The sequence below is a fragment of the Ambystoma mexicanum genome, chromosome 6p (genome assembly GCF_040938575.1).
Source record: "Ambystoma mexicanum isolate Mex_15411 chromosome 6p, UKY_AmexF1_1, whole genome shotgun sequence".
Classification (NCBI taxonomy): Eukaryota; Metazoa; Chordata; class Amphibia; order Caudata; family Ambystomatidae; genus Ambystoma; species Ambystoma mexicanum.
Genome location: NC_090935.1, coordinates 426816837 through 426888925, shown reverse-complemented (window position 1 = coordinate 426888925; position 72089 = coordinate 426816837).

The following is a 72089-nucleotide window of genomic DNA, read 5'->3' as shown; positions in this document are numbered from 1 at the left end:
GGGAGGAACATATGACAGAATTTGCAGTGGTGCAATACGTGGCCAGGATCCTGTCTGACCATTCCCCACTCACGGTAAAATGGTGGGTATTTGCCCCTAGATCGCCCATACATGGAGATTGAAAAGCAAATCATTTTGCAACCATCCATAAAGAAGAAATATTGCAGAGACCTAATTTGGATTCCCGCCAGGGAACAAAATAGTAACCCTTACCTGGTAGAAATGGGGATACAGATTTGAAAAAGGACATGCAAAGTCATGGGATTAGACAACCCAATATCCCCACAGACCCCCATAGCGGCAATAATGGAAGGTATACCAGGCAGTATGGCTATGGTTTCATCACAATGGGAAATATGTGGCATAGCCACAGTTGGAGATTTGACAAATGAAAAAGAGTTGATGCAGTTCGCTGAGCTGCAGTAGGTCACAGGTATACATGGTGGTCAGTTTTTGCTACACAATATGGTGACAAAGGTGTTGAAAGGCAGGTGGCCGAATAGCACTGAGGAGACCATAGGGAGCGAAGAAATTGAGGCATTGCTTACTGTAGCAGAAGGGGGTCATGCCATCTCCAGGATTTATGAGATATTGACTGAACATGGCTTGAGACCAGAATTGAAGTTTAGGGAGAGATGGGAGAGGGAATTGGGCAAACCATTCGAAGATGGGGCATAGAAGGACATAATATCATATCATAAAAGGGTCTAGAGGAATGCCATATTGCAAATAAAACAACTGTACCTTACACAAAGAGCATATCACATGCCGGCTGTTATTGCAAAATTGAAAGGAGCTATCAAACAGCAATGTCCTCGATGCAGACTGGAGGAGGCAGGTCTTATACACATGTTCTGGGGCTGCCCAATTGTACAGGTGTTCTGGAGGGAGGTAGCACATAAAGCGGCAAAATGAGGTATCGACCTAAATGTTCAAACCTCAGAGGCTTGAATATTGGGCAGATATAAAAGAAGTTTGAAGGATAAACCTCTTAACAAGGATCTGATATATATATATTGGCAAAATGTAGCATAGCTATGAAATGGAAGGACAGGCAGGGACCGAGTGTCACCAGATGGTGGGGAGATTTGGAAAAATGGGTAACAGCAGAAACTGGAGAATTTTAAAAAGCGCTGGGGGTACAAAAGTTAGAAATGGCAATGGATATCCAGTGGTGGATTGCACTAACTGTCACTCTGTTCACAAGGGAGGATGGGGAGACCACTACACAGGCTACATTGGATGGAGTAAACGCAGTATAACTTAAGTAGTACAGCTAAATGACACTATGTACAGGCCGAGTTGGGGGAAGGAGCTGGGGTTGAAAGCAAATATGGAAGCAAATACTCCAATATGATAATGTATGTTATGGGGGGGTTGTTATGGTTTGTTGTTGTTGTTTAAGAAAATGCAATAAAAATGTTCCAAAAAAAATCTATGCAGCGTCGCCATAGATTAACATAGGGTCAGAACATAGGATTACACAAAGCGAATTCCTGCTCGAAAGGATGCATGAATATATCTGCTAAAGTCGGAGCAAAATGTGCTCCCGTTGCTATCCCAACTAGTTGTTTATAGTACACATTGTCAAAAAGAAAGACATTATTCGCTAAGTTAAATAGAAATAGTTCCTTAAGTATTTCGATGTGAACATAATATGAGGCAGAAACATCCTGAAAGATGTAATTCATGTAATTCACGCTTTCAATAGCTCTGAAATGATCAATAGAAGTATACAACGCTTTCATATCTAATGTTACTGAAAAATGATGTGGTGCTACTGGTAAATTCCGAAACATCTACAGAATGTGCATAGTGTCTCAAACATATGTTTGTGACTGGACCACTGCTGGTACTAGTCTCTCTTTGATGTACACTGCCAAGGGTTCTAATATACCTCCTTTTCCACTAACTATTGGTCTGACATCAGATATTAGTTCAAATCTTTTGTGGATTTTTGGGTGGAAATAAACGGTGGGCACCGTTGGTCCATCCACCAGCAGAAATTGTCTTTCTACATCTGTAAGGGGCCCTTTCCTGTGCCATTTATGAATTAATGATGAAACTGCTGCTTCTACATTTTTAATAGGATTACTCAACAATGCTTGGTAACAACCTGGTATATTGAGATGATTTTAACCCTTCTCTTTGTTATCGAGTTTATCCATAACCACCACATTGCCCCCTTTATCTCCTTCTTTAATGAAACAATCTATTTTGGATGTGAGTTTTTTAATTGCTAATAATTCAGGTGGTTGAAGATTGGAACATTTCTTACTGTTCACATTGTCAGCCAACCTATCAATATCTTTAGTAACTGCCTTATAAAATGTGTCTATAACATTGTCACTACGAAACACTGGAGTGAAGCGTGATTTTTTTGTAAGTTCTCTAATGTTCAGATTTTGTGCTCAATGTTCAAATCCCGAATTATGTCACAGTATTTTCAGATTCATGTGCTCTGTTTTCCAATGACATCAGCACATGTGTAGTTAGCATTGTTTGTAATGACAATTCTTCCAGTGGCGGTACAGTAGGTGTTGCTGTACACTGCCGTACTTGAGTAGAAAAAACATTTTTGAGCTTAAGTTTTGGAAGAAATTTAAATAAATCTATTTGAATTTCTACAAAATTGTTATAGCCGAAGGGGCAAATGGCAAATCCTTGTTCAAAACTGACAGTTCATCTGGTGAGAGTCGATACATTGATAAATTGCATACTAAATGTGTCACATTTGTATGCTCTGTTGCTGTTATTGTGACGTCCTGGCCACTCTGTGTGTCAACAGTGGCGCGTTTCCACCTGTGGTGTTGACCGCCCCTGGTGCCCCTGGTTTGTGCCTGGTATTGACATATTTGAAGCGACGGGTACATGAAACCTGACTTGTTTCATAGGTGTACACCGATTCCCTTTCTTGAAGCATCTGATTTGCTCCAAAAAAGGTGCAGTTATCGGGGTATCGGAAGTATTGAATGCTGTTGATGCACTAGGCTCTGTATTATTTGCACCAACTGCTTCGGAGTCTGGGTCACCTTCTATGTCTGAGCTAGCCGGCGAAGAGGCTGCACTGCTGGCTCGTGATCTAGAAACATCGTCATATTTTGGTTGGTAAGTATACACTCTATTATCACAATAATCACGATCATCTCTAGAGAATTTACGGGATTTCCGCAGTTTGACCTCGTCTTGATGTTGGCGAAGTACCGAATACATTGCTTTAAAATTCTTTTCCTTGGTCGTTCTGGGTGCTTCAATGGTCTCAATTTCGTTCTTTAATTGATCAATGTGTGTTACTATACGTATATGCTCTCTTCCTGCATGTTCTATAAGCATCATAATCATATTATTTGAGCTTGTGGTTAAATTTGCCTCCCATTGTGTTGCTAAATCGGTGTCCAAGGGGTTTTCAAAATCCAGTAGGATTAGAATCCGTAGACCTCTAGGAATTTTATGCTGTTCTAAGTAATGTTTTCATGTGGAAAACAGAAAGGTGATGGCTGGAAGGTTTTTAATTGATCATAACCACGGGCCAAGCTCTGGGCAACCCTCCAGACCATCATTTTTCCAGCCTGCCAAGCCATTACAGAAGGGGAAAACCATATGCAAATCAGGCTTGGTCCTACCCCAAAAGGGGCAGTCCAGCCCGAACTGCTAGGTCACATCCCTTCTGCACGAGACCACAAGCATCCCCAGACATGTTTCACCCTTGTTGGTTGAAGAACGGTGGTCTGGAGGGTTGCCCAGAGCAATGCCAGTGGTTAAGATTCATTCTAAACCTTCCAGCCATCACCTCCTTGTTTTTGCTTTGTCACCCTCAGTGGGACGGGTATACACAGACGTGGGTCCCGTGCCTGCTGGGCCTAGAGACCCAAGTTACTCCTCACTGATGAGCCCCAACAAGGGCGAAACATGTTTGGGGATGCTTGTGGTCTCGTGCAGAAGGGATGTGGCCTAGCAGTTCGGGCTGGACTGCCCCTTTTTGGGGTGGGGCCAAGCTTGATTTGCATATGGTCTTTCCCCTTCTGTAATGGCTTGGTAGGCAAAGAACTGTGGTCTGGAGTGTTGCCCAGAGCAATGCCAGTGGTTAAGATTCATTCTAAACCTTCCAGCCATCACCTCTTTGTTTATGTTTTCATGTGGACATTTCCCAAAACTTGTTGATCTCTAGAACCTCATGGTGCAAATAAAGCTTTAATGTCATCATTTCGAGAGAGTAGATATTCTGTTCTTTGTGCGATTTAAAAAAAAAGGCTGGTGAAATTGCAAAATATGGTGCCATAGAGGTTTTTTATGAGACATATAAATGTACCTAGCATGCATCTTTAAACAAAGGGGAATTTGTTAATATTGGGGAACTTTTGCATGTATATGATATGATTTTTTATAATGTGCTTAATACCCAGAGGTTTCTAAGCGCGGACCCGGGTTCGAACCTGCGTTGCTCTGTGCCATCTTGCTTCCAAGGCGAGCACGCTGGCTCCGAGCTATCCTCCCAAGACTATGGGATATATGTAGTGTACTGTGTCACATCAATCAATCATACTACATTGGTTACCCACATTGCATATATATATTTTTTATCCAGGCAAGCACCAACTGAAATTTGGAAATTATTTACATTATTTACATATGTGGCAGGGCTATTGATTTTGGGCACAAGGTCTCACAGTTTTGATTATTTACAGCTAACGTGCTAGAGATTATGTGAATGGTATAAGACTCACCATTAGCTATTGGTATTACATAATATTCGAGGATCTATGTGTGGCTATATTAGCCACTCAAATGTAGGCCATCAAAGCACATTGGTATAAATATGCGCGTGTGATAAGGGCATACATTTTTTCCAAAGATATACAAATGATAAGCTAATATGCTGATCATCATTATTATTTGTCATTTATGTGCGTGATGCACGTGTACTTCAAACCCACAATGGTAAAACCTTGCAGGTTTCAAGTAGTTTAGATAATGCGGCAGATGCACAACCGAGCCCAACCAAGATGGCGGGCGAGCTAGGCCATGCATCTGCGACAGTATAAGCGGTCGAGAGGCCGTCATTTTAAATAGCTTCACAACACGGCAGAAGCCGTTTACGCGTTCAGAGTTAGTGGCCGTAAGGCGCTGTTCAGGTATGGTTTGTGTATCTTGATTCGAGCAACAGAACATGGGGATATCATTAATATGGGGACTGTGGATGTGATCATGGAGACATAGGCTAGTTACATACATCATTCACTCACGCTTTTTGTTTGCTTTCTGTTTCTATCCACACTCGAATTGGAACGCTGTCATTCTCTGGCTTCACATATCTTACATTTTGGACTTTGAAACAATGAATTCCTGTGCCGCAATAGCGAGGAGATATATGGTAACCATAAATATATTTTCTTATTACTCATTACTGGACAGTTAATTATGGCTATATGGAGGACCATTTGCTTTATGCTTATTTTTGTTTATTGTCAATGCATACTTTTGAAGATATGTGATGGGTGAATGAACCTGAATTGGAATTGAATTAGGTAACTGTTATCTGTGATGGATAATTACATAGCACCTGTCTCTTCCACAAATCTGACTAATATTGTATTTGTTGGTTGTAAACTTTGATGGGTATGAAGTAGTCAACATTAATTATGCAAAACATGTTCTGATTTCTAGTTTTGATCCAGTATTCAAGGGATCATAAGGTACATGGAGGGGCCTGGCACTCCAATGTATATGTGTTGTGTTGTGATTCACGTTTACTTACTTACATACATGTCTTTCTATTTTTGTGTTTTCTTTTCGAAATATGGAATGGATGTGGGAAATGTACCTAAACATCTGCACATACAAATGTAAGGCTTTGCTATAAGCAGACCAATATCCCATTCCCCTATCATCCGAATGAGTATGGCTTCACAGCTAGCATTAGTTTACCTCCTTCCTTATCCATAGCCTGCCATGTTCTGTGTGTAGTGAGCATGATACTCCTGTTTCACATGAACATATTTACATATACACACATACACCAAATGTATAAAACATAACATCTGTCCATGAGGTTTTCATGTTGTTGGTGTAGTCTAAGCATGTTTCTGAGCAACCTAGGGATAGGTGGGAATGTAAACCCAAACACAAACTGGTGGTAAGGCCAGGCCGTAATGTCAAGTTGGGCTAGATTAACTCACCACAACATTGAGGCAAGAGCAACAAAGTAATGTGGGAGTATTCCACAGATGAATCTGAGGAAGGTTATCTTTGGAAGAAGGGATGATTACCAATATATTAACCAAAGCATGTTAATCAGCATAGGTAATGATACATGTATCTCAGCCAGAGAGCATATCTGATTGATTGTTTGTATATGAATAAGATAGTGGTTATTCATTGAAGATGTGACCATGAAACCAAAGTTTGCATAGGACTGTGCTTAATGTTATAGAGTAGAGAATTATGCAAGCGGAACTAAGCCTGAGGGAACATTGTTACCATATACACTAGTGGGTTGTGCTTTCCATTTAAATGGATGTTCCTGAAGAAACACTGTTAAATCATAGTTTGATGCATAAATCACACATTCTTCTGTAGCACAGATATAAGCTTCTGCGGTACCCTGTACTTTAAAGACAATTTTTGAAGTAGCACATTGCACATCTCCATTTTACAAAATGTTGAACCAACAAACAATATAAAGGAAGGTACGGCTTAAAATTCAAAATAAGAAAGATCCAGCTGTTAGATACATATATATAATGTTCTCAGTGTGACAAAGAACAATTAGAAGCCCTAAACTCACAAGTTAAAGAACTTGTGGTTAGGAAAAAGGAAGAACTGAAACAGGAGCCTGGAACAAGTTGAAGGAGGATGTGATCTAGAGAGGTAGCAGAGCATTTTCAAGGAGATGAGTTTTCCATTGAATCGCAGGATTTTGGCATGTCTGCCTCACAGTGAAGTGACTAATTGAGAGGAAAATATTGCCCTAACCCATTTGAACCAAGGACACCATTCCCTTGGGGGGGTATAATGGTGTGGAGAGTGAGTGAGATCTGAATAGCTCTAGCTGAGGTAACAGAGGCACAAGGTTGTCAGAAAATTGATAAATCCCCAAGGCTTTGCATGGTGGAAGTTAACTTTTTAAAGCCTTACCCAGATATGTGGATCACTTACAGGGTCAGGTCTCAAATATAGTGGGTGGTTTTGAAATTCTACCACCGTCATTGAGAGAATACATAAATTGCACATACCCAAGGAGGGATACTTTGAGACCTGGGTTGTAACTGTCTTACCTTGTGCATTAATGCCTGCTGTAAGCTTCATAGGAAGGGGCCACTCAAGTATTGGAGTGGTGGGCAATATGGACAAGTGCTCCCTCCAGGTTATCATTAGGGAGAAATATGTTTAATTGACGATTTTGCTTTCATATGGAATTTATTGAGTTGATTACATTTACAAGGATTTGCTTTGTGAAACACTTGCTCTTCTAAACCATGCCTTCCAAACCGTTATCACCATGAGACTAATTCATATTACCATTGCTCTTTTTCCTTCTCTTTTCATCTCTAGCTATTTATTTCACTTCTACTGGCCTCTCAAGGTGATCTGTATCTATTGGTTCATCTACTATGTTTTCTGTAAATCACTCTGTTGCCTATTATAAATGATATAAAAATCAATTGTGGACCTGATTCAGCTCTTTCTCCCACACTGCTTAGCCTATGTTTGGCTAACAGAGTGAGGGTGAGGTAGTTTAATGCTGGTCAGCTAACATAGACATTCCCCATATTATGAGAGGGAGTCAAGTATGTCGTCTTGCTCAGGAGGTGTTTAATCCTCATATGAGTAAAGCCCAGCATGTCCTGCAAATTGAATATTTCACTCTTGCTGTTTGTAGATGGTGCTGTGTTGCTGGGCATAATGGCAGGTGCAATTAGGGGTTCTTGAAGTCCATTAAACTGTTCTGTCAAATGAAAAGCTTGGTTAATAAATAATTATACAACGAAGTAATCCAGAAATGAATGGGACTCAAGATAATTTCTGATGGTAACCATCCTGTTTGAAAATTAGACGCATTCTGTCAGCCAAGTTGTGGATTACTTTTATTGTGGATCATTTGGTTGAGTCAAACTTTCTCTAATTCCTTCTGGGTTCAGTCAAAGTGGTTTAAGGGGAGTATGGGACTAAAGGGCCGATTCATGGAACAAATGTGTGCCGAAAATCTTGGTACAAGGTGGCGCAAGCATGAAAAAGCTGGCGCACTCACACGTGTGCGATTCATGGAAGTGCCTGCGCGTATTTAATGCAGGATTTGTGCCAAATCCTTGAGTGGCACACACGGGCACACACTTCATTCCAACATCGATCATTCAAGAACTCAAGAATCGGCGTGTGCCCCTGAGAACTTGTCAAGCTACTTGGCATTTGTCCCTCAACACATCTTAGCTGTACTGTGCACTTCTACAACAAGCTCCCCATCAGTGGAGCTACTTAGCATGCATGTGCAAGTGGCCTGGTGGAAGGATGGCTGCGTTGTGGCCCCCTTGTGCTACTAACCTTGCTTGGAGCTCCTGGAAACACATCTGCTTCTGTTGGACGTCTGAGCAAAAGCCCTATGCTACTGCTTGCGCACACATTCGCATGTCGGCACCACCGAATGTAGCCAGGTTTCTGTAGTACTTCGCCCTGTGTCTGCTGGCAAAGGTGGTCTGGAGGCTCATTGTCCTGCAGAAAGTACATAGAACATATAAATAACACTTGAAATGTCCCTGTGTGTGTGTGTCTTCATGCTGGTTGTCACTGGGCCATGTTAGAGACCTACTTCAGAACTCCTCCCACCATCAGTGTGACTTTGACAGGCAAAGGGTGCAGGCTACTGTCTACAGCATGAAGTGCATCAAGCACATATACATGAAAGAAAATAACATACATCACAATCTAGATCAATTAATGCACACATTAATCATGAACCCACCCAAATTGATCAGACATGCCGTGGATGAAACCCCCACAATCCCCACTAGGGGTGTTAACACAAGTAGTCCAGCAGCAGACAGGCCACAGATATGACAGTCCAAAGCCCTTGTGTAAATGTTTGTTACACCGAACCATCCTTGCGAGCCCATTGATAAGGGAAGCAGGAGTGGCCTATGTGAGTCAGGACCCCAAGCTGCAAACACATACACGAGACAAGCTTGAAGGGCCCAGCTGGAACAAACAGACGATACTTTCAAAAGCCACAAAGCACCACACCGTCACATGAATGCACAATAGACAAGCAATTTTAAACTATATTAACTAATTATACTAACTATAAAAACCCTACATTACCTAATTAAGCTATCAAAAACCATATTAACTAACTAAACTAAGAAGAAAAATCAAAAATGGCCACATACCACCCGGGGGTAGGCGCCCAGGAGGGTGGAGGTACAGGGTGCACCTCAACACCCACATACAATGATGTTGAGACAAAAATAAAAACCTCCATGGCTCAACGCCTGCACAGCCCGACCTGTGTGGGAGATATCTCGTCCTCATCACCCTCTTCCTGAAAAGGTTGCCGTGGCACAGTACCCTGACCACGCCTAGGCGCAGCTTGCCCCTTGTTTGCAGCAAGTCTGCGGGATGGGTGACCCTGGTTCTGTGCGGTGATGACACGTAGGTCAGCATGTAGAACCTTGCGTGATACGCGTGCTTCCTCTTACAAGGTAGCACATGTAACACAGAGTTCTTCCTGCGTGGCCTGGCAGGACAACTGGTATAACTCCCGGCAAGCACGTAGCTCAGCCAAGATGGTACTCTCTAGCTGCTCCAACCTCTCCTCTGACTGCTTCCTCTGGGACAACAAGAGCACACCCAGAGTAGATCTGAGGGAATCATACACAACCCTCATGGCATCCGTGGGTGCTTGTGCGTGAGCAGCAATTGCTTGACGCAAAGACACCATTTCAGCCCGGCGTGCCCTGTCTGAGGCTGCCATGCCCAGCCTGAGTAAGTAGGCCGTGGACTGTGCCGCCCGCTGCTGGAGTTCCACTGCCTAGCAGGGGGTAGCACGGATTGGGCCACATGCTCCATGCTCTCAGCAATGTTATCAATTGCTGCCCCCTGGTGTTCTGAATTGGCAACCATGGCTTGCTCCCACTCAGTGTACCCCAGTGGCACGCAGCCACCGCGTTGCTGGGCTTGACACATGCGGGGTCCAAGGAGCCGACGTCCTTGTTGGGTTGGCACCGCCCGCGGCTGCAGAACTAAATTCCCCTGTCGATGTGATGCCCCAGGCACATCAGCAACTGGTGTGGAGGGTGACCCTGCGTCCCGATCCATCACAGGCGGAGGTCCCACCACTGTCTGGCCCCTCCGTGCAGGTGTCGCGGACAGAGGAACACCCACATCGGAATCACTCACACATGACGAATGGATCCGATGCACATCCAACTCGACATTGTCATCAGAGTGATCATCCGGGCTTGACTCATTGCCAGACACAGACAAGATGGTCTGTAACACATGTGGGTTCTTGTGGTCTACTACCCCACGACCCCCACTTGTGCCGGGTTGCTGGTGTGATAGCAAACCTGTGTCTGGCATGACAACACCATCCTCTTGCTCCATTGCGTCATCTGAAAAGTGGAGAAAAATAACATTAGTACACGTCAGAAGCACATAACACGCACACACATAGACATCACACAGACAGCCAACACATGAAGCAGACATGTCACACACAAATGAGAACCTGGCATGCATCCAGTGGACTTGATATGCAAACACATCCCAGAAGCAGAAATGGATGTGTGTAAATAGCAAATCCTACACTATTAAAAAATGTACTATATGAACTCCATCAGAAACCACCTCTGTCAGGCACATGTCACATGCAGAAAAGACAGATTGCAACTAAGAGATGCAACACACCATAAGCATGCCTGAACTGCAAATTGACCACTGCTGCAAGTGAATCCAAACACACAATGACACAGGTGACATGCATGTAGCCATGCATCATTGAAGCATCATCATCAATATAGCTACATCCATCTGCAGCTCGCCCCGTACGGGTGGCATGGCCCATGTAGAAATAGTGAATGTCACAAGCAAAGCAAGGCCCAGCAACCAGGCATGAGGGACCATAACGCCCTGTACCGTCCGAACTGCAGGACATGAGTCCTCCACAACACCCCTCAGGGCCTGATTGTCCACATTGGGCTATGAATGTGCCCTATTACATCATTCCCTGTGGAAAAGTACACACCCAGGACCCAACGTAGTAGGTAAGTGGGCCTGTGCATACACATACTGTACAACAGTGAACCTTTGGGATCATCCCACGTCCACATAATGTGTGCAATGCCGAAATCTCACCAGCATAAATGTCTATCAACTACATATTATCAGTCAACAATAAAGCTGCGGAAGACACATATGCAAATGGAGACTTTCACAAACACATAAGTGAGTATTCGCAATGTTGTACCACACAACTTTGAAGCTGCTTGCATATGTACATGTGGAAGTGTTCAAAAACACACATTTTCCCATACACCTGTATTGTGAACATGACCAGCATCCAATACACCAAAGCAAGCAGATATAACGCTGCTTGCTTGTATGTGGAACTGCACACATACACACGTGAAGGATGTTCCACAGTCATCACAACCCAATTGGCCAGCTACATCCAATCAGTGCCCTATGCCAGTTGGTATAGACCACACATTGAACAATAAACTAATCTAAACAACAACTGGGTAGTCCTAACACTGAGTACATGTGTCACAGGATGCACCTGTGCCCGTCGCATACATGACAGAGAAGGGATGAAAAACAGTCCATACATGCCAGGTGACTTTGACATAGCATCAGTGAGTAGTCATGTAGAAGGGTGTAACCCAGCTCAGGAGTGGGTTGATGCAGTGCAGAACATGTGTACGTGCCCCACTATCTACATGAACAAGTACATTATGAAGTCTACAAATACACGTGTGGGCAGTGCAAGGGCAAGTTCAGGCATCACGTGCAATGTGCATGCAATTGGTTGCATGGTTACAGGCAAACCCCCCAAACCCTAAGTGAAAATGCAGGGAGGCATTGCATGGCAGCGAAAGGGTGACCAGAGACCTATGTATTGCCAGACAGTGTTGACTAGCATCAATTGCATCATCAGAGTCAACTGACAATACAGCAGAGGATGATGGGACAGTAAGCAGGACAGATGATGAACCCTCAGTAGTACACCCATGTGTGCAGAAGCCACTACACCAGTTGAACAGAGTCAGTGGGACAGAAACAGGGTGAGGCCTGTGCCCCACACAGAATGTGACACCCTAAACCTGTGTGTGATGCTGGCCTGAGCCAGAGTGGGCATGGAATTGTTGATTAAATGCCTTGATATGTAGGTCAGCCTGGACACGTGCTACTATGATAATCCGGTCAAGGACACATAGGGGCATGCATGGAATGCACATGGAGCATGAATGGGCAATCATGTCCCTGCGGAGCATCTGCCATGTGCACAATTCAAGTGAGACACCATGCATCAAGGACCGAGGATGTACCTCACTGCATGTGTCGGGCAGGTAGGCTGGTGGAAGTTTGCATGTACACCGGAGCCTTGAACAGGTCATTGCAGCACACCAAAATGATGCACGCCAGTGCCATGGTGAAATGGTGGTGCGGGGGGCAAGGGAGCATGCCTACATGGAGTACCCGCATGCAGGCTGAAGACACATAGTCCCAATGACATAGTCCCAGTGCTGAGAGGAAAGACACCCCAGACTACATGCAGAAGGTCCAGTGTGCTGGAACAATGACCGGAGGTGCAGCCGGGTCACTAGCATGTGAGGAGGGTGCAAGTGTGGTGATGAGCACAGTCCCCGTCTGCTCTACATGTCCATTATCCTGCACAGCAGGCACGCATCGGTGAAGCATTGCATGACTTGCACATGAGAACCATGTACACATGACATGTAGTGGCAGTCAAGCACAACACATCACACAAGCAAAACACACATGGCCTCGACAAACACGCAACAACACTCACTGGACGGGGCATCAAAGTCCAGCATCTCTACCACTCCTTCGACCATTCTTGGTGGTATGAACTGACTCGTGCGAAGTGAGGTCTTCCTCCTCAGGTGGTGGCCCACTACCCGTCACCAGAGTCATGTTGTAATTAGAGGCACGCTTCGCCTTGGGATGACCTCAAACGCAGTACTAACGCTTTTTGCACTCTTGAGCTGTGCGCACCTCATGGCCGAATGTACTCACACGATCTGCAACTTGCTTCCAGTGGGACATACGATGGGCAGCCGTAGTTTGACAATTCGGCCCCACTAGCATGTCACGGTTGAGGTCCTGCACGTAGTCCACAAGGAAGTCCAGTTCCTGCTTGCAGAAAGGCTTCTTCCTCGACTTGCCGGAGGCCAGAGCTGTGTCTGGGGTCCCAGCCTCTACTGCAGGTGCAACCTTCCTCCTCTTGGACAGTGGTGCGGACCATGGCTGGCAAATACTGCCCTGATCAGTATGGGCAGTGGCGCTGGTGGATTGAACCGAGGGAGTGGCAGGTGGAACAAGGACGGAAGCCCTGACTTGCGTCAGTGGCTGCTGGGTGCCCTGGAATGGACCCTTCACAGCAACATCCGCTGGGCCAGGGTCATTGACCGGGACTGTCCTGGATGGTAGACTCACAACCGTGGTCGTGACGTCTGCATCTGCCCATGCACTTGCCAACACCCGGCTGGTCGGGGCAGCAGATGACATTACTGCCCCAGGGACACGTGCCTCGGTCAGGGCAGCCCTGCGTGCACCTACGGTGTGCCCCCTGACCTCCTGGAAATCTTCCATGGACTCTTCAGGTGCCAACGCAGCCTGCACTGGCAGACCCTGAGCCTGGGTGGTGGTGCACCTGCAGCTACCACAATCCTTGGGCCCGTGGCAGTCGATGAAACGGACTGCTGGGTCACATGGGCGCCAGTGCCAGATGCAAGAACTGCATCTCCCGGAGCCGCAGGGGGTGGTGGCATGACTGCACCAACACATGGCACAACATCATGCCGAGCTGGTGCACCCCTGCCTCTTCCCCCTCTGCAGCCACCCTGGACACCCTGGAGTCCCCCTACTCCTTGGTCACCCCGGCCCCGTCCCTCACCATGCCCGCCACGTGGAGTACGCCCAGCTGAGGCGCCCATCACCTTTCGTGGCCTCCCAGCCATGGCACAGTTGAAGTAGTGCCAGCACAGATGTAGTAGTGCCAATGGAAGGTGTACATGACAATTGTCCTAGGCAATTGGGGTGAAGGGGGTGGGATACAAGATGTTAACAGCACCCCTGCACCTGCAAGGCTGTATGTGACCCCGGTGATAAAGTGACGGGTCACGCAACACTCAGGCACCCCAAAACTGCAGTAAAAACGTTCACGCAACCCCCGGTAGCCCACGTGTAACCTCCCGCAGTATGCGGTGGCACCCAGGGACACGGAAAACACATACGTGTGGGACATGCAGGCTACTATGACCTCAAACGGGTACGTGATACACAGGGGCACCCGCAGTGGGAAAAATAGCATGCGCGACTCACCATCAGATAGCGTGATAATGAAAATCACGCGTAGCCAATACCCCTGCCAAAAGAAGAGATACGTCCTTGATCCGTTGTGATGGCGTGCGAAACACGAAGTAGCAACACACACGTCGGTCTCCACAAAAAGGCACGTACAGCCAACTGCTCCGTATCAAGCTGGCCATGCGACAACACACGGAAGACCACGCTCCTGCCCAGAAGGCTGAATTACTGCCCACCAGAACCCCGAGCAGCCTCCCACGAGCCATCTGCTGCTGCCTGCCTGCCTGCTGCCACCGTGCCCTACCCTTTGGTGCCTGCACATCTGCCATCTCCAGGGGTCCAGTTGCTGTGACCGCCCCTGCTGTGACCACCCCTGCTGGAACAGAGGACTCCTGACTGGTATTCCATCGCTCCACAGCTCAGCCCCAGGACCCAGTTGCCCACCCACACCTGCCTTTAGGGTTGCTATGTCTGACACAACACCATCTGGCACCAGTGACAACCCCCCAGCTGAGAGGCAGAGGGCTGCCAGCTTCACTTCCAATGAAGTTGGCATCCTGGTGGAGCAAGTCCTGGGGCATTATGATGCCCTCTTCACACCATCGCGCGCTGACAAGGAAGGAAGTATCAGGATCTGGACGGACATATTGGGTGCCATCAGCGTGGAAGGGGTGGCACCCCGCGACATCAAACACGTCCAGAAGCGCTGGGAGGACTACAAGTCCAGGACCCTCAAGAAGGCCCAGCGCCTCTTAGATGCAGCGGATGCAGTGGGGCGCCGGGGCCAGCTTACCAACCAGCAGATGAGGATCCTGGAGCGCATTCGCCCAGTGCTTCACCACCAGATCCTCAGGATGCAGGCACACACGATTTCGCCAGCGCGAGAGGGGTATGTGTCTTCTGAGGGGTACGCAGGGAGTTTTACACACGATTTCACTAGCGCGAGAGGGGTACGTGTCTTCTGAGTTCTGAGGGGTACGCAGGGAGTTTTACACACGATTTCACTAGCGCGAGAGGGGTACGTGTATTCTGAGGGGTGCGCGGGGAGTTTTACATGCGATTTTGCTAGTGCGAGAGGGGTACATTCATTCTGAGGGGTGCGTAGGGAGTTTTACATGCTTTTTCGTGGTTGAGGGGCTGTATGCTGGTCCACTGGCCTTTGCGCCATGTACTGGATTTGTGTGCTGTTCATGGCGCACGGAGCGGGGTTGGGGACGTAACCGGCGCTGCTGCAGAGTCACTGCGCCACTCTGTGCCACGGCTGGTTACAGATGTTAAAATCCATGAATACGCTCTGCGCTGAAATGGGTTTTGCGCACGCGGCTGGCGGAGACTGCCGCATGCACACACTGTGCGCCAGCCGCATACGCCACATGTGCGTCGAATTCTATGAATTAGGCCCTAAATCTTATAAATGGAACATGTCCCATTTGAATTAGAGATGGGTCTTGTAGGGGCAAAGGCAGGAGATTGCTACAGCAGTTGACGGAAAGGTAGAACATTGAAATTGGGTTTAGTTGATTGAGCAGTATTTAATATAGGGAAAGGAAAAACATTGCAATTAGATATGTAACCTGTATGTGGCTATCAAAGGAAAGAACACCAATGAGCAAACTGCATGATGTTCAAGCATGTGGCATTTCGTAGAGTGACTTGGGAGTGAAGCGAAAATACAATATTTCTTAGACATAGGGGGAGATCACATTCAATTGCATCTTTTAGTGCTGATGCAAAATACAAGCTTCAAAGAGAATTCTGGGCAGGAGATACATTCTGTGCATGATTCTGCAAGTTGAAAATGTTTCTAATACATGCCACAAAAATACTAGTTTCAAAAGGAAAATCATAGATTTCTTTGAGGCAGGACATTACGTTCAGTGGCCATATTTTGGGATGGATGAGGCAAAATGTTAGTTAAGAAGAAAACGTCACAGAATCGGTTGGAGGCAGGTGAAAACTGTCAATGGCTGTAATCGACTGTGCCAACCTTTTATAATGGATAAGACACGTATTAGTTATGAAGATTTGTGAGGAGTCAAAATATTAATTAATTGCAAACAAACATACGTATGATTGTTTGTAGGCAGTCAATTGCATTCTGTGGTTGTAACTGAGTGTGACAACATTGTGTGATGGAATAGGCAACATGCTATTTGTGAGGACAAACTCCTTAAAATTGTTTGGAGGCTGTAGGTCACATTTGTTGTTGCAGGGCATACAAAGTGTGACAGTCAAGACAAAATAATGTTTATGAAGAAAATGTCTTACAATTGCTCGGAGAAGGATTTTACTTTCAGTATTTGAAAATGAGAGTGCCAGATTTTTTTGTCGGATGATGCACTAATGTGAAGTAAGGTTCTGAAAATTGCTTGGAGGATATACATGAGTATGCTATCTTTTTAGACTGAGCTACAATTGTTTGGCCATTGATGATTACATTCATTATTTTCTGTATCAGTGTGTCAATGTTTTGGCATGGGGGAGGCAAAGTATTTTTTGTGTAAAAACCATAGAGTTGTTTGGAGGCAGAGATACTATCCAGTGGTTTAAACAGAGTATGCAACATACATTCCATTCACTATTAGAGAATCCCAGTGACCTACTTGTCATACACCAATGTAACACTTGTTGTTTGTGGCAAGAGAAATTGCCATCTGTAGTGCCAACATGTCTGGCATACTTTAAAGTGTCAGGGGTGGGGGATACATGACCAATAGATACCGGCACATGCTCAGGTATTACAGTTGGTGGAGACAGTCGTTCAGTCTGAGTGTGGGCAGAAAGATCAGAGGAGACATTTGCATCCACTGATGAGCTGATAGAAACAACACACAATATAGACTTGCAGTATATACACTTCCTCCCGCATCCACTCAATCTGGGAATAATGATGATGCTGATGGTGAACTCGATCAATAATAGGACTTATTTGAATCCAGGTTGCAACACAGGTTTATGTAAACCACTGATTCCGAGGAGGAGTGGAACAATGCTGCAGTTAAAGAGGCACACGTACCTGTACCTGTACACAATATCATTCAAGCACAAGCTGTAATACTGGAAAGTGTAAAACTTCAGCAAGACCACCAAATGGCCCACCGCCATTTTAGCTGCTGGATAAATGTAGCAGGACACATCTTAGCCCACCATGAAAATCCAAAATGTGATGTTCGCCTGGATAAAGATCAACAACTTCTTGCCACCGGCATTCTGTGCAAGAACACTATTATTTATTTTAAATTGTGTTTATCTGTGCAAGAACACTATGTGCTGGGAAAAGGCTTTGACCATCGTTGGTAACATATCATGCAAGTCCATATTACGCAGCATCACACACAGGAATGAACTGAAGGCAGCCCTCCAGCCTGCACTCAATCACAATAACACCCCAAGCCCATAAGTCAACCCCAGAAAGCATTGCTGCTCTATCAACTTAATTCCGATTGACAAGCACTGCCTCACGTCCCACAGCTAAACCCATATTTGCCAGGTCCTTGTTATTGACAATCAATCATGGACAGACGATCACATGGTGCCCTTATTCAATTGTAACAAGGTGGTAATGTGGTTTATGGACCATATTCTTTTGTCAATTTCTATTGGTATATAAAAGCAAGGCTGTACAACAGTTGTACAACAAGGTACTTTTCATAGTAGAGAAGCCACTAGATCAGCTCATGTGCCACAAAGTCCAGTTTAACTTGATCTTAAGAACCTGTCCTCAGAACATTGACTGCACGGTTGCGAGTGGAGAGGGCCCCAATCCGAAAGTAATCCATGGTGGCATCACGTGCATGTAGTCCAGCACCTTTTCATTCTGTGCATTCATGCATTTCATTACCAAGGGAACAGGGGAGTTGCCATCTGAAAGAATGTATAGAATGTATTAGCACAGTGACTAAGCCCATGACACCAACCATTGAACTGTGTTACTCCATTCAACGGGTCTAAAATACTTGCTGCCCTATCAACTGGCAAGACCATGTATGTTCCTTGTGTTGTGCATTGCCGTCACCTTGCAATGCTACATTTCATCAGTAATTGCTACCCTTTAAAGGTAAAGATTACCCCAGCTCAGAAGATCAGCTCACACTTTAGGCTGGGCCTACATTAAAAATAATTATCTGCAGCAACTGCAGAGGCGCCAGAAGATACCACAGCCCACGATGAAGATAGATACTGCCAACTTGCTGGAATTTTATGTTGTGCATGTGTGACCAGCTAAGGGAATATGCCATCATTGTTTGTTGCAACAGTCAAAGCAGGGAATTCAATGGTGCACTGTACATGCCAAATAGCGGTAGATGCTGTCTGATTTCTGTTGTGTACTACAAAATCTTCAGTATGCCACCAACTGTGTTAGTCATGACTTTGTATTACTAAGTGAGTTATTGCCATTAGTGCACGTTCAGTTTACAGCCATTTCCTAACGATTTATATTGTAGAAGATATATTAAAACATGAAGAATGTGCAAAGGGTGGTGTAGGGGCGAAGGGGAAACCCTGTGTTTGGAAGAAACTGATTGAAAACATATGCATTTTGAGAGAGTACACAGCGGAAAGCTAACCATTTGCTTGCGATAGCGTCACGTAGAATACATTGCATTTGCGTAGTAGTTATAACATGAGCTAATGCTGTATTGGAGAGTAGGCCTGAATCCTCGTAGGTCGTATTAGAGGCACAGAACAACAAGGCCTCATCTATTGCCTGATTAGTATATTCCAATTCCCAAGCGCGGCAAGGAACACATACGCACACCCAAATATAAATGTATCAAGTCAGATCTTTGAACAATTAGGTGGGAATGCAAGCTGAAAAATGGGAGAAGGTCTGTGGCCCAGTACACAGGCCACACTCATGGGAGCCGAGGCAGAGGTCTTAGGTTGCCAAAACATGAACTGAAATTTAGGACACTAGCTTCCCCCAGAATGATGGCTGTTCCATTTGCACTACCAGATGCACAGGAATATTACTCTTAAATCCTTCATGATAGATGATGATGGATAAGTGGATAATAGGCATACCTCTCCGGAGGTAACTGATAAAGGGGGAAGCCGGGAACAAGGTATGTGATTTTCACCAGGTAGAGCAAAGGGTGATGCCAGTACAGTGGGGATGCATGATGGGGGTGCCTGCGTGTTTTGGACAGGAAAAGAGTTCCTTTGTTTGCAAGGACCAGGCTGACCTCAAAGTTCTCTGCCGAGGTCATGTAGATGTCAGGTGCACTTCACATGGTTAGGAATAAAGATAGAGTGTTGCCATTTGAGTCAAACCAATTGCTTTGCAGCATTTCAAGATGGAAGAGGCTGTTACTCACATGTGGTGAAGACTGAGGAGAGGTCCCATGTAATAAAGTCACCTTAATCAATCCCCCTGCACTCCCTCCAAACATTCCCCATAACATAAATACTTACCATTACTCACCCCCTAAATATATATGTGAAATAAGTGCATTTAAAAAAAGAATTAGCATTTTTTAACGCATGATAATCTCTGTGATTTTATCACTGGATACCGGAGGTGAAGACAACGTGACTAATTGGAGGCTACATATAAATATTAGCATGTAAATAAGCGGCAGCCATTGAGGGTGGGGGATGAATACTGCATATTGTGTACCTCACAACTGACGAGTTGTACGTTTATAAGACAAAGGGCCTCATTATGACTCTGGCAGTAGCCAGACTTGTGAATTTTTCAGACGCCTGGCTCCAGGGAAACACTGGGGGATTACGACCCTGGAAGTCAGGTGCCGGAAAAATGTTGATCCCCATTCCCATTGAGTCCCATAGGACTCAATGGGAATGGTGATGACCGAAGCACTGACACTGTTAATAACGGTGCCAGTGCTTCCTGGAAAATGGGAGTTGAAATTTCGCTTCTATCTTAAAAATTGAGGGAGTTATAGAGGTTTTAGTGAGAGGTGTTTTTCGAAAATAAAGACAGGAATTTGAACAAGGACTTCAGTTTAGAATCAGAGAATATCGCTTATGCTTTTACTCAAGGCTAGAGCATTTGGGCTAGGCAACCAGGTCGGGACAAAGTAAGCTCTGAGACTGATTCATGACTTCAGTAACAGATCCCCATCACCTTCCCCGGCGGCACCAGTCCAAAGACTCAAAGTGGGATTTTTGGATCAGAGTTACAAGAAAAAAAGATGACTATGAAACTGGCACTTTAGCAACTAGACAGAAGAAGATAGCACTAAAGATTTTGATACTGTTACTTGGTATGAAAGTAGGGATACTTCAAAGATTAGAGTGGAACAAGATAAGCAAGGTATATAATAGTTCTCTAGCGTCCTATTAATACTCACAATCCACTGGGATTTAAGATTTTTGGACAGTCAAGTTTCTGGTCAATGGGTTGGGTCTATCAAGGAAGGACAGCACATCAGGTGCGGGACTGGATCAGCTAGGCCGGCCACCGGAGCCGCACAGAATCTGCCCTTCTTGTTTCTGGGTATTCAGATCAGCGGGATGGTGAGTTCATCAGGCCAGCCTTATGGTAGCAAGCCAGATAGTTTCAGGATGCTAGTTCAGGATGCTCTCCCACACCACAACGCTACACTGGGTTGTGAGAATAAGTTTGAGGATTGAGGCCTTGCTGAAAATGGTTCAGATACTGCTTTGCAAGATTCTAGGCATCTGGATCTGAAAGGATGTTAAAGGCTGGATGTTGAATGCTGGAACAAAGTGCTTTTTCTGGAATCAGAAGAGAGAGTGAGACCCTATGTGTTGTCAGCTGTCTCTATTTATCCTTTCAAATGACATCACAAAAATGGATGAATGGGCGGGCTTAACTAAGCTTGCCCCTGTGAACTGGGATTGGATCAGGGCCTCATCTCCGCCTTGCATCTGAGTGATTGGATCAAGGACGGATGATGTCACATTTATGGTCTGGCTTTTACAGTCCTTAGAAACCTCCCCTAGCCACTAGTATCAAAATCGAATGTTGTCCTAAATACATATTTATACATTGGTAACCTCTACAAAAATCACACAAAATGATTCCATATTGTATGTAGTATCTGCTCATCAAAATCCTGCAGCTGTGAGACCTTGTTTCACCTTTCTGCAGAATTGTGTCCATTTCGCCATGAACACAATTTCCAACCTTTCTGCAAATGTCCACAAATATGTATGTTTACCATAGGGATGTGTGTGTAAAGTTTAACAATTCTAGCATTAATACAGTTCACATAAAACCACATATATTGCCATTCCTGTCCAGAATATGTTTCACAGTTCCACTGCCTCTTGAAACGTAAAGACAAAAATTAGACTAACAAATCTGTCATTTTTATATTTTTCACCACTTTGGATAGCAAGTTAAGAGTCTCTAAAAATTGTTCATTATTTATTCTTAGCAAAAAATGGTCCGCCTTATGTCTCTCCCTGGAGCTCAAGGAGTAGCCCCCTCCTTTGGGGAATTCCTTCAAGGAGCAGTTTACGACCTTTTCACATGTCCATTTCCTGGCCTGGAGGTTCTGCCATTGTTCATTCCTTGGTTGTAGACGAAAGTCTGGCCTAACCCACAATTATCATATGCAAGTGAGTTTCTTCTGAGAGGATTTCCCTCCCCTTGGGGGAAACCTGTTTTTCCACTTCTTGCAGGCCCAGCCAGGCTAATTTATTCTTAATTTCTTGATTTAAAATCCAGCCGAAACCAAACTTGTTGCATCAAATGACATAGATAATTTACTTTCTTAGCTGTAAACCTGTGGAATCAAAAACAACTGAGATCTGTATTCCTTCTAGCACCAATCCTTTTATGTTTACTACTCCGGCAGACTTTTAGTTTCATCAGGAGAGCCCATCTGACAGGGCTGCCATTCACAGGTAGCCCAGTGTGCTGCACACAGATTTTGACAGTGGCTGTCATTCACAGGCAATCCAGTTTTTCTGAGGAAATGTTTTGCTCCTCACATTTTAGGACTTTGTACATTCACGGTGCTTCATTAGATTAAATGAATTTTAGTGCCAAGCCAGATTGTGAGTGTTGAAACAGTATTATGTACAGGCCTTTTGGAGTTGTAGCAGCAAAATGAATGTAATATACGGGCAATTTTTTGGGTTACATTTTGCAAAGCGCTGCGTCTCCCTCTGTACTCCATGTTTGCTTGTCATGGAGCCCACTGGCACTTATTCTGCAGTGTGTGCTCTATTCCACCACACATGCACCATGGGTGGCAGGTTGTGCATCCATCTTGTTGTGTGTTGAAAAACGCTGTTTTGGAGGTTTTGGCACGCACAAGAGTTTTGGCGCCAGTGTTGCTGTTTGTTGCACCATAAATAGCAGAGTGATGCCGCATAGAAGCAGCAGAGTGGGCCAATACATCCCACAAATCCCCCCATCCTCACTTTGTTTTGACCTCCATTCGAGGAGGAGTCGGGAGATTGGGATGTTCTTTTCTGTCCATGTGGAGAAATTCAGTTGCTTCTCCTGTCAGTTATTGAAGCGACACGCTCTCCTCGCCGGTTCAGGTTAGGATCGGACGATACTCCAGCCTCCTTGGGTTTTTCCTCCCGGTCCCGAGTGGTCCTCCTTGGTGATTCTTGGGATGATTCTTAGTTCAAATGCTAGAAAATAGAACATAGCATGGTTATGGAAATGTTCCCAATACTGTGTCCACACATCTTCGGGGGAAGTCAGCAGTGGGAAAGACACTTGCATTCTTTAACAATTGGCAATATTCCCCATCTATTTTTCAGTGATCCTTTACTCATTTGCGTAGATGTAATCAATGAAGATTTAATAATTTTTCTAACTGTCCGGAATTTCCCACTCTGTGTTTCCGGTAAGCCCTTCTATCTGCTGCAAAGTATGCTTGGGGTGGCAACTCTTTAGCTGGTTTATGTGGACCCACTTGTCTTCCCCTTCTGTCAAACTGCCCTGGGGATGCAGATTCTGTAGGCAACTGGTGAGATTCTGTCCACAATTTCAAAAGGACTCCGCCAAGTAGAAAGGAATTTGCGCTATTTGGCTTGGTTCCTTTCAAAATTGTACAAGTAGATCCAGTCTTCTACTTGATATTCCTTTTTAGTCGTCTTAAGGTCACAGTGGGTCTTCATACTGTCTGCAGATCTTTGTAGATTCCGCTGAGCATAGGCAAAAGCATGTTGAAGGTGTTTTCTCAGATTCTCAAAATACTCATGAGTTGTGTAGGCATTTATCAAGGTCTGCTCTTGGGGTCTGTAGAGCAGATGCTGGGGTAGCACCATCCTTCGTCCAGTCATCAGTTCAAATGGAGACATTTATGTTGCAGAAGAAGGGGTAGATCTGATGGACATCAGGACAAGGGGTAATCGAATGTCCCAACTTGGCCCAGAATCTGCTACAAATTTTTTTAATATGCTCACAATAGTTTTATTGTACCTCTCAACTCCACCACTAGAGGACCGCCGGTAGGCAATGTGTAGTTTCCTTTTTATCCCAAGTTTCTCCCACATCTTTGTCATCACTTTGCTAGTGAAGTGGATACCTCGGTCTGACTCGATCTTTGGGGTAGTCCAAAACACGAGAAGATGTGATTTATCAATAGGGCAGCTGCTTTTTGGAGTCAATTTGCAATTTGGAGCCAGGAGATATTCCAGTAAAAAAGCATGTTACGGTCAACATTTACTTGTTCCCCCTAGAGGAGCGAATCACAGGCCTGATAAAATCAACTTGCAAATCTGACTAAGGCAGTGTCATCCCCCTCTTTTGGAGGGGAGCACGGTGTGTGAGTGATGTTGGCTGAAATTGTGCACACACAAGACACTCCTTCAAGTATTGGTCGAGGTCCTGCCCCATGTGTGGCCAGTATGCAACCTCTTGCAAGATTTCTAATGTCGTCTGAAACCCCCGATGACCAGCTGTGGTGAATTAGCATCAGGCTTCGGATTGAGGTATGGACCACCCACTGGTCATGGCCAGATATGGATCTCCTCACCAATAAACCATCTTGGATTCAGAAACATTTTGGACATTTCATCAACACTCTGAGTTCCTCTTTCCCAATGGAATCGGTAACCGTCAGGGGAAAGTTCTCAGGGTCCTCAATGTGTTGATAAAACTTACATTTTATTGGATCCCCTTTTTAAGCCATAATCAAATCAGCATCTGGGGTCTCCTTTCTCCATTGGGCAGTTGAGAGTTCATTGTGAGCCTTTGTGCCTTTGTCTGGGACCTAGTGATAGCAGTGACCTGGATTTCCGGCAACAGGGACTCGATCTCAAGGAGATCCCCTTGGATGGCTCTGGTTTTGGCCAGCTGATCAGCTAAATCATTTCCAGTTTTGTCTGGTCCTTCTACTTTAGAATGACTCTTAATCTTTTTCCAGTAGATGGTCATCCCATCGAGGTGACCAGATCATCAATATTCTGTAATAATTTTCCATGTTTTAGTAGTTTATTGTTAGCACATAGCATGCCTCTGGTTTTCCAATTAACCAGGTGCTCCACGAACCCGTTCCGTACATAATCTGAATCAGTGATTATGAGCAGTTCGTGGAGTTGGTGTTGGACAGCAGTGAGGATGGCTTGATGCACAGCCATCAGCTCTGCCACTTGAATACTGTGGGGACCGATTTTGTACCCAGCGGAGGTCTCTGGGGCATCATTCACCCATTCATTCCCCACACCAGCCACAAGTTCCCTTTCCCCATTGTTGTCAACATGGTAGGAGCACCCATCCACATAGACAGTGGGCATTCCCTCACACTTGTCTTCTTCATAGACTTTATGTGGGGAATTAAGGTATGTTGTCCTTCATTTTAAGACTTTCGTCCTCGAGACAGTTTTCTATGGCACAATCATGCAAGTCAGCCAGACCTTGCGCGATGGGACTCTTCTTGTTTCAGCCATATCTGACCTCCACAGGAAAGCCTTGCATTGACAGAATCCAGCAAGTAATTTAGGAATTACTCACATTTCCGGCCCGGATTCTGTCACTTTGAAGATATTGCAGAGGCTGGTGTGGAGTCTCCACTATGATGTGTTCCCCCTGTATAAATGGGCAGTAATTCTTCAATGCCCACACCGTTGCCAGGAGTGCCTTCTCACAATCATTGAATTTTTCCTCAGCAGAGGATAAAGTCTTACTCGCATAAGAGATTACTTTATTGACCTTGTCATGCTTTTGATATAATACTGTAGTCAAACATGTATTTGAGAACCCTGTATCCAAGAAGAACTCCTTGTTTTTGACAGGGTAAGCTAGGCAAGGCGCTTGTGAGAGGCTTCTTTTGAGTTGTCTTACTTCCTCGACTTGTTCTGGACCCCACTCCCACTTGACCCCCCTTCAACAAATGGATCAGGGGTTTTGTGATCTCTGCATAATCCTCAATGACGTTTCTGCTATAATTAGTCAGTCCAAGGAGGCTCCTTAGCTCCCGCATAGTTGTGGGGTCTTTTAGTTTCTGGAGTGCTTCTACTTTCTTTTCCTGGGGACAGAGACACTCAGGAATTATCTCATGCCCCAAGAAATTGACATTGGTCCTGCACCACTGTGCCTTTTGGAAAGAGTGTTTTGCTCCGGCAGCCCTCAACTGTGTCAGAACATAACGGATCTCCGCTATGTGTTCCTCCACAGTTGAGCTTTTGATTAGAACATCATCTACATAGGCCAGGTTACCCCTTTCACCCAAGTCGGGCATAGCCTTATGAAGAAAGACATTAAATTAATTGCTGGAGTTGATGTATCCGAAGGGAGTCCGGGTCCAAGTGTACGGTTCCCCCCCAAAGGTAAAGGCCAGCTTGAATTGATCCTCCCTACTGACAGGTACAGCCCAGTACCCATTGGTCAGGTCAATGGGAGTGTATACCTTTGACCCCTGGATCTGGGCCAGTCCTTGGTCAATGTAGGGAAGAGGCCATCGGGAAATATGGACCAGTTAGGTGAGGTCCCTTAGGTCAGCCCAGAGTCTCTACTGGCCATTTGGTTTCAAAATCCCCAGCACCGGATTATTGAAGTTGCTATGGACTGGAAGAATTATCCCGCGGGACTCAAGGTTCTTAATTATTTCAGTAAGGGACTCCATTGATGCAAGAGGCAAGCAATATTGCTTCACAAACACTGGAGTCATGCCAGGGTCAGTGGGAATTGTTGTTGTGTGGATTTCATTGTGACCACAGTCATATGAGTCCACCGCAAAGAGATCTTGAAAAACTAAGAAAACTTGTTTCAATTTTTGCTTCTGCTCCAGAGTCTCAAAGGCATCAGCTAGGTTGACTCTCTCTTCAACCATCTGCCTGAAGCCCGGAAAGACTTCTGGTTTTGCTATTGCAGCGGCCTCCTCAATTTGGGTGGAGAAGTCCCTGGTCAAAGTACTGACTTGGACTGATGGCTTCAGGTAGGGAAGGCAGTCCTGGTGAACTTGAAAGATCACCTCATCCCTTCTGAAGTCACAGTTTACCTCTTCCTTACTATAAGGGCAGGAAGAGTACACCAGGAAATTCCCATTATGCGGGGTGAAGATCCTGTCTGGTGTTGTGTCATTGTCGCTATCACTGTCAAAACAGTCATTGGGGATTGGGCCTACCAGTTCACTACCTAGACCTATGGAAAAATGTCGGTCATCAACCGCCATTCCAACAATAATGCATGCAGCCAGAGTGATACTCCTAAGGTCGCTGTTATCCACCTCTATTGGAATGGTGTTGTGTTCTGTATTGACTAGTGGTGTTGGGTTTAACCCCAACCCTTGCAGTTGGAAATGGGCATTGAGGTGAACATATGCGTCAGGATTTTTCAGTTTCTGTCCGCTTTTAATTTTTACTTTGAACGAGAATTGTTGGCTCCATTCTGGAATGGTGACTTCCTCTCCAATCTGAATTTCAACTGCATATGGCAGCAGTTGAGCTCACCAAAATGCTTTCTCTGGATAATCAAAGTCCATGGGATTACCCACTAATCGGGACCAGGCTTTGAAGTTTATTAGGTCCAAACTAATGGCAAAGGGATTGAGAATGACACTGCCTAAATAAAATGCAGCAGGGACATCTCGCACGACCCAACAATTATGGACTATGCTCTTGTTGCCTATGGACATTTTTAGCATACACTTGCTGGGCAGGAGATGTTTAGAATTGGGTGTTTCCAGGTCCATTTCCCATGTGTCTATCAATTTAAATGTGGGAATGGCTGGATCTTTTGGGAGTTTTCGGAAAATGGCTTTGCTGATGAAGCTCTTAGCATTGTTCACACACACTCGGGTGAGAACAGAGTCCTTCCCCCCATTTAACTGAATAGGGATGAACAACTGTTCTCCAATTTTCAGAATGTCAGCCAAGCTTTGAGCTGGTTTCTCATCATTTTGGACTATAGAAGTGGGATTTTCTGATTGTGAATTTGTATAGAATTTTAGAGTGTTTCCTTCCAGTGTGGAATGTCACTTGAGACTGGTAGGAAAGTTGATTTTCAGAAATAGAGAGGACTTCCCATCACCATTTTGCTGTCCTACTGCAATTACTGTCAAGTCAGGGATTTGGTGATTTTGAAAATGGAATTCAATTTGGTCAGGTTTTTGTTCAACCATGTGGCATGGGCCATTTAAACTAACATGGTTGACACTATGTTTAATTTCATTGGTCGGTTAGCCTGGGTCCAGAGGACCTTGTTTACACAATGTATGAGGGGAGACAATCTACGCAGGATGTCATTCCCTAGTAAACATGGTGTGCCCTCTGGAGTCACAACTATGACCGGGTACTGCACCTTGTGTCACCCAATTTTAATGTCTAAATCTGCAGTCCCCTCGACAGGAATTTCCTTCCCATCGAAGTTCTGAAGTTCTCTAGGAAGAGCGATGGGGGGGATTTGGTATTTCTGCCCCCTTCCTGAATTCAGCTGATCAAAGGCCCTTTTTGACAGGAGGGTGGCTTGAGATCCAGTGTCCACCAGTGCCAAAAATGTACATTGCCCCTGTATTTGGACCGGGGCTTAAAATCTTCCCTCCTTTTCCTCAAGGGGGCAAAGATAATGCGCATTTTGGGCCAATTGGTGGGTTAATTTATTTGCTTTTGATTCTGACAGAGGGGTGATTTGGGCAGGATTTTGTTTGGGATCTTGGGAACCTGTAAGAAAAAGGTGACAGTTGGATATGGTGGGAGTTTTGGGCTCCCCTGGTTCTGGTTCTGGGCTGCCCCCTTTTTTTGAAGCAGTCACCAGAATTGGTTTGGGCCAGGTGATTTTCTTGCTGGTCATTCTGGCGTTCAATGATGGGCAGTTTTAACTCGATCCCCACATCTGCCCAGTCTTGATCAGGATCTCTCGTGACCCGTTTTTCTTTGGGAGGAGTTCCCCCATCCCTGAAGGAGAAAAATCGTTTTCCCAGAATCCTCTGAGGACCCCCTCTCCTCCAAATTGGAAGATTCTAACCTCCTCCACAAACTGGGTCTTTTAAGGCCCTTTATTTCTCCTACCCGCCCTCTGTTCAATAGGTTGCAGCTTTCGCGGGCAGGAAATTTTGGTTCTGGTTCCTGGGTTTCCAGGGGATTTTCACAAGTGGGGAAGGAAGCTTCCTCTAAGGCTTGACACCCACCTTCCCCCTGTGCCTCCTCCCTGGGAACCGGTGGGTTGTTGGGGTTCTCTCCCCGTCATTATTCTGGAGTACTAGACCCTTGATTTGAGGTTTTCTGGGATACCATGTTCATCTGAGGGTTCTGCTGAGCCCTCAACATGCGACAAAGATCCTGTGCAAAGTTCTGGACCTGGCGCTCCAGTTGAGACACCCGCTCGGGTTGGTACGGGGTTCTTTGGTCCATCCTTGGTTGATCACGGGAAGGGTAACTGTCCCTTCTCCCATAATACCCTTGGTTTGGATAGCTTTGGTACCCTGCCACCCTTGGCCTCCCATCTCCCGGATTGGGCTGTCTGGGCTCAGGAAAGTGGGGAAAGAAAGAAGGGTTGTTTTGGGGGTTAATGTTTGGCGGGTCCCGGGGAAAAGAACTCAACCCGGCATTTGGGGGATTACTGCCCTCCTAGGGGAAGTTTCCTGGGTTGGTAGCTACCTGGTTGGATCACCCCCCCTTAGGCTGGGGGAGTCTACACATAGCCCAGGATGGGTCTGCTGCCCTTGTACCATGGGCTGATGTAGTCAGGAGAGTTAGGTGTCCCATTTGTGGGGTTACCTCCCTGATACCTGTTTGGAATTGGCCAGAGGGCCTTCTGGGTCTTTGGTTAGGAGGATTTTGCACAGGAATGCTTTTAGGCTCCCCATCTCCAGATCTAAAACGGGGGTAACCTTCACCTCCGCCACCTTGGCGGCAGCAGGGGTGTTGGTTGGGGTGGGGTTTTTATTGGTACTTTTATTTTCTACCGGTTTCTGTACTTCATAAATGCGAGTTGTCTGTTCAATGACCCAGTCTAGTGATCTCTTCTCATGGAAGTCCCTCACCAGCTGGGTCATTATGTATTTAGGGAGTGCATGAAAGAAGGTATTAATGAACTCCCTACTGTCTGTGTGCATCTACCTGGTGGTCTGTGCAAAGGCACATTTCAACTCTTGTATACATTCTTGAAGGGCCAGGTCTTCCCCACATTGCAGATTGTAGGCCGCCTTGCGGGCCTCCTGAGGTTTTCTATGTATAGAGAAATGCTTTAAGATGGCCGCCCTATTGGTGGACCGTCTTGAGTGGTCTGATCCTCCAGCCCCACAAAGAAGCTGGAGTATTCAGGGGAAAATGTCCACTTGACATATTGAATGCAACTTTGGCTATCCTTCAGGTGGAAAGTATCCATCATTTGCTCCTACAACTCGAGGTGCTCCCACACTAAATATTCGGCATTTTTATGATAGGGAGTTATGATGTTCCTAATGGCCTTGATTTGCTTCAGGGGTTCTTTCAGTAGGGCCCTCTTAATTTTGTTGGCCTTTTTGGTTTTGGTCACCCTTGTCCACTAATCCTCTGACTCAGAGGCACTGCTACCGGAGGTGGCTGTCTGATCCTGTAGGCTCTCCCTGATTCTGTGAGCTTGGGAATGGCTTGCAGAATGTGGAGGCCTAGTCTCTTGAGACCTGTGGCGTTCAGAAGAGTCTTCTGACTTTCTCTTGCTCCCAGGATTGACTGAGCACCCCCAGCCCCACTGCCCTAGCTGGGAAGAGGTTTTTAAAATGCTCTTTGTGGGCCTAGTTTCATGGAATTCCCAACCAAATTTGACTGACTGATCCCTTGGTAAGTGCTATTTTGAAGGATCCAATTCTCTGATTTTCGCCTCACTGGAGCCTTCCTGATCAGAGAGGCTAGCCCTAATATTTGGGAATCTGCACATAGATGCCCGCCCATCCATTTCTGGGAGGCGCTGATCTGTCAGTCCCATATTTCCCATTGTGCTGAAGTCTACCATCCCCGTGGCCCTTGGCTCATATGAGCCAGTGGACATGGGGGTATCCGATTCCATGGAACTGAAGGGATTAAAGTCCCTGATGATAGGGTTCCTGAGGTTATGCTCAGGGGTTTCTCTTTCCCATCTTACCTCATCTCTTTCAGCCCCTATTCCCTGATGACATGCCAAAATCTGACCCTTTTGCTCCTCTATTAAGGCCTTGCTGGTCTCTATGATTTGTTCCTGCACAGCTATCTGCTTGTGAAGCCTGTCATTCTTTTCACAGAGATACTCATTTTCTCTCTGTGCTTCCTGTCTAGATAGGGAATACCGGGCCAATTTCTGTTGCAGGAGACTCACCTCTTGAGTTTGGTCCTTATTGGCCTGATTGTTCTTTGCCAGAGCATCCTCCACCCAACTGGTGTGCTCTAGTAGCTTTTCATAATCAGTTTTGAGTTCACTAAACTCCTAAAGGGCCAGATGTCTTTCCTCTAACTTTGTTTTTAATTGGCTGACTTCCTGGACTAATGTAACGCTCACCTGATTCCCGCAGAGGCGCCGGTCTTGACTGGGTGAATGCCGTATCTTCAAAGGTGATGTGTAACACCCGGTTGGCTCTTTGGGCTGGACCTCTGTGCACTGTATGTCTGACTCGAAGAGTAAGATGTCTTAGGTAAGTGAACGCCGAGCTCTCCATCTGCCTCGGGGCAGGGTGCCGTAACCAGTTTCTTCACTGGATAAGGGTGCAGGCCTCTTGACTTCTGAGGACTGCTGTCCGTCGTTAACTGCACGAACGGTAAGTTCTGGGCACTTCAAATGTCTTAAAAGTCTTTTGTAATGATATCTCTTGTTTTGCAGGGTTCCGGCGATGGCGGATGGCGGGCAGATGAGAGTTGAGGATCGAACCCGCGTGAGGAATAGAAGCGCCTGGAAGCACGCAAGTAAGCGCTTGTAGCCTGCTTCACGATGCGCACTAACTGTCCCTTTTATCTTGCAGGTACAAGTTCGGAGCTTTAGAGAAGCTGAAGGGTGCTGGAATACCCACTGGATTCGGCGTGGGAAGGAGTTAATGGCACGTGAGTAATAAAGTTGCCCAATGTCTTTAAACGCACCTTCTTTTGTCTTTCAGATGCGGGATGCAGCGCCGAAGGTCTCCGGAGCGTGCAAAGAGCTGGTAACCTTTTGTCTTCCAGATGCCGTAATGCAGTGCGAAGACCTCCGGAGCATGCGAAGAGTAGGTAAGCCTTTGTCTTTCAGATGCCGGAATGCAGCGCGAGGTGTTGGTGACAGCCGATGGACCAGGTAAGAGATGTGCTGCCACTGAAGACCGTAGTGCTAACCTGTTCTTTCTTTGTCTTTACAGGTGCTGCTGAAGACTGGATTCCAGGATGGTAAGCCTTTGTTCCCTTAGGCCCAGGATCAGAAGCAGAAGACACGATGAGCGTTTTGCTGCAGAGAATGCAGAATAACGCAAAGCAAGATTCATCCATCAGGTGTGGTTTAAATAGCCTCCTGTAGTGCTTAGGTGTCTCCTTCCACAGCCTCGCCTAGGTGAGAAAAGAGTTCCTGCTTTCCAGAAGAGTTCCAGTGTTCTGAACCTAGGGAGTGGCTCCTGCCCCACCCAACAGGAAAAGTAGTCCCAAACAGAAGAGGATCAGGGGCTCAACTGGCAGGTAAGTAAGCAGCATGGTCTGCTGCAGGTAAGTCCACCCAAGCATTATGAGCCCGGCGCTTCCAGCGCTGGGACTGGGCATCTTTATGAGCCTGGTGCCACTGGCACCAGGACAGGGTCCAAAAGGTCCCAATTGGGACTGGCTGGCACTCGGAACCGGGGTTATGGGTCTGCTTCCAAGGGAGTCGGGCAAGTCCTGCTCTTTTGGAAGCAGAGATCATGACAGCACCCCCCCTCAAGGCCCCTCCCAAACCGGGCTTCTCTGGGGGTTTGGGCTTGTTAGGAAATGTGCGATGAAATCTTTTGATTAGACGAGGCGCGTGGACATATTCTGCAAGTTCCCAGGATCTTTCTTGGGGACCGTAGCCTTTCCAGTCAATCAGGTAAAATAGTTTAGATTTGGAGATCTTGGAATCCAGGATGCTTTTGACTTCAAACTCGAGTTCTCCATCAACTAGAATAGGTTTTGGAGATTTAGTCGGGTTTGAGGTTGCACGGGTTTTAATAGAGAGACGTGGAAGACCGGATGTATCTTCATGTGAGGGGGCAAGTCCAACTTGACCGCTACTGGATTTACTATGGTAGTGATGGAATAGGGACCAAGGTATCTTGGGTTGAATGTGTGTGGTCCTTTTAGAGGTAGATATTTGGTGGATAACCAGACTTGATCTCCTACTTGATATTGGGGGGCTTCCTTCCGATGTTGGTCTGCTCCTTTCTTGTATTGTTCTTTAGCCCTTTGAAGGTGAGAAACGGCTTCCTTAAAGGCTTGGGTGATTGTAGAATGCAGGTGGTCTACTGCTGGTGTTCCAAGATCTTGGAGTGGATCCAACTCCGAGGTTCGAGGGTGACTACCGTATAAAAGAAAAAACGGGGTCTTCCCAGTTTCCGAGTGGACAGAGTTATTGTAGGCATATTCGGCTATCCAAAGGATATCTTTCCAAGTTTTTTCAGTTTGTTGTAGCATGCAGTGCAAATACTGTTCCAGAGTTTGATTGGTCCTCTCGGTTTGTCCGTCGGTTTGAGGGTGGTGGCTGGTCGAAAGTCTCACATCAATTTGAGCCGACCGACAGCAACTTCGCCAAAAATGAGAAATAAATTGACTACCTCGATCCGAAATTAGAACTGAAGGGAAACCGTGCAGTCGGACGATGTTTTCGAGAAATTCTCGGGCCAGAGTTGCTGCTGTTGGTAAGCCTTTGAGTGGAATGAAATGCGCCATCTTGGAGAATAGGTCCACGATTACTAGGATCGTATTGTATCCGGAGCATGGAGGTAGATCGGTGATGAAGTCCATAGAAAGCGTATGCCAAGGGCGAGGTGGGATGTCAATAGGGCGTAAGAGGCTGGCTGGTTTTTCCTTTTGACTCTTGTTTTGGGCGCATACTCCACAGGACATTATAAAGTCTCTGATATCTTTTTTCCAAGACGGCCACCAGAAGTAGCGCTTGATCTTTTCCGAGGTCTTGGTCATACCGGGATGTCCTTCCATTAAAGAATCGTGATAACAAGAGATTACCTTTTTCTGTAAATCTGTGCTGGGCAGGTATAACCGTTCTTGGAAATATAATAGGTTGTCCTTCACCGTAAAGTCCTTTCCCTGCAGATGCCAATTCTGTATGTCTGCTGGAGTTACCAGTAGCCTGGCTTTATCCTTAACTTCCTCTACGGATTGTGTGGCGATTACACCTAGAATTCTTTGTTCGGGGATGATAGGTACAGGTTTAGGATTGATCAAATGTTCTTCCACTCCCATCCGAGAAAGGGCATCAGCTTTACCGTTTTTTGTACCAGGTCGATAGGTAATTATGAAGTCAAACTCGGCAAAGAATAGTGCCCAACGGAGTTGCCTAGAGGATTGAGCTTTTGCGGTTTTCAAATATTGCAGGTTTCGGTGATCCGTAATCACAGTAACGGTGTGTCGGGCCCCCAGAAGATAATGCCGCCAAGCCTTGAAGGCGGACTTGATAGCTAGAAGTTCCTTATCAGTAATAGTGTAATTGATTTCAGGAGGTGAGAATCAATGCCACGGGATGCAACTGATTGGTTACTGGGTCCTTTTGTGATAGAACTGCCCCCATGGCAAGGCTCGAAGCATCAGTTTCAACGATGTAGGGGAGTTCTGGGCGAGGTTGTTTTAAGATCGGTGCAGAGATAAATCTAGTCTTCAAATTCTGGAAAGCTTGTTCCGCCTCGGTAGACCATTCAAAACGTTTGTTTTTCTTTAACAAGGCGGTGATGGGCTGGACTATTCGAGAGAATTCGGGGATAAACCTGCGGTAAAAGTTAGCGAAGCCTAACATGCTTTGAACACCTTTTACGGAGGATGGCGATGGCCATTTGAGAATTGCATCGACCTTCTTTGAATCCATACGCACTCTGCTAGGTGATAATATGAATCCCAAGAATTCAACTTCAGTCACGTTGAAAACACATTTTTCCAACTTCGCGAAAAGTTTGTGTTGACGCAATCTCTCGAGGACCATTTTCACGTGTTTCCGATGTTCAGTTTCCGATGAAGAATAAACGAGGATGTCGTCAATGTAAACAACAACACACACATCTATGAGTTCTCTGAGGACATCGTTCATAAAATATTGAAAGGCGGCCGGGGCATTGCAAAGTCCGAAGGGCATGACCTGATATTCAAATAGCCCATACTTGGTGCGGAAGGCCGTCTTCCATTCATCGCCCTCTTTTACTCGTACCAAGTGGTGGGCTCCTCTAAGATCTAGCTTTGTATATATGCATGCTTTTCTGACTTGGTCCAGGAGTTCAGGGATCAAAGGTAACGGATATCTATTCTTAATGGTGATCTGGTTCAGGGCGCGATAATCTATACAAGTTCTAAGGTCCCCTTCTTTTTTTGGAACGAAGAACAAAGCTGAGGAAGCAGGGGACTTGGAAGGACGAATAAACCCATTCGCTAGGTATTGATCCAGGTATTGTCGGAGGTGAAGATTCTCAGGCTCGGTGAGGGCATAAATTCTACTACAAGGAGGAGTAGATCCAGGTATCAGGTCTATCTGGCAGTCATAAGACCTATGGGGAGGTAGAGAGTTAGCCTGATCCTTCCGGAAAACATCTTGGAATTCTAGGTATTCAGGAGGTAACTGGGGAGCCTCTGGGGAAATTGCTGCCAGTGCAACACCAGGTCGAGGGTGACAAGTAGAGACACATTCTGGAAACTGAACCGTTCTTGCTCGCCAATCGATCTGAGGATTGTGCTTCTCTAACCAAGGAATTCCTAGAATAATCTGGAACTGAGGGGCCTTGATCACATCGAACACGATCTTCTCATGGTGTCCATCTTGACTTACTAGCGTCACTTCTTGGGTGGTATGCGTTACTGGTCCGGAGGCTATCTCCGTACCATCCACCGTAGTAATGATGTCCTTTACAGCCTTTGGACAAAGAGTCAGATTCATCCTCAAAACCATTTCATGATCCACATAATTGCCGATGGCACCGCTGTCGACGTAAGCTTCAATCGCATGTAATCGATCTGGATGTTCAGGGCTAATGAGGACCATAGGTATCACGAAATGCGAGGTCACGGAACTGGTTTTAACGCTCGGCAAGAGGACCTCTATTCTTGTCGGGCAAGGTCGTTTCCCTGCTCAGAGTTTGTGACCCTGGTAACTGCAGCTCCTACTGCCTTCTTGGCTGGTTTCACTGGACAGTCTCGAAGAAAGTGCCCCGAGTTTCCGCAATAGAGGCATAATTGCAGCTGTTTTCTCCTTTCCCGCTCCTTTTGTGTTAGTGGTCCTTTCAGGCCCCCTATTTGCATGGGTTCCCCGGAGTCTACTCCTTTGGTAGGAGTTGGTGGTTTGGAAAATACTCGAGCATCAAACTTGGAACGATCGGCCTTCCTGTTCTGCAGTCTGTGGTCAATTTGAACGACTAAGTCAATATAGTCCGAACAGTCTTGCGGGGGATTCACTACTTGGGCTAACACATCTTTGAGCTCTCCACGTAGACCTCTATAAAACAGCGTAATCCTTTTGTCCTCAGGCCATCGAGTTTCCACTATCAGTCTGTTGAAAGACGCAATATAAGCTAAGCGGTCTTGATTACCCTGTCGCAATGAAAGGAGCTCATTGTCCAAGGCCTGCCCCTGTGAATGTCTTGCAAACAGTTTTTCCATACTGAGCTGAAAAGCTTGAAAATCATGGAGAACCGGATCATCTTGATTAACTAGAGGGATCGACCAGTCTGCCGCATTGCCACTAAGGTACGAAAGCACGAAAGCTACCTTAGCTTGATCAGTTGGAAAGGCTGCTGTCCGGCATAAGAAGTGCAACCGGCACTGATTAATAAATACTGCAAACCTCTTTGGGTCACCAGAAAATCGTTTGGGCGGAGCCAGAGGTACATTCCCAGGTAGGTTGATCTGCACTGGGTTCGTAGAGGATGTTGAAGGAAGATTTGCCCCTGATGCGGGTAACAGTTTGTCCGGCTTGTGACTGTAGCAATTGTCTAGCGAGATTGTCTGTTCGCTCCTTGGAAATAATCAGTTCCCTTCTTAGAGCATTTGTTTCCTGACGGGCTGCATGCACTTCTGCTCTTAGTTCCCCAAGTAACTGGGCTAGCTGGTCGGTATCCGAGGTTTCCATAGCGCCTGGGTTGGAGTTTTGCGGTGGGCTTTGCGTTCTGTAGGCTCACCTGATTCCCGCAGAGGCGCCGGTCTTGACTGGGTGAATGCCGTATCTTCAAAGGTGATGTGTAACACCCGGTTGGCTCTTTGGGCTGGACCTCTGTGCACTGTATGTCAGACTCGAAGAGTAAGATGTCTTAGGTAAGTGAACGCCGAGCTCTCCATCTGCCTCGGGGCAGTGTGCCATAACCAGTTTCTTCACTGGATAAGGGTGCAGGCCTCTTGACCTCAGAGGACTGCTGTCCGTCGTTAACTGCACGAACGGTAAGTTCTGGGCACTTCAAATGTCTTAAAAGTCTTTTGTAATGATATCTCTTGTTTTGCAGGGTTCCGGCGATGGCGGATGGCGGGCAGATGAGAGTTGAGGATCGAACCCGCGTGAGGAATAGAAGCGCCTGGAAGCACGTAAGTAAGCGCTTGTAGCCTGCTTCACGATGCGCACTAACTGTCCCTTTTATCTTGCAGGTACAAGTTCGGAGCTTTAGAGAAGCTGAAGGGTGCTGGAATACCCACTGGTTTTGGCGTGGGAAGGAGTAATGGCACGTGAGTAATAAAGTTGCCCAATGTCTTTAAACGCACCTTCTTTTGTCTTTCAGATGCGGGATGCAGCGCCGAAGGCCTCCGGAGCGTGCAAAGAGCTGGTAAGCTTTTGTCTTTCAGATGCCGGAATGCAGCGTGAGGCGTTGGTGACAGCCGATGGACCAGGTAAGAGATGTGCTTCCACTGAAGACCGTAGTGCTAACCTGTTCTTTCTTTGTCTTTACAGGTGCTGCTGAAGACTGGATTCCAGGATGGTAAGCCTTTGTTCCCTTAGGCCCAGGATCAGAAGCAGAAGACATGATGAGCGTTCTGCTGCAGAGAATGCAGAATAACGCAAAGCAAGATTCATCCATCGGGTGTGGTTTAAATAGCCTCCTGTAGTGCTTAGGTGTCTCCTTCCACAGCCTCGCCTAGGTGAGAAAAGAGTTCCTGCTTTCCAGAAGAGTTCCAGTGTTCTGAACCTAGGGAGTGGCTCCTGCCCCACCCAACAGGAAAAGTAGTCCCAAACAGAAGAGGATCAGGGGCTCAACTGGCAGGTAAGTAAGCAGCATGGTCTGCTGCAGGTAAGTCCACCCAAGCATTATGAGCCCGGCGCTTCCAGCGCTGGGACTGGGCATCTTTATGAGCCTGGTGCCACTGGCGCCAGGACAGGGTCCAAAAGGTCCCAATTGTGACTGGCTGGCACTCGGAACCGGGGTTATGGTCTGCTTCCAAGGGAGTCGGGCAAGTCCTGATCTTTTGGAAGCAGAGATCATGACAACTAAGGCAGCCCTCTCCTGAGTTAGAGTGTCCCTCTGTGCAGCCAGGTCATCCCTCTGTTTTTTAAATGCACTAGATGTATAGTGCTCCTCATCAAACTCCTCTTCAGAGTGGATGTCTTTAATAATTAATTTATTATTTTCCTCTTTCAAGGATTCTAGGTGGTTTTGTAATGTGACTATCTGTTCTGCACAGACTCTATTATAATTCAATTGATGCTCCAGTTTCTGTTGACTCTGTTGTAGAGAGTTAACTCTTTCCTGATATTCCTCTTGCATTATCTGTAATTTGATATCTTGTTCTACATTATTTTGCTGCAAGAGAGCCAGATCTTCTTTTAGTTTGGTGACATACTGCCTTGCCTCTGTTTCAGATTCTTGGCTATCCTGGAGCCTTCACTCTGCAGAGTCCAGATTAGTCTGGATTTTCAGTGCTTCCCGTTGCCTCTGTGTCAAATCTATATGGTCTGCATATGGTCTTTTCCTGTATAATTCCTATGTGGAGGTACAGATAGGCTGCTATTTTGGCAATTTTACACTGCTCCTCTTTTATTTTTGGGGCCATCTACAGCTCGCTAAGTGCTTGATGTAATGGACCCTTGTCCTGCCAAGTATCAAAGTCGATTGCAGTGATATTTTTGTTTTATTCCCTGCAGTCATACCTGTTCATCCTATTCTGGCCATTCACCCCTGACAAAGAATTTGTGCAGATAGTTTTCCCTAGCAATATTAATTTCTACTGGGGTCGCCATTTCCTTCTGACTTATCTCAGGGTTATCTTACTTTTTCAAACAGGCCCAATTCTTTTGAGTATTTCTTTTGAGGGGTGCTTTTACAGTGTAGCACAGTATGTCAATCCAACAAGGTGTATGTACCTCGCCGGCTAGCACGCTGTGTTAGACTGTCACGAGTGGTTAAGTCAAATTCAGGATCACGGACACGAGCCCCCAAGCTGTAAGGGGTTTCAAACTGGCACACACCCAAGTCTCCCCAGCATGTAGTGCACAAATGAAACCCTTATTTATTTTTATCTATAAGTTCAATATTCTGAATGATATACCACTCATATCACACCCTTCTCCTGAGTCCGTCCCCGGTCACACTGAACCAGGAATCAGGCTAGTTTGCAAAGGTAAATACGTATTTAATTATTTAGAATTTAAATCACAATATATTTTTAATAGGTAATAACCATCACCAACGTGGTGACAGAACACTGAATGATATCTTTAATGCACTAGGAATCAAGAAATGAACACAAAGAATGCAGCACAGACAATAATACGTTTGGGTTGGTTTGGAACAGATAGCACTATGGTTAAGGGTTCTCCCTGCAACCCCTCAACCCACTAATAGCAATTTAAATACATATGAGAAGAGAGCTAGTACTCAGGAATAACACAGATCAAAAAGAAAATCATTCCCACCTTCTGCCTTTAAACATAAGAGAAAAACGGAATTCACTTTTCAACTGTCAGAATGGCTTTGAAATTGACTGAGCAAAAACACCAAATGTGGTAAAACATGCTTAAATTATTATACATTTCTACGGGAGCTGCTTTGAACAGATGCAAGAAAACACAAGCAATGATTTAATCTAAAGAACACATTTGAAATCTCAAAGGCCAAGTGGGAAGTTATTTAAAGGCAATTCACACGTGTAAACTTTTTCAACAGGGAAATTCGGGGCAAACTTGTGCTTATGCAGTTTTTGATATAACGGGTCAATCGCACTGTTCATAACTGTGATTTTGGGTCGTAGAGATAGATAAGGATGTTAGGTACAAGTGGGAGTTGAAGTTTCGCTTCTATCTTAAAAATTTAGTGAGTTATAGAGGTTTTAGTGAGAGGTGTTTTTCGAAAATAAAGACAGGAATTTGAACAAGGACTTCAGTTTAGAATCAGGAAATATGACTTATGCTTTTACTCAAGGCTAGAGCATTTGGGCTAGGCAACCAAGTCGGGACAATGTAAGCTCTGAGACTGATTCATGACTTCAGTAACAGATCCCCATCACCTTCGCCGGAGGCACTGGTCCAAACACTCAAAGTGGGATTTTTGGATCAGAGTTGCACAAATAAAGATGACTATGTAACTGGCACTTTAGCAACTAGACAGAAGAAGATAGCACTAAAGATTTTGACACTGTTACTGGTTATGAAAGTAGGGATAGTTCAAAGATTAGAGTGGAACAAGATAAGCAAGGTATACAATAGTTCTCTAGCATCCTATTAATACTCACAATCCACTGGGATTTAAGATTTCTGGACAGTCACGTGTCTGGTCAATGGATTGGCTCTATCAAGGAAGGACAGCACATCAGGTGTGGGACTGGATCAGCTAGGCCGGTCAACGGAGCTGCACAGGATCTGCCGTCTTGTTCTGGGTATTCAAATCAGCGCGATGACGAGTTCATCAGGCCAGCCTTATGGTCGCAAACCAGATAGTTTCAGGATGCTTTCCCAAACCACAGCGCTACATTGGGTTGTGAGAATAAGTTTGAGGATTGAGGCCTTGCTGAAAATGGTTCAGCTACTGCTTGGCAAGATTATTGGCATCTGGATCTGGAAGGATGTTAAAGGCTGGATGTTGAATGCTAGAACAAAGTGCTTCGCTGGGATCGGAAGATGGAGTGAGTCCCTATGTGTTGTCAGCTGTCTCTATTTATCCTTTCAAATGACATCACAAAAATGGGTGTATGGGCTGGCTTTACTAAACTTGCACCTGTGAACTGGGATTGGATCAGAGTCTCATCTCCACCTTGCATCTGAGTGATTGGATCAAGGATGGATGATGTCACATTTATGGTTTGGCTTTTAAAGTCCTTAGAAACCTCCCCTACCCACATTGAATGTTGTCCTAAATACATATTTATACATTGGTAACCTCTACACAAATCACACAAAAGATTCCATATTTTATGTAGTATCTGTTCATCAAAATCCTGCAGCTGTGAGACCTTGTTTCACCTTTCTGCAGAATGTGGTCCATTTCACCATGAACACAATTTCCAACCTTTCTGCAAATGTCGACACATATGTATGTTTACCATAGGGATGTGTGTGTAAGGTTTAACAATTCTAGCATTAATACAGTTCACATAAAACCACATATATTGCCATTCCTGTCAAGAATATGTTACACAGTTCCACTGCCTCTTGAAACATAAACCCAAAAATTAGACTAACAAATCTGTCCTTTCTATATTTTTCACCACTTTGGATAGCAAGTTATGAGTCTCTAAAAATTGTTCATTATTTATTCTTAGCAGCAAACCGTCCGCCTTTTGTCTCTCCCTGGAGCTCAAGGAGTACGCCTCTCCTTTGGGGAATTCCTACAAGGAGCAGTTTACGACCTTTTCACACGTCCATTTCCTGGCCTGGAGGATCTGCCATTCTTCATTCCTTGGTTGTATCTAAAAGTCTGGCCTAACCCACAATTATCATATCTCAATGAGTTTCTGCTGAGAGGATTTCCCTCCCCTTGGGGAAACCTGTTTTTCCACTTCTTGCAGGCCCAGCCAGGCTAATTTATTATTAAATTCTTAATTTCTTGACTTAAAATCCAGCATAAACCACACTTGTTGCATCAAATGACATTACTTTCTTAGCTTTAAACCTGTGGAATCAAAAACAACTGAGATCTGTATTGCTTTTAGCACCAATGTTTACTAGTCCGGCAGACTTTTAGTTTAGATAACTTTGATGTTTCATCAGGAGAGTCCACCTGACAGGGCTGTCATTCACAGGTAGCCCAGTGTGCTGCAAACAGATTTTGACAGGGGCTGTCATTCACAGGAAATCCAGTTTTTCTGAGGAAATGTTTTGCTCCTCACATTTTAGGACTTTGTACATTCACAGTGCTTCATTAGATTTAATTAATTTTAGTGCCAAGCAAGATTTTGAGTGCTGAAACAGTATTATGTACAGGCCTTTTGGAGTTGTAGCAGCAAAGTAATGTCATATACAGGCACATTTTTGGGTTTAATTTTGCAAAGGGCTGCTTCTTCCTCTGTACTCCATGTTTGCTTGTCATGGAGCCCACTGGCATTTTTTTCTGCAATGTATGCTCTATTCCACCGAACATGCACCATGGGTGGCAGGTTGTGCATCCATCGTGTGTGTTAAAAATGCGGTTTTGGAGGTTTTGGCACGCACATGAGTTTTGCACCATAAATAGCAGAGTGATGCTGCATAGTATAGCAGAGTGGGTCAATACATCCCACAATGGGGGATTTGAACAGTTTGTTGTCTCGATACTGGGTGACCAGGTTGACAACATATGGGTTAAAGCTGGGTACCCAAGTGTGAAGTTAGGTGACAATAGTCATGATGTTGCGCATTTGAATGATATAAGGCCTCAAGTGTGGGCAGCGTTACAGCGCACATATCCACATATGCCTGATATCAATTTGATCATGCAGAATAGATTTTACACATACAAGAAATGTGGAGGGCACAAACAGGAGACTCTTGGGATGGAGCAATTGCATTATTGTATGCTGTTTTGTAAAGTGGGCTTCTGAAGGAAATACAGTAAAGCTCTCGACAAGATAATGCGGAGCGGGGTAAAAGCCTGGGTGGGAATTCAGTCTTATATTATCTACCACTGTAAATGGTTCAAAGAAAAGGAAAAGGAAGCAGCCCAGTGGGCACAAGTGGAAGAAGCAAAAATGGTTCAAAAGACGTTGGCAAAAGTTGTGTTGGATGGGGTCCTAGTGGCAGTGCAGACAGAAGGATCGACAGAGCTTAGGGTCATTCAGGCTAACGTGCAAGCGGCACCTGTGTGGGGCGGTGAAAACAATTGGACAGGTAGTTATCAACCTCAGTATCAAGTGAGGGACCGGGGGGGAGGGGTTCCAGTGAGGAAGAACAGGGTTTTCTGGGGCCCAGAGAGGGCGAGGAGGTTTTGGAGAAATGGGACATCTGGGTGGAGGAGCTGGTCAGTGTTGGACATGTGGGCGAATGGGTAATTTTTCAAGAGAGTGCAGAAGTAGGCAAGCGGTTGCATACCCCCAGCTACAAATGTATCCTCATCTCCAGGACGGTCCGCCCCATACCCGCAGTCATATGGCCAACTACTGCTAGTAGGTCCTTATGGCACGCCAGTGCCCGTTGCCCCGCCTGCTCCCCCACCACCATTTCCGCAGTTGCCAGTTCCAGGCTCAAGTAACATGCCACTGTATGCAGTGCATCAAGGAAAACAGCAGGGCCCTCAGATACCGAACAGTAACGCATTTGCTGAACGGCACAGTGACGCATTACCAAGGGGCCACAGTGGTCAGAGTAAATCCATTTGTCTGTCCAGGGACAAACACATATCCAGATTAGGACAACCCACAGAGAGCCGTAGCATGCCCAGTTCTATCGGTCACTGCCGACCTGGAAGAGGAACCCTTGGCAGGCGTAGAGATAGACAATAAACTATTTATCTTTACGCTGGACATAGGTGTGACCAGATCATGCATTAGTGAGGGAGGATTCCCTTTGTCAGGTGAGATCATGGATAGGCAGGGCTTCTCTGAGACAATTCAAGCGGTTCCTTTTACAAAGAAAGTATCCATTAAAGTAGGAGGCAGAGAGGTGTGGGCCCCTTTGTTCTATTCTATTTCTACCCCGATCAATCTGTTGAGAAGAGGCATTCTGAGTAAGCTCAACATGACCATCGGGTTCACTGAAAGGGGTGTGGTGTGTTCGACACCCGGTATGTATGCGATGAGGATAATGTTGACTTTACATGCAATGGTCATTGAATCTGTAGCGAGAGGAATATCAGTGGCCCCTGATTTGTTCATATATGGGGTAACGCTCAGTGCAGTACCAAATGTGGGTAGCAAATACTGGTGAGAACCTTCTGAAGTTTTGTTCAGACCAGCCCAAGTCCAGGAAGTAATTGCAGGAACAATCATCAAGCTCAACATAGAAGGACAGGATTGTGTTGACAGCGGTTGTCTCTGATAATGGGGAGTGTTGCACACTTTTGTGCATTGACCCTACCATACCAATGAAATATTTGTCAGATGAAGACTTCTTTAAGAACAGAGGGGGAGATTGTATTGGAAGTGTGTGTCCTTTGTGAGATAATGATACAATATAGGCATTTAGCCTGTCCTATGGCAGGGAATGCCCCCTTTTTTGCTTCGGAAGATTTGTCTGAGGTACCTACTAAACTGTGGACGAGCAAGCTGCATGATGTAGGGCTTTTACGTAGTGTTGCACCAGTACATATCACACTGCAGTACATATCAGACTGAAACCTGCCGCTGTTTGCCCCGGGTTAAACAGTATCCCTTATCAAAGACAGTGGAGGAGGGGATTTATGATACCATTATTTACGATCTATTTCACTGTGTAATATAGTTATCTACCCCATGAAGAAATCAAAGGGGGATTTTTGGAGGATGATTCAGGATTTGCGCCAAGTCAATGATGTGGTACTGGCAGAGTTTCCAGTGGTTCCAAACCCTGCTACAATACTGTGTAATATACCTGTTGAATAAACCCATTTTACTGTGGTGGATTTGAGAATGCCTTTTTCTCTGTGCCCCTGCGTCTAGACGCACAATATCTTACAGTGTTTGCGTTTGCCGGGAGCCAATTTCAAGATACTAGGCTTCCTCACAGGTACTGTGAATCCCTGAGTATTTCTAATAGGGTCTTACATGAAGACTTAGGAGATGTCAATGCCCACAGCAACATTATTCAATATGTGGATGATTTGATGGTATGTAGCACTACAGAACAACAGTGCAGAGAAGATTCATTTGCTTGTTACAATTGTTAGCTCACAGAGGATACAAGGTGGACAGAGCAGTAGTGCCAGCAGGAGGTGCTGTACTTGGGTCAGTTCATTCACATAAATAGTAAGAGAGTGACTCCAGAGTGTGCAGTAGCAGTATGTAGTACCCCCCAGCCAGTGACGGTTAAAGCCATGCAAAAATGTCTTGGTCTGTGTAATTACTGCCGGGCATGGAACTTTGACTACACGTCATATACTCAACCCTTACTCTAGGCCCTCAAAGAAGCACAATGAATGAAAAACATTATCGTTTGGACTGATGAAATGGTTACCAGTTTCCAGGAACTGAAAAATGTTTTCTCCATTGTTCCTGTACTGGTGAAGGCACGCCCCTGTATTCTCACAGCCGAAAAAATACAACCTGCTAGGGAAAAAAGGCCAAGAGATTTTTGCAAGGATAACACGTTTTTAATCACTCAAAAATAGGGAAGCCTGCAAAGAACTCGGCTGTGCAAGAATGTTCTGCCGTAAAATGGTACAGGCATACGGTTATAAGGCAACGCATCATCATTACTATGTCATACATACAGTAAAAATCTTTGTTGCTGGTTGGTGAGACCATAAACATGGGTGGCCTGCTCCATAGGGGATGCCAGGCTGCAATTGGGCCCAGCCCATCTATCTGTCTTCCATCACATGGGGTCAGCTCGGCTCATCTCTCCAGGCACTGAAGGTCACGTTCCTCATTAGTTACTATTGTAAGGAAATGCTATTCTATCATTATGGCGTGTCCCCGGGAAACTCGGAGATGGGCACAGGGGGAAGCTCAAGATCATGCTGACCCACACACACTTCACTCAGTTCATATTGCACTCTCTTTACCCAAGGTTTCCACCCTTGTTTTGGACTACAATTTAGTCCACCCTGTACCTTGTATTACAAAGAGTGTCATTATGAAATAAGGTGAAATGGTTGTGTTCTTTCACTAGGTTTATGGACGGTGGTCTGAGGTCACCTGCTATCACTGAATTCTGGGGTTTTGTCCTGCAGATGTTTTGGGTGCCATAACTCTTGCTGGGCCGGGTGGGGATTGGTGGTCTGCTTTTGGACTGGCTCTGATGACTGCGCACAGTGAGGCGCCTGGTGCTGTCTGACGGCCTTGCAGGGTGCATTCCTCTTTGGGATACCAAGTATTCGCAACAGTTAAGGAAAAAAGAAAACTTTCCATGGGAATTAGCAGCACAGGTATTTCTACCATCAGGGCTTGGGCCGGTTCAGGTTTATTGGCTGATCCTGTGTTTACCACACAGCCATGCAGGGCCGAATGTATGTACCATAACTACAGAAAATGGCTTCTCCTTATACGTGCGCACTCAATCTACGAATGTATATCTCATATTGTGTCCATTCAGAGTTTCTTATCACGGCCCCTCCCCCTGGTATATCGCAAGTGTCGTTATGGGATCTGCCTTACTCTAAAGTGCCTAGGGGGGTAGTAAAGATTAATTTTCTACCCAACACTGGCAACCCCTGATTAAACTAAAGAGTACCATCTTTTTTCATATTCTAATGTCAAAATGATGACTGCAATTTTGACACAGTACAGTACTACGGGTCACAAGCCCCTAGCATACTAGAGTGACATTCTGGACTCCGTTATGCAGGGACAGTTTCTGTGTGAACAGAAGATGGATGCTGCAGCTTTCACCATTGAGAATTCTGCGACCATTGCTATGGGGTGTTCATTGACGTTGTACATCGAACATTCTGTATTTGCAATACTGGAAAGATTTTATTAATTTTATGTTTTCTTTTATTTATAATGCGCCGACAGCCCACAGGCATCAGGGTGAACAGTTACATGAGTTGAACGAACACAAAAACAGGCCAATCAAGATCCTATGGTGACCCAATAAATCTATTGGGCGATCAATTAATTGAAAAGAAAGGTTGTTAATGCACTGGGGAATGCCCTTTTATTCTCTTCATGCCTTAGTTTTAGTGGGAGGTCATTCCACAATTTAGCAGCACAAACTGGAAAAGATGTTCCTAGACCATTGGAGCATTTATATCCAGGGCAGTTAACTTGCACCAGGTCGTAGGAGCATAATGATCTTATAGGTGTGTAGCAGGAGGACATTAAGTAGGGTGGGACATTGCCAAAGAGGCAGTGATGTACGAGAGTGCCTACTTTAAAGATGATACAGTCCTGCACCGTAAACCAGTGGAGGTCTGCCTGTAATTGGAGATGCAATCTCTCCTTGGGTTTCACTTAACGAGGCATACCGCATCATTCTGGATGATTTGGCATTTCTGCAAGCAGTGTTGTTTGCACTAGTCAGCAGGCCATTACAATAATCTAGCCTCCACAATATAGTACCTCAGGCAATAGTGGCACTTCTTTTCAGTGAGGAAGGGCCGGGCGTGTTTTAGCAGGCAGAGGTAGTAGTTGCAATTCTTGCTGAACTAGTTGACATAGGCATCAGCACTCCAGGTGTCATGCCCGCGCCGCTGGCACACGCATCGGCAACCATCATGGACTACTTGGTACTCATTTATCCTCCTAATACTCCTTGAAGGACTCCTTTTCACGCCTTGGTCTTTTATTTCCATTTGCTCAACTTTGGTTCTTTCTTATTTTATTCAATTAACTACATTTACCATAATGCACCCGGCTACAGTCCTCAATTCCTGGCTATTCTCATTCATCGTTATTGGGACCACAATCCCCAGAAGCCCTAGCGGCCAGTGCTGCTTCCACCTGCTCAGGACCATAGAGGGAGGAGGCAGATTGTCATCAGGTGTGCTGCCCCAATTGCTGTCAATTAGCCTGCCTCAGAACAGGGCAGGGCTGTATATAAGCAGCTGCCTGCAGGAGCACAGTGTCTTGCATCTTGAGATCTCCCCGCTCCTGTTTGCCTTGACACGCTACTTTGTATGCTGTTCCTGTTTCTGCATTATCCTGTTTTGATCCAGTGCCCTTTCCGGGCTCCCTGCCTTGCAGCCGATCACGCTCCGCTGCCTTCTACCTACAGCCCTTATCCTCTGGGCTTCCTGCCTTGCAGCCTACTACAGTCCTCTGCAGCCCTCTACAGCCAGCGGCCCTGCTCCTCTGGGCTCACTCCTTGCTGCCCTGCTCTTCTGGGCTCCTTGCCTTGCAGCCTGCCTCACTCCGGCTGCCTACAGTCCTTGTCCTCTGGGCTCCCTGCCCTACAGCCTGCCTCACTCTGGCTGCCTACAGTCCTTGTCCTCTGGGCTTCCTGCCTTGCAGCCTACTACAGTCCTCTGCAGCCCTCTACAGCCAGCGGCCCTGCTCCTCTAGGCTCACTCCTTGCTGCCCTGCTCTTCTGGGCTCCTTGCCTTGCAGCCTGCCTCACTCCGGCTGCCTACAGTCCTTGTCCTCTGGGCTCCTTGCCTTCCAGCCTGCCTCACTCCGGCTGCCTACAGTCCTTGTCCTCTGGGCTTCCTGCCCTGCAGCCTGCCTCACTCCGGCTGCCTACAGTCCTTGTCCTCTGGGCTCCCTGCCCTACAGCCTGCAACCCTCTGCTGTCTCCACGCCCTTGTCCTCTGGGCTCCCTACCTTGCAGCCTGCACCTCTTCGCTGCCTACAGCCCTTGTCCTCTGGGCTCCTTCCTTGCAGCCTGCTCTCTCTGCTGCCTACAGCCCTGCTCCTCTGGGCTCCCTACCTCACGGCCCTATTCTTTTGGGCTCTCTGTCTGTCGCCTCCTACTAATCTCTCTCTGTCCTGTTCTTCTGGACTCCCTGCCTTGCAGCCTACTTCAGTCCTCCGCAGTCCACTACAGTTTGCCTGCACCTAGTCCCACTCTTGACTGCACACCTGCTTCCTACTTTGCAGCCCTTCTGTTTTCCTGACTGCTGCTCCCTTGTTCTCTTCCTTGAGTCCTCTGTACTCCACCTTAGGTTAACTGGCTTTCCTTCATTTCCTTCTGCTAGATTGCTCATTGACTTCCTTTTCGCTGGATATATCTGTTCTTGTCTTCTCATGTGTCTTATGTAATCCCTTTGTACAGAGCTTGCCTGTTGGTTTCCGGCAGGCAACCTCTGCCCCTTCCATTGTCGCGTTTTCAGTGTTACAGACACCCACTGCTGTTGTTCCCAGCCATAAGCATACAGCGTGGGCCTCTGTTATAGCAATCTGTGCAGAAGGCTGGAGTTTCCTAAGGTTCGTGGAACACTCTTTCCCATTTCAGCATACACCCCAAGAGGGAATCCAGTTTGTTTGTACCTTTGTATCTTTTGCCCCTTTTGGCTCACAGCTACAGTTTCCTACTCTTCTTTATTGTTTAACTCCCTGCTGTGTGTGCTTATCTGCTACCTTACTTCAGCACAGCCACCCAAAATCTACCTGGCTACCCTGTGCCACTCTTGACAGAGTGCCATTCCTGACAGAATGCAAGACCAAAAAGATTCTTGTTCCATAGGCAGGAAAGGCACATACAGACCAAAGATGCCTTCTTTTCGGTTCAAGAAACCTCTACAAAAATCTAAAGTTTTCCCAAGGACAGCAAACAAAACCCCTAGTTTAAAGGACAGACTCGCCCTAGTAAACAAAGGTTTACAAGCACAGTACTACACTCACTGGCTCTCTGACCCTTCTATGTATAACTACTATGACATTTGCAACTATGATCCACAGTCTCTATCTGTAGAAGAACTACAGCAAGATGACGAATTCTTGCAGATTTTGTTAGCCCAACCAGTGGATAACACTCATGCGCTTTCTGGCATTACTTTTGACACTGCTTCAACCAAAGATGTTGCACTCATTGTGGCAAACTCTCAACCAGAGTACGTTATTGCCAAAGTGACATCCTCAAGATCAGCTTGGCAAGCTACACAACCTCCCCAGACTACCGATACCACTCATTTAATAGGACAAGACATTCAGTATCCTGAAGTTAGAGCAGCTGGTCCTGGGTACAAAGGAGCAATACTGACCCTCGGTTGTCTTAATGCTGCCCCAGTAACTACTAACCATGATAACTCTAAGGTCAGTCTGCCTATTGCAACACCCGAATTTTCTGTTACACCAGATTCTGAAGCTGTAGAACAGGCTAATGGAACATACCTGTTACAAGAACAACTCTTAAGCCTTAAAAGACAAACCGAAGACCTCTATGATGAATTTGTCTATCTGTATTATAAGAATCTAGCTAAGGGACACAATCTACCAGACCATCTGACACTATGTCCAACACCCGACATTCTGTCTTTAGAGTTTAACAGATTAAGGCTTGTACTGGTAACACAGAAGAGGATACAGACTTATACAGAGCAGTTGGAAGACCTGAACTTGGCATATACATACAAGTTAAAGCTTGACACCGCTCATTCACTTACTAGCCACAGTAACACAGGCTGTCGTTCAGATAGTGAAGAATGGACTCCTCCAGTGGGCCAGATCGCTCACACGGCCATTACACCAAAGATCAAGTGTAATCATCTGACTGGACATTCCGCTGACTCAAAGGATTGTTCCATTCTTGCCCTTGATGTCAGTCCTTTACTCCACTTACAGCCTCTACTGAAGTGACCAGAGCTGAGATGTACTCTGCTTCTATGAACATTGGCACTCCTGACCATGAGTCAGATCCTGAAACATACCCAGTACCTGTCTGGAATCCAACTTTGCCTACTGTCAATACCCCAGATCCATGTATCAACTTGGGCACACAAGACTTTGCAGGCCAGCCTTCGGAAGGCTTACCCTTTCCTGGTCCTACATCCACCATGCTACTTGTTACAAGATCTGCTAGCCCAATCTCTGCTGCTCCCCCTGCTAGTACTCCTGAATCTGCTACTGATGCCTCATCTCAGATCACTCCCACTGCAGTCGAAGCACCCCCTTCCTCTCTGCCTGCAAGGACAGTACCTGTTGCAAAGCCAGTTAAAAGTTCTCCTATTAAGGCAACAGCTCCGGTAGATCCTGTTGGTGCCTCTGCAGCACCTAAACTACCAGTCACGACGCCATCAGTCTCAGTTGCATCCCTGTCAGCTGGTGCTCCTGTGACAGCTATACTTCCAGTTGTTACAGCATCTGAACTTCCTACTGCCATTCCTGATCCTCCTGCAACTCATGGTGTTCCTGCAACTTTTGTTACTCCTGAAGTCTGTCGCAAATCTTCATGTTGCCATTGCTGCTTCTGACAATTTGGACGACCGTCCTAGAGCAACCAATTCAGCTGAATCTCTGGTTCCACCTTTCAGCACTGTACCATTGCCAGTCCTAAGGAAGACCACTTCTTTCAAAGCAATATATGCCATGGAGCCTGCAGCACATCTCCACAGTTCCTCAGTTCATGAACGCACTGTTGGATTTTGGGTCCCTAAGAAGTTATCTTTTCTGAATTTCACCTCAAAGGTTCGAAACATTGGTAATGTCTCCTCCCTTCAAGACTCACCTTGCAGCATTAAACAGTTTTTGGTGCTTCGTGATGTGCCTTTTCGGTATAAGACTCTCTCGCGGTGTGACAGGCCTTGGACGTGCTCTTCTTGTTGGTCAGTCTTCAGGGGGCCTGGAGAGGGGCATGGAGAGGGGCATACTGTCATGCACGTGCCACTGTCATGCACGTGCCGCTGGCAAACGCATCGGCAACCATCATGGACTACTTGGTACTCATTTATCCTCCTAATACTCCTTGAAGAACTCCTTTTCACGCCTTGGTCGTTTATTTCCATTTGCTCAACTTTGGTTCTTTCTTATTTTATTCAATTAACTACATTTATCATAATGCACCTGGCTACAGTCCTCAATTCCTGGCTATTCTCATTCATCGTTATTTGGACCACAATCCCCAGAAGCCCTAGCAGCCAGTGCTGCTTCCACGTGCTCAGGACCAGAGAGGGAGGAGGCAGATTGTCATCAGGTGTGCTGCCCCAGGTGCTGTCAATTAGCCTGCCTCAGAACAGGGCAGGGCTGTATATAAGCAGCTGCCTGCAGGAGCACAGTGTCTTGCATCTTGAGATCTCCCCGCTCCTGTTTGCCTTGACCCGCTACTTTGTATGCTGTTCCTGTTGCTGCATTATCCTGTTTTGATCCAGTGCCCTTTCCGGGCTCCCTGCCTTGCAGCCGATCACGCTCCGCTGCCTTCTACCTACAGCCCTTGTCCTCTGGGCTTCCTGCCTTGCAGCCTACTACAGTCCTCTGCAGCCCTCTACAGCCAGCGCCCTGCTCCTCTGGGCTCACTCCTTGCTGCCCTGCTCTTCTGGGCTCCTTGCCTTGCAGCCTGCCTCACTCCGGCTGCCTACAGTCCTTGTCCTCTGGGCTCCTTGCCTTGCAGCCTGCCTCACTCCGGCTGCCTACAGTCCTTGTCCTCTGGGCTCCTGGCCTTGCAGCCTGCCTCACTCCGACTGCCTACAGTCCTTGTCTTCTGGGCTTCCTGCCCTGCAGCCTGCCTCACTCCGGCTGCCTACAGTCCTTGTCCTCTGGGCTCCCTGCCCTACAGCCTGCAACCCTCTGCTGTCTCCAAGCCCTTGTCCTCTGGGCTCCTTCCTTGCAGCCTGCTCCCTCCGCTGCCTACAGCCCGTGTCCTCTGGACTCCCTGCCTTGCGGCTTGCTACACTCCTACGCAATGCAGCCTGTTTTACACTTTGCTGCCTACAGCCCTGCTCCTCTAGGCTCCCTACCTCGCGGCCCTATTCTTTTGGGCTCTCTGTCTGTCGCCTCCTACTAATCTCTCTCTGTCCTGTTCTTCTGGACTCCCTGCCTTGAAGCCTACTTCAGTCCTCCGCAGTCCACTACAGTTTGCCTGCACCTAGTCCCACTCTTGATTGCAGAACTGCTTCCTACTTTGCAGCCCTTCTGTTTTCCTGACTGCTGCTCCCTTGTTCTCTTCCTTGAGTCCTCTGTACTCCACCTTAGGTTAACTGCCTTTCCTTCATTTCCTTCTGCTAGATTGCTCATTGACTTCCTTTTCGCTTGATATATCTGTTCTTGTCTTCTCATGTGTCTTATGTAATCCCTTTGTACAGAGCTTGCCTGTTGGTTTCCGGCAGGCAACCTCTGCCCCTGAGCATTCAGCGTGGGCCTCTGTTATAGCAATCTGTGCAGAAGGCTGGAGTTTCCTATGGTTCGTGGAACACTCTTTCCCATTTCAGCATACACCCCAAGAGGGAATCCAGTTTGTTTGTACCTTTGTATCTTTTGCCCCTTTTGGCTCACAGCTACAGTTTCCTACTCTTCTTTCTTGTTTAACTCCCTGCTGTGTGTGCTTATCTGCTACCTTACTTCGGCACAGCCACCCAAAATCTACCTGGCTACCCTGTGCCACTCTTGACAGAGTGCCATTCCTGACACCAGGAGGATACCAAAAGAGTACCCATCATTTTTACTTTACTCAGCACAGGGATTGTACTGTTCTCAATGTTGTAACTTTGTAGTTAAGATTCAGTTTGGATCGTGCCTGTGAGAAGCCGAATATCAAAAGTTCAGTTTTGCTACCTTTGAGGCACATCCCATTACTGGTCATGCATGACTAGATTAGGTTACAGGTGCGGAAAAGATTGGATGTGTCCATTGCATAATCACCACTGATTTCCGGGACAAACGGCATGTCGTCTGCGTAGTTGGTAAAAAGTATTCCTGATTCTTCAAGAAGAGAACAGAGAGGTCTTATGTACAGCTTAAACAATACTGGAGACATGCAGGCACCCCGGGGCCCACCACACTGAATGGGGGCTGAAGATGAAAAAGCCTCTCCCCTATAAATTCTGGACACACGATGGGACAGGAAGGACTGGATCTATGTGATAGATTTCTTTGAGCAATTGCCCCAGTGACCCAGTGTGTGATGGAGGCAATGGTGATCAAGTAGGTCGAATGCCACGACAGATCAAGTAAGACCTGAAGTCCAGCCTTTCCATTGTCTATGGTACTCAGCATGTACATTTTGAGATCGATGAGAGCCATCTCTGTGTTGTGTGCTGCTCTGAAGCCTGATTGCCTGTTGTGAAGGACACCATTCACTTCCACAAAAGCTTGAAGCTGAGAGGTAGCCATTTTGTCAAGAATGTCAAGGAGGAAGTTGTGATTTGTGATGGGTCTAAGGTTGCTTGGGTTTTTGGGGTCAGTTCTGGGTTTCTTGACCAAGTAGGTAACCGTAACCACCTTGATTGAGTCTGAGACGTGGTTGTCCCAAAACTATGAATTAACCAGGCAGTTAAGGAAAGGAGCAAATAGCACTTTATGCTTGAGAATCAATTTGGGCAGAAGGATGTTTTCTGGGCATGTGGTGAGTTGCATAGAGGAAAGCATACTCACCATATCAGTGATAGAAATATGGGTCAGTGCAAATTTTAGGTGTTCTTGGTTCGTAGCTGTTGTTACCAGTCGGTTTCCCATCAGAGTAGCGGAGGCCATGTGATTTTAATTGTATCCCTGGCTTTTGTTATTTTTGCTTCGAAGGCAGCATGCAAAATACTAAGATATGGGTAAGAGAGATTCCACTATATTGAGTTTATATAGTTTTTTCTGCACTTTCCAAACATTTTTATTCTCAGCTGATGGGTATTTTAGCCACTGAGCTTCTAATTTCCTTTTTTCCCATTTTAGAGAGCTGGGCTCTGGCTTGAAACATTTTTGGTGCCAATGTTGGCTCTAAACGACTTCAGACAGAGCAGTATTACCCTGTCTAACATGTCGCCAAAGATGGTGGAAAAGGAGTTCACCAGGATCTCTTCTGTGTCATTGTCAGCTGTACATGACATAAGTGATTCCAGGCAGACTTGGATGTTGGGAGGGAGAACCTTATTGAAAATACAACTCATTTTTTTATAATGTTGTTTTAAGTTTTCGGCGGAGAAACCTGCAGCTGGAGATGAAAATCAACAGCATACTGGTCAGACCAGATACACAAGGAGGTGCTATAAGATGGAATTTCTAGTCAGAACTCAATCTACACGTTGTTTTTGGCAGTGGTAGGCTCACTATTGTGAACTTGGTGGTTTATGAATCTGAGGGCCAGGTCCAAGTCAATGGCCTCTTTGTCATCAGTAATTTAGATCCCCTAAGAAGAGGGTGGCACATTTGACTACACAAAGGATATCTGCCTATGAAGTGATCCTTTCAAGCCCATCTCTTCACATTGTTTGCTGTAAACAATGAATCCAGTTACTTTCCTGACTGAACCCAATACTGATGATGACTAAGTGCATGACTGTGTTACATATGAGGGTCATGAGGATGTATCCCAAAAGAACGTGACTATGCGTTGGATGATGGATATGTATTCTTTGTTGATGGGTCCTCAACCACTGTCTAGGAGACATGCCAGCAACTGGGGCAGCAGTAGTGCGACTAGTTGATGGGGAATACAAGGTTTTCGTGCAGCAGACACTATAAGGTCATTATTGGGCACGGGCAGCAGAATTAATTGCTCTTATTGAAGCACATGAGGCAGCTGTGAGGAACTCATGGTGACAACAAGTAAGACAGGCACATGTGATCACAGTTCAAGGGTATTTATTGAACAATTAAATGATGTATACAGGTTGCAGAAATGCCTAATCTAAACCTGAATCTAAGATGGGCGCAAGTGTCAGCATCAAATGAATATAAGGCATTCCTAGTGGAGTTGTGTCAAGATAAAAGTGCCTATACTAAGAAAGTTATTGCCAAACCTCACAACTAATACAAAAAAAGGGGTGTGCGATATTTCTCAAGAAAAGAAAGAAGTGTTCTCATATAATAGGCCAGGATGCAGTTACCTAGGTCTCCCTTCCCCACGTTTTGGAAACGGGATAAAATGGGAGCTTATAGCGCAGTACAGTCTCGGGCTTCTCCAGCACGAGATGACAATTAAGATGGCAGCTCTCAGGACACACACTCTGGCTTTTCTAGCACTAGATGATAGTTCAGCTTTTAACCCTCAAGCTTTTGGTTGTTAGGGCTGTTGATGGCCAAGTCTCGTTTCACTTCAAAGTCTCTTGCCTTCGAGGACCTGATGTGTTCAAAGAACAAACCAAAAGTTCCTTTAACAAATGAAAGATCTTTTGCAATGTTTTCTGGGTGATGGGTTCACCCCTGAGCCCCCCTCTTCTGGGTTCTGAGCCTTCTCAATCGGATTTCAAATGATATACCAGTTTCTTTATCAATCATCTTTGGGTGACAGCTTCACCCCTGGATCTTCCACGGTCGGGCACAGACCCCTCTTGTCTTTTGCAGAATTTCTTTTCCCTTGTTTTCTCAATGTTCACTTTTGCTGTGGGATTCACTTCCCTTTTTCTCACACTGCTTGTAGAACAAAGTATTTTTATTGTACATGGATTTTTACTTGACCCTCTGTATGATCACTTTGACTTATTTGGCCGGCCCTCCTATGACCTTCTGGTACTTGAAGTTTCACTCATACGGGGCTTGACCAAAGTCCCTCGAGTTAATACCCACGTGGCGCTGCCTTCCCCCTTCAGCTGGTCTCTCCTTCACACTTTTAACAGTTCATTCAATGTTCATCAGCTTTGGTTCAAAACTTGCCACTTTGCGATTCTCACTCATCACAGCCCGGTTCTTATCGGTTCTCCCCTCGACTCCCCGACAGTGATGAACCGCTTGGGTGTTGGCTTCTCTGGAGTCAAGGCCAGAATAACGGGCAGGGGAGCGTCCCTTGCTCCTGCTTATCAGCATAGGTTTGCCCCGCGTACTATTGACATCTGCTGCAGGACATGTGTGCTGTTGTTTGCGGTCTTAAGGTCTCTACGACAAAAGTTCATTGCACCTGGGACAACAAGGACAAGATCACTTCTCACAAATTACGACAGGTCAGTGGTTTTTCTTTTGTAAAACTCAGTTACTTGCCCTCCAACCATACTATCTAATCCCTTGTGTGGTTCCTGGCCCTAGACAGCGCTGGTGGGCCAGTTATCTACACCACTCTCAGTGCCTCTACCAACTCTAATCCCAAGCAGTGTGCTCAGGGCCTTCCAGGTTGAATATTTTTCTTCATTCTCATTCCCCGGATTGGCATCTATAACATGATTTAAAAATGAAGAAACGTATTGAAGTTTGTCATCCATCCTTCAGAACTCCACATATGGTAATTCCGGTATGATGGTTCCAAATGACAAGTGGTGTTTTCTCCACTTGTATCGCCTCCGGAACTTTAGTATGGTCCTTTATTGCTAAGAGGTCTAAATGGGCCTACCCGTTTCAGAGATTTATTTTGTTACACCACTTTCTTCAGGGCCTCAGCACCTCTTCGGGTACTGGCACGAAACAGAAAGAGGCTCGGCCGTTTCAGGCATGAGGAAACATCTGAGAAAGGACATTTCAGAATTGCAACTTGACATGCAAGGTCGATGCGGGCAAATTAAGAAAGCCTGTATTTAAGAAGAGGCATTTTCCCAAATCAGGCATGTCTGGAACTGCAACTAGGGTGAAGTGACCAGTCGGAGCTGAGCCTCTTACTGTTTCGTGTCAGTGTATTAAATACTTTTCTCAACAGATTGCTCCATGGTGGTCGGAAGAAGGTGAAAACAGTGCAGCACCAGAATCTGCGAGCTCGCCACCATTGCAATTGTTTCCTGGTGATAAAATGTATATTAAGAATTGTGTCCACCAGTGGAGCGAGCCTCGACTCAACAGACCTTATACTGTGTTGCATGCTACTCTGCTAGCGGCCAAAGTTAAGGGACTATGGTATTGGGTGCATTTGTCTGAGGTTAGGAAGGCCCATTGCCACCAACCACAAGCATTTTATCTGAGTGATTTTTGCAAGGTGATTTTTCTTTAGGTATAAACAATATTTGCTGTATTTTCTTTTCACAAATATTTACGTTTTACTGGTTGAAGGGTTTACTTTGTAAATTATGTTTTCTACCATGAATTTTTATGTTTTAGCGTTTTTGGTTGGAACACGTTATATGGTTTAAGAATTTTCGTAGGAGAATAGTTTTTCCTCTTTCATGTGTATTTTTTCTTGGTTTATTTTTAAACTTGTGAAGTTATATGAACAGGTCATATAAAGGAGAGGTGGGGGTGTAATACAAAGGGATGTGATACAGACAATCCATTTCTGACAACTATCAATTTATTGATGCTACAACACCAAGTGAAGGGTATATGACCATGGTAGTGAATTCTAAATGGATGAAAATACAAGATACAATAATATGGCATTTAAAGTTACGAGTCCAAAGGGGTTTACATGAAGAAAAGGACTACAATTAGTATAAAGGTGTAGTATTTGATACAATGTCTGAATTGCACCACCCAGAATTGTGTAACAAGTGGTACAGTCATATGAACTCGGCAGGGAAACAGAAGTATAACAGGAGTTGTTTTGTCGGCTCACTCAGCCCCCATGTGTCTGGAGCACCCAAAATGTTAGCACCCCAGGAGATAATGCCTTTGGATGCTCAGTGTTTGGTGCATTTAGAGATGTGACAGGTTTGCAGTCTGTTCAAGGGGCAGAAGGTACAAGGTGTATTGATGGACAAAGACGGAAAGAAGTGTGCCAAAGATGACAGTGCCCCACAATGCAATCCACAGCATGTTAAAATTGGATGGAGTGTTGTTTGTCTCAAACAAATGGGAGAAGGCAGTGGTGAGCTGTACAGCAGGGGGGGTTGGTAGGGTTTGGAGAAGAAGTTATATGGAACATTAATAAGAACTGTTTCACAATATGTACTGCTTGAATAACCATTTTGCTTTCAAGGGCATGGGACTGTTCCTGTAGGCGCTAACACTAAGTGCAATAAGACCATTTTCATTCCAGATCTTGCAAAAGGAACATCAGCACTGATGGACCTGTACTGGGAAGGCGGCCAACAAGCATATCTGCATCTCCCATCTTCTTGGCGAGGCATGTGTACATTAATAACATTGCACTCTTCTATCCTAGTGGTTCCTGAAGCTACTCTTCTAGTGACATCCAAGCATGGAGTGTCACAATCTATCCCAGCCTCGATCCAACCCCCCCTCCCGGGATGAGGAAGAAGAAGCGGTCAGTGAAGTTGAGAAAAAGAAGATCAAATTATTTGTCTGAAGATTCATCCAAGCTGCTCAAAGTGATACCAGCCAAATATCGACAGTACAACAAGATAGAGGGGTTCTTAATGTCTCTCTAAATGCCAGGGATCCAGGCTCCAGCAAACACAAAGAGGTTGCAAATTGTTCAGTGGGAAGTAATCCAGTTGGGACCGAACAAGGCCTAAACACTATAAAGAGCGAGCTGAGGGTAATCCGGTTAGTGATGCTTCAAAACCGGTACCTCCAGGATCTCCTGACAGTGGTGGAAGGGGGTGTGCAAGAAGATAGGGTTGTCTTGCTGCACGTGCAAACCACAAAATGACTCAGAGAATTGGTCCTTGACGCATATCATAGGGGCCCTACACAAGCTTAAGACTGGTATGAAAAGTGAAGCAGGTGTGCAGGCCAAAGACTGGTGCAATACATTTTTTAAAGGGCGCCATCCTGACTTGGGGCACTGGTGAAGATACTAGTTCTGATCGTGGTGCTCCTGCTGCTGTTTTTCTGCACATGCCAGATGATGCTTTGATGTTGTGCCAAGACTATTCAGAAAAGTGCAATGATGATGGTTACTATTGGGGCAGGAATGGCTCTCCCAGGTACGTAGGATTGACAGGCTCAAATGTACGACCCAAAAACACCACATTGGTTTGAATTGAAAAAGCCTATCTACCACCCAGGGACATTAACCACACCCCCACCCCATCCAGAAAACTACACTGAGTACTGGGTGGTTTTAGCGGGGGATGGGGATTGCATATACCTTACATGCACCCCAGAGAAATATGCATGTGATGGGGGCAGTTTGTGTCATGTGTGTATGGCATGGATCCCTAAGGATGAAGCAGATAGCGAGAGAGAAGGGGAGAGGTTAGTTAATGGAGTATTGACTAAAGAGGGGCATGTTGGGATGCACATTCAGATTACCGCCCCTCCCAAACAATTTAGATGGCAGAAAATATATTAAACATGGAGAATGCTCAAAGCGTGGTGTAGGGGGACGAGGGGACCGCTATGTGTGGAAGTGACTGATGAGATACATATGCATTTTGGGAGGTTATACAGGGGACAACTAACCTTTTGAGTGCAATACTGTCATGTAGAAAACATTGCATGCACATAGTAGTTATAACATGACCTAATGCTGTATTTAAGAGTAGGCCTGAATCCTTGCAGGTCGCGTTGGAGACACAGAACACCAAGGCCTCATCTCTTGCCTGATTAGAACATTCCAATTCCCAGGCATGGCAAGGAACACACACGTACACCCACATATAAATGTATCAAGTCAGATATTTGAAAAATTACGGGGGAATGTGATCAGCTAATTGGAGAAGGTCTCCAGCCCAGTACGAAGGTCACACTCATGGGAGTCGGGAAGGGGTCTTTGGTTGGTAAAACATGAATGGACATTTAGGACACTAGCGCCCCAAAGAATGATGGCTGTTCCATTTGAACTGACAGATGCAAAGGAATAATACCCTTAAAACCTTCATGAAGTCAAAGGATTAGTGGGGCACAAGGCATACCTCTTGGGAGGGGTAACTGATAAAGGGGGAGTCGGGAAGAACAAGGTCCGCGATTTGTACAAGGGAGAGCAAAGGGTGATGCCAATACAGTGGGGAGGCATGATGGGGGTGCCTGCATTTTTGGGATGAGAAAAGAGTTGCATTGTTTGCAAGGACCAGTCTGAACTCAAAATGATCTGCCGATATCATGTTGATGACCAGGTGCACATCACGTGGCTAGGAGTAAAGATTGTGTGGTGCCATTCAAGACCAACCAATTTCTATGCAGCGTTTCAAGATGGAAGAGGCTGTTACCCAGGTGTGGTGAAGATTGAGGAGAAGACAATGTGACTAATTGGAAAAGTGGCCATATGTAACTATTAGCATGTAAACAGGTGGCTGCCAATGAGGGTGGGGATGAATACTGCATATCAAGTATGTATTGAATGACAAGTTGTACATTTATAAGACAAACAACATTTTGAGGAGGGGAGAGAGCTCTTCGGCAGAGGAGAGGAAGTGTCTTCCAATATGTAGGTGCATGGAGACTGAAAAAGCAGAAACAAGATTGAGCATTTGGAGGACAGGGAACGGGTAGAAGGAATTGAGACTGTGAGCAAAGAGATCTTAGAGGGGAATAGAAAGAAATCAAATAAGGAAGATAGGACGGAGCCATTCCTTGAAGGCATTTAAACACAAGACAAAGAACATTGAACAGTTAACAAGATTCAAAGGAGAGCCAGCAAAGAGACAATGACGCACATCAAATAGAATCATGGTGGGTAGAGAGACAAGAAGATGAACAAAGGAATTATAGACAGTACACAAAGGTGCAATCTGATATCAGGACAAAGAAGAAGGAGAGTGGAAGAATAGAAAAACAAAGACCAGGGAAGAGGCCAGGGTTTGATAGCATGAAAAAAAAGAAACAAGCAAGCTTCCAAAAAGTAAAATGGTGAACATGATATGAGCTTGCTGAGTTGGAAATGTGAGAGGTAAATGAAAGAGTAGAGTCAAAAATGACTCCAAGATTATGGGCACAAGAGATTTGAAGAGAAGAAAGGGAAAACGCGATAAAGGAAGGAGGTAGAGACAGAGCCATGGTTGAAGCAGGGAAAAAGGACCTCAGTCTTGGATGGATTAAGATCTAAATGGTGATCAGACAGCCAAGATTGGATAGCAAGCAAGTAGGCAGAAGGAAGAGTGAATCATAAAAGGTAAAGGATAGGACGAGAGAGTAAATTGAGCATTGTCTGCATTGAAGTGGTGAGAAAGACAAAATGAAGAGCTAAAACAGATGAACGAGGTAAAGTGAGAAGAGAAGAAGATCCAACACTGAGCCCTAATAAAAAAACATATTGAAGAGGAAGGACAGGTAGGGATTGTCCCACCCAAGAGACAGATTAAAAGATCCAACAGTGAGCCCTAATAAAAAAAACATATTGAAGAGGAAGGACAGGTAAGGATTGTCCCACCCAAGAGACAGAATAGGCGTGATTTGAGAGATAATAATGGAACCAATCAAGTACAGAGTCCCTAAAGCCAAGATTAGAAAGAGAAGACAGGAGAATAGACTGTTAACCAGTATCAAATGCAATTTACAAGTCAAGAAGAACAAGCTTGGAAGGTTGCTTGGAAAATCGAGCAGAAAGTAGAATATTGGAGATAAAGAGGAGAGCAATGTCTATCGAATGGAAGGGGTGGAAACTATATTGATTGAGGGAGAATGGCAGTTATTTAGATGGGCAGAAAACTGAGTGTAAACAACATGCTCAAGATGTTTGGAAAGAAAGTGAAGCAGTGAAATTGGTTGGTATTTCAAAGGAAAGAAGGAGTCAAGTGAGGGTTTCTATAGAATAGGAAACAGGCAGCTTTAAGGTTGAAATACTCAAGGATCAATTACAAAGCATTGTGAGGTGTAGAAGAAGCGGGATAGACTTTAGGCATCAGAGAATAATGCAGAGGTTTATAAATTACAGTTGTAGTATGAGCCTTAGAAGGAAAGGAAGATATCTCAGCATCATTGAGATGAATACAGTTTGGGTGGAAGTGGGTTTTTGATGGAAGAAGAAAGAGGTTTTGAAGAAGAGTTAGGCAAGTGTCACGTGAAGAAGTGAAGGAGGAGCAAAGAAGTGTCTTTTTGGTAAAGAAATAGCTAGCAAAGTCAGAATCAGAGTGCCAAGAAGATGCAGGAGAATTAGAGATAGAGGTAGACTGAATACAGTTCAATACCTGCACCAGACGTTGACAATAAGAAAAAAATGAAATAGGAGGTCAGTACAATATTGCTTTTTAACTAGGAATAACATAGTCGTAGGCAGTCTGAAGGGAAGTTTCTGAATCAGTCAATGGTGACGATTGCCAGATAATCACCCATTCCAGAAGCAGGTGCAGTTGATCTGGGCTATGGGGTCATTGACTCATAGGGAAAGAATTTGCTGAATTTTTAAGGGAGTTCATGGGATTAGCTGAGTGAGGTATTGATATTCTAGATGTGTTTGAGAGTGTGTTGGCTGGTGTTTATTGTCTGGAAGAAGAGGGGTTAGTGAGTAAATCTGTGAATATGACATGTGTCCTAAAAAGGAACAATATTCCATACATATTTACACCAATGGCAGAGGGAGAGAAGCATCAGATTGCCTAATGTAGATTGCTAGTTTATTTTGAGGATGCTTGATTGTTGTTAGGAGGAGTGTGGAAATGCACTGGGTACCAAAATCATGGGTTGGGGGGCTAGTGGGCTAGCAAGGGCAGCAGAACCAGCAGTTCAGGGATTTCCAGGACTGGCATACACATTGTGCATATTTCATTAACGTGTAGAATAGCAACAGAATGTGGTGACTGTGATTTGACATAGACCTGGAACACTTATTGGTAGGAGGTTCAATTACTTAATTATTATGAAATATGAACTGACTTTTAATATTTTATATTTATTTCCTTCAGACTCAATTGAGGTATGTTGGAAGGGTGCCGCGAGGAAGCATGCCGTGCCACTGTTGCACATATAATGTGAATGTGTGTAAGATGTAATTGTCCACTACTTTCAGTCTGACACCAAATATTTATTTGTACCATGTACATATGAAATTATCTGATGTTCTGATGGTGTTCACAGCTGGTGCACAATTAACTCAATTAGCACACGTTAGCATGTCCAGAAACAACACTGGGGCAGAAGTGTCAAAAGTAAAAGCCAACCACATGGAGAAGGACAAGCACTCAAAATTATATTGGAAGAGCCAATGAATAAAGGCAGGAATAGAAAATAATGTTGACCCTTTGGAGGTCTTTTTGGTGCTGGCATCCAGTAAGTGGAATCTTTTGCTCACCTTCATGATTCATAGGAGAGCCAGACTAGCCTGGTGACAGATCTTGTTCAGAGTTTGGAGAGGTAGTACTTAGAAAAGTCTACCTTCCCACACTTGTTGGTCATGTCAATGTACATGTGATTGACTGTATGGGGGTTGTCAATTTGTTTCTTTTCTAACTCATAAACAATTATTCCAAACTATAATGACACGTACCCATTTGCTGGGCTTCACTTGCTGATAATGGCTAAGGGCCCTATTTAAAGGCCCTGGGGAAGTGAGGGCCTTAAAACCGGGCCCCAGCGCTGTTACCGGGCGGATGAAACCCAGTAAATGGTATGTATTGTTTTTAGTAACCAGTGGCAAACTTGGGGGATGTTAATAGCAAGTGTTTATACAATAAACATGGCCACACAGTTTTGCTTGCCATGGGGCTCGATGAGGTAGTGTTTGGTTGCCATGAAAATGGAAGGTGGGACTATGCTCTGAGCCCCCCTTCCATGTCTATGGCTGATTCAGGAAGCTGGAGAGATACATTCCTGGCAGCCGAGGGGAGACACATTAAGTTAAGGAGAGGAAAAGAGGGGTGCTGAAGGGTTTGAAATTGGAACTAGTCAGAATAGGCGGGGACAGTCAATCAGCGCTATGGTTGGCTGGAGGGTGGATGCATTGAGCACTCGGGCTTGCCAGAACCTAGGCTTGGATTGCTAGATTCAGAACGGGTTTGGAGCAACCTGATTGGCTGACACACTCGCCAAGGGTACTAATACAGCATAATATATCCAGCTCAATTTTCTTCATAGTCAGACTTGTTCTAAGATATTATTTTTTCATTATAGATTATAGGGCTGTTCATTGTTAACGACATTGGAAAATTAAACATCTTGCATGTACATTTCTACTTGAGTTAAATCCCAACTCTTAGGAAAATACGCAAATTGCCTAATTCCTACAGATCGGTCAGAGATAGGCAATTGATAATGGTTTATGTTTGAACACTGAGAAAACTGAAATCATGGTTTTGGAAAACCCTACACTCAGAATTTGGCCCTTTTGTTAACCAAAGCAAAAACTACTGGCAATTATCTTTGATGAACAGTAATCATTCACAAAGCAAGTCAAACAAGCATCTCAAAATAATATATCACCAAGGCTACATTATCAAGAAAATTACTTAATATATCAAGATATCCCAAAAAATCAAAGTGAAAAAATTCTAGTCTTCTCAAGACTAGGAATCTGTCATGGATCGAACAAAAACCTTATTCATCAACTCCAACCAACTGAGAAGACAGACTTTCTCTGGCCGTGAGCCTGCATGAGTCCGTAGTTCCAGCCTTAAACACTCCACCCTAGTTACCAATTCAACAATTGCACCATTCATTCAAGACTCGCGCAAGTGGGACCAACATACCTTGATCTTGCATTTTCAATTGTGCCTTTCAATGTTTTCTAAGATTTGAAACTGACATTCCCCTATCTACCGCACCTTTCAAAAGACAGAGGCACAAGAAAAGAACCCTAGCAAAGACAAGATGGAAATACTGGAATAAGTTATTGTCAGAATTCAGGACAGAAATCGACCATTACAAACTCATAAAGCATCTGACCACCTGGCTGTTTAAACAAGCTGCACCACTGAAGAGTAATGGCCGAGAGGTGTGCTTTAGTCAAAAAGCATTGGAAAAGCTCTCGGCGACACTACATAGTATTGTTATTCATCCTGTCATGTTATTACAGAACGCGAAAGACTATCAGACACATTACAAGTGTGGCAGTGAGGAAAAAAGTGGCGGTAATTCCGTTGCCACCACATTTCCTGTACAGTCAAACTACAAGATTGGTGTTGGGGCACTCCACCACCAAAAAAGGCCAGTATTACCAGCGCCAGTATTACTGTCAATTCCCCCCAGGGAGTCGTCATATGGGACACCATGGAATAGGGAATTACCACCGTTGCCAGTACTTGGAATTTGCTGGTAAATCGCAGGCCGGTAACGCTGTTATAGTTTTGGTTGTATCCCATCATATTCACCAGCGGGCTACCACAAACATTGTAATTAGTCACGATATGGCAATCAGGCTTGGCCCGACACCAAAATGACAATCCAATCCGACTGGTAGTTCACGTTACTTCTGTTTATACAAGCCTTCATGGACTGAAGTGCTTACCTCCTTTCACATTAGGTTCTACTGAGGTCATCAGTCACATTGCCATGGTCCAGAAGCCACCTCACCAGCCTAGGTTACATCCAATCACCACTATGTACTAATTGCATTTAAAGCTGTTCTTCACCTGGAGACATCACTCTTACGTGATTCGGTTAAGGAACTAACAGAATCCTTCTCCCACTGACTTAGAATGAAATGTAAAGACTCTGTTTTTACAAGCTGCATTGACTCTCTGTACCTCTTTCTTGTGCATTGATGCATTGTATCTGCAATGTATTCATTACAAAACTACGAAAATAAATGTTTAATGTTATCCGTTGCCTCGACTCCCTCACCTAAGCACATTTTGAACACTACTAAACACTACGAAAAACTGTATTTTACTTAGAAGCAGTATCGTTTTTGGTGTTGTGTTGCTCAAGTGTACTCAAGCACTTCTGAATCTAGAAGTCTATGCGAACTGCAAGACTACATAACTTCACCGGCATGGGTAACATCTTTGCGCATGCAATGAGTATGATAACCTAACAAGTGAAATCCTAACTGATGCACCCTTATTGAGCATGCAATGAGTATGATAACCTAATAAATCACATTCTAACGAATGTACCGTTATTTATTGAGCATGCAATCCATATAATAATCTAATAAGATACGTTATAACTGATCCACCCGTATTCACTGTGCATTAAAAAGGATGATAGCCTATCATCATACATGATACAACTGTATTAATTGGGCATCCAATAGTTATGATAACCTAATAAGTCGCATTCTAACTTTATTGAGCATGCAATCCATATAATAATCTAATAAGATACGTTATAACTGATGCACCCGTATTCACTGTGCATTAAAAAGGATGGTAGCCTATCATCATACATGATACAACTGTATTAATTGCGCATCCAATAGTTATGATAACCTAATAAGTCGCATTCTAACTTTATTGAGCATGCAATCCGTATGATAACCTAATAAGATATATTCTTACTGATGCACCCTTATTCACTGTGCAGAGCATGTAATGAGCATGATAACATAACAAGTCAAATCCGAGTTGATGCACCCTTGTTCATTGTGCACGAAATGATTATGAGAACCTAATACATCACATCCTACCTGATGCTGCCTTATTTATTGTGCACGCAATGAATATGATAAACTGATGAGTTACATCTTAACTGATGCTCCCTTATTGATTGTTCATGCAATGAGAATGATATCCTAGTAATTCACATCCTAAATGATGCAGCCTTATACATTGGGCACGCAATGATATTGAGCTTAGACCCCTTTGGATAACATGCCTGCAATGGATGGGGATGCAGAATAACTCTGACACCAACTAATGAAACCGACTCAGGAAGATGGCAAGGTTTTCTGTATTAATATCAATTTTTTAAAACAGGGAGTTACAGGGGACATCAACTGACGTTTACTTGCGCTCTCAGTACATTTCACATAAAAACACATTTATATACTATATATTTGTCATACATGATGTCAAACTACGTGGCAAATGAGAAAAACTTACGAGAGATTGTGATAGGCTCAAGGGGAACATCTAAGTATACTTTCTATAAGGGCTGGGATTGTGATTGGATGTCTACTGTCAGGTGGACAACTTATGCCTACCTCTAAAACATGTCATCTTCAACATTATTAAGTACACAGTATATCATTGGCTCTCAAACCATAAGGCCCTCTGTTATGTGGCCCTCTACAATTGGCTGTCACGCTCATGCCATGTCTGGAACATTCGGTTCACTTAGCAGCAAGTACGCTCAGACTCAGGTGCCAGGAGGTTGACTTGACTTTACCTCCCCACCCAGTTAGCCCATCATCTCTCATCACCCATGCCTTCTGTCATGAAGATTGTCTTTGAACTTGGCATTGCAGAGTATTCTTGTCTCTGGAAATGTAAAGGCATGTGAGCATGCCCTATCATTGTTTTCGAACTTCAAACTCAACTCTATTTCCATCCTTGGCTCACGGGACAGGAAACCACGATTTCATCCATTTTGCAACATTTAAATGTCTTAAAAAAATAAAACTTAGGCATGCCTCGGGTACTTTCTTTGCACCTTTACAAGGGATGATCCAGCTTCTCACATTCATCACCTTCAAGAATAGATAACCAGTCTTGGCTGCTTCAGCTTTGATACCAGGCCAAACAGCCTCGCCATTCATGTCCATTATCTCAGCTAATTCTTGCTGCAACACAGTTCTCAGTCTTTCCTCTCCATGGGTCCAGCCTTTATTAATTCATGACATCCATTTCCAGTTTCTATACAATGGCTTTGCCTGCAGTCTATTCACTACTTATAGCCAGCTTCTAAGATTACATAATCTACTTGTGTTACAGCATCTGTACAGTTATTGAACGGCTTGCATTTTCTGCAGTGCTCCTCACATGTGCAATCTTCTTTTCGCATATGAAAGTTTACTTGGTTCTTTACTTCATCATTAGTTTCTATAAGGTCCTTGCATTCTCTTCAGCCAGTATGATCAGGGCGTCACGCTCGTCTTTCATGACATCACCACCTCCTCTTTCGCTTCTTTTCATATTCCTTCGGGGAGTTCCTCCCTCAAATTGACATGTCTTCGGGATTACATCTGATAGGGTTTTCTCAGCGGGTATCTTCTTTCGAATATTCGCTGTGGTATGTTCAAAACTGCGGGTGTCAAGCATGGCACAATCTCAGGCTTCCAACATACAGGCGGTAGCGGGGAGGGATTTCCCACAGAGGTATACAGCTGCTCCTCTACACTCCCCCCTCTGGTCAATTTATCAACCACCTCTTCACCGCTTCCACATCTTGATATTTCCTCTTGAAGAAGTGCTTCTTTGGAGTCCAAATATTCATGACCCCCTTAGGGTGCCGGCTGATTTAACATGTTTGTCCACACTCCATGTCATGTAGCTGCACTGTCAATTTAGATTACAATAGACCCATCGTCCCACGTACTTCTTATGATTCTTCGGCTACAGGAACTTTGTTCTCTCAGGTGCTACAATGCTGGTCTCTATGCATTTTCTGACATCTTCATCAGTCAATTCCTTGGGTACAAACCCAGATTCGACATTGATCATGATCTTCATTCCTACTGCTTTCTTTGCTGTCTTCTTACATTGGGCAATTGTTATCTTGATCACACAGAATCCAAACAGCACCATCACTAAGACTGCTCCAAGAAACTTGAAGATGTTTGCCATCCACTGTGAAATCCATGAGAATATGGACGCAAACCAACTGCCATCTATAATGACTCCGTCTCGTCTTCCATCTGGTTATGCAGGTTCGTCAGCAACGTTTCCTTGGCCTTGTCAAGGTCCCATTCTCGCCATCATGAGAAGGTGTGAATGTGCAACATGATGGCCCGATTTTGGCATGAACTCCTCCTTCCTTCGCTGTGATCATGTCAAAGTAATATCTGTTCTGCATGGTCATTAGTCATATGGCTCTCAGTATTGAATCCCTCTATGGTTGTGCTGATTATCTGCAGGAGCTCCCATCTGGTAATCTGCAACCATTTGGCATTTGCCATTGTCTGGATCCCAGGCATGAAGATAGTCATGAATGCTGAAGCAGTCGTGCTGAACAACCTGTGTTCATAAGGAATAGCATCATATGCTTCTATTGATTTGGCTAAGAAGTAATTCCCTCTCTTGGTTCGATTGAGAAATTCAAGCAATCTTCTCCTTCTTAAATGGGCATCTACCTACTCTGAGGAATCACTAATGCTGGAACATGGATGAGCACCAAGGAACACGTTCCTCCCCAATCCTTTGGCAGCTTCATGTAGGCCCTAGGCCCACAATCCCAATATTGATCCATCAGGACGGCTTTCCCTTCTCCCATTCTGTTAATGTCAACTGTTGTTTTGTTATCTCCCACATGCTTCTTTCCTTCTCTTCGCAAGCCCAGTGTTGCATTTGCCAATGGAATCACAACCCATTGGACCTGATTCATCTTTAACCCATGTCAGCAGGTTGGCATACTTAGCCCTGGCTTACTCTCTGTACCTCTTTCACATATTCTGACTTCAGTAGATGAGCTGCATAGGACATCAGTCCTCCTACCCATACCTTCTTGGACTTCACTTGTCCATAGACTAAGACTTAAGTTTGTTCCCAACATCCCAGTGATCTAGCTATCTCTGTTTTACAGGGCATTCCATTCTCTTCATGTCTTTCATGACCACGTCTTCCTGTCCGTCTGCAGGATACACAAGCATCATACTCTCCCATCCAGGTTGCTTTTCCATCTGTGAAGTCTTGATATAATTATCCTGAAACGGAAATGACTATTTCGATCTCCATCGCAAAGTAGCCCAACTTCCTTGGAATTGTCCTCTGGTCATGCATGCTGCAAGCTGAACGAGGCACCTGTCATCATGTTCTGGAACTTCTCTAGAGATTAAAGTTTGTATTGTATTCAAGGCATAGGGGATGAGAGCAGAGACGTAGCAACTCTCCTTAGATGTTCTCTCTCCCACCTTTCTCATGTGCTGATACCACATGTTATTACCCATGTGTGCTGCATTGTCTAGATATGTATTTATCCCCTCATTATCTTCCTCTGCATTTCTCTTATGTCTCCCAAATGTGAAAGTTATGTAATACTCTTGAAGCAAATCAAAAGCATTTCTCCTAATGGCAGGAACCTTAGGGGCATCTGTGTCAGTGGAAGTAAACAAATCAAAAGAGGTTCTCGTAGTGAGGGGAACCACTGTGGTCTCTGCCACTGTGGGAGTACTAGTATGATAGAGACTGTGAAACAAGAGGAGTAGAAAGACAATCGTGCAGGCATATATTATGCACCAACAAATTGGCTTCCACCTTTTGTGCCAACCTGGTACTTGTTGCACTTATTCATTCTCTAGAACCATGCCTGTGTTTAAATTTCTGATTTTGAATACACTTATCAAATTTCTTTTACACCTGTCATTGTAAAATGTGCTTGATTATTGCAATGCGGAGCCTTCATATCATAGGGCCATTTTTAGGATCCTGTGAAAAAGTTTGAATATCACCATCTCTACTGACAGGAGCAGAATAAGCTTGAAGTATAAATACAAAAAAAGCAAGTAAAAGCTGATGCACATCACTGTCAGTAAGTGACATATGTTTAACTGTTTAGAACAGGTATGCACCTAGAAATGAATCTGGACACTGATCTCGTTTCCAATTTCCAATCAAGAAGTGATGATTAGGCATAACTTTGATACGTGTATGTATTTCTAAAGTCCATTTTTGGCCTACTTAAATTTGCTGCAAGACTTTGTACTCCTCCTAAAATATCTATAAGGAGTATTTGCTGAATTGTAGTCCAAACTAAAGATGTCTCATTCACTGGTAGCTGCTTTATCGTTCTTCTTCTTCATCACACACAGAAATTCTACTTCTTGTCTGGCTTCTGGATCGACAACAGTGGGAGGGAGGGTTTCACCTTTGTAGACTTTTACATCTCCTACGTGAAGCCAAGCTCATCTCCCTTGGACCTTCACAGCTGAAGGGATTATATTTCCAACGCAAAAGGGGCCATTAAAACTTGGCTCATTCCACTTTCTAGTAAATTTCTTAAGCACTAGATCACCAACATACAACTTGGGTGGGATAAAAGTTCAGTTGGACTGGTTGTTGAATTGCCTTTATCTGTCTTCTGAGACTGAACCGCTGGTGCTTGAACTGATCTGAAATGAGAGAGATGCTAGTGGTCATACGTGTCAAATAGTCATGCAATTCATCACTGTTAAGATGGATTTCTGAACTCTGACCTGGTGGGCAGAGGTTCAGAAGGCCAGCCTAGTTTTTTGGAGCAGGGTAACCTTCTGGACAAGCCAGACCAATCAGGGGAGCTTGGCAGCGGTCAAGATTTGTTCTCAGGAG